The 68,494-nt window shown below is 45.2% G+C and overlaps 8 protein-coding genes and 1 pseudogene across 15 annotated transcripts in view; 7 read left to right on the forward strand and 2 right to left on the reverse strand.

Annotated features, from left to right (window-relative positions):
- The window catches only part of LOC125509989 (uncharacterized), a 4,547-nt gene extending 3,298 nt beyond the window's left edge, over positions 1-1,249 (forward strand). For both annotated transcript variants that reach the window (XM_048675071.2, XM_048675072.2), the window contains exons 4-5: positions 1-82; positions 528-1,249. The exon at positions 1-82 is cut by the window's left edge. In XM_048675071.2, coding sequence (XP_048531028.2) covers positions 1-34 — 34 coding nt within the window. In that variant the 3' untranslated portion in view covers positions 35-82; positions 528-1,249. The remainder of the gene's footprint in view (positions 83-527) is intronic.
- A 2,194-nt stretch (positions 1,250-3,443) lies between these two features.
- Positions 3,444-7,312, forward strand: LOC125509990 (ARM repeat superfamily protein). 2 transcript variants are annotated; one of them, XM_087521348.1, is made up of 9 exons: positions 3,444-3,852; positions 4,245-4,336; positions 4,885-5,035; positions 5,433-5,560; positions 6,123-6,281; positions 6,356-6,538; positions 6,668-6,868; positions 6,959-7,030; positions 7,076-7,312. In XM_087521348.1, exons 1-8 carry the CDS (start codon positions 3,459-3,461, stop codon positions 6,980-6,982), a joined length of 1,332 nt encoding a protein of 443 aa, XP_087377474.1. In that variant the 5' UTR covers positions 3,444-3,458; the 3' UTR covers positions 6,983-7,030; positions 7,076-7,312. The 2 variants fall into 2 exon arrangements, with proteins under 2 accessions (XP_087377474.1, XP_048531030.2); XM_048675073.2 differs by having other exon boundaries at positions 6,959-7,312.
- Positions 7,313-7,845: 533 nt separating this feature from the next.
- LOC125509991 (DNA repair RAD52-like protein 2, chloroplastic) lies at positions 7,846-11,595 on the forward strand. Its single transcript, XM_048675074.2, has 4 exons — positions 7,846-8,374; positions 10,375-10,412; positions 10,858-10,949; positions 11,216-11,595. Exons 1-4 carry the CDS (start codon positions 8,079-8,081, stop codon positions 11,360-11,362), a joined length of 573 nt encoding a protein of 190 aa, XP_048531031.2. The 5' UTR covers positions 7,846-8,078; the 3' UTR covers positions 11,363-11,595.
- Positions 11,596-13,482: 1,887 nt separating this feature from the next.
- On the forward strand, positions 13,483-15,588 carry LOC125509992 (classical AGP protein). The gene is made up of 5 exons (XM_048675075.2): positions 13,483-13,815; positions 14,477-14,588; positions 14,735-14,806; positions 14,914-15,128; positions 15,219-15,588. The coding sequence occupies exons 1-5, from the start codon at positions 13,706-13,708 to the stop codon at positions 15,322-15,324; spliced, it is 615 nt and encodes a 204-aa protein (XP_048531032.2). The 5' UTR covers positions 13,483-13,705; the 3' UTR covers positions 15,325-15,588.
- Positions 15,589-15,899: 311 nt separating this feature from the next.
- On the reverse strand, positions 15,900-19,172 carry LOC125507201 (putative disease resistance RPP13-like protein 1; annotated as a pseudogene). The gene is made up of 3 exons (XR_015602458.1): positions 18,718-19,172; positions 16,317-18,381; positions 15,900-16,198 (listed from the first exon to the last, which is right to left on the reverse strand). The product of XR_015602458.1 is annotated as a putative disease resistance RPP13-like protein 1 (transcript).
- Positions 19,173-21,986: 2,814 nt separating this feature from the next.
- Positions 21,987-25,840, forward strand: LOC125530213 (Sas10/Utp3/C1D family). Its single transcript, XM_087521350.1, has 7 exons — positions 21,987-22,270; positions 22,360-22,450; positions 23,830-24,009; positions 24,103-24,294; positions 24,857-25,018; positions 25,100-25,254; positions 25,444-25,840. The coding sequence occupies exons 1-7, from the start codon at positions 22,215-22,217 to the stop codon at positions 25,589-25,591; spliced, it is 984 nt and encodes a 327-aa protein (XP_087377476.1). The 5' UTR covers positions 21,987-22,214; the 3' UTR covers positions 25,592-25,840.
- A 62-nt stretch (positions 25,841-25,902) lies between these two features.
- Positions 25,903-30,993, reverse strand: EMB2261 (Tetratricopeptide repeat (TPR)-like superfamily protein). Of its 5 annotated transcripts, none has more exons than XR_015602461.1 (3): positions 28,373-30,993; positions 26,435-26,599; positions 25,903-26,190 (listed from the first exon to the last, which is right to left on the reverse strand). XR_015602461.1 is itself a non-coding variant. In XM_048694612.2 (2 exons), the coding sequence occupies exon 1, from the start codon at positions 30,897-30,899 to the stop codon at positions 28,398-28,400; it is 2,502 nt and encodes an 833-aa protein (XP_048550569.2). In that variant the 5' UTR covers positions 30,900-30,993; the 3' UTR covers positions 25,903-26,190; positions 28,373-28,397. The 5 variants fall into 5 exon arrangements, 1 of the variants encoding a protein (XP_048550569.2); XR_015602459.1 differs by having other exon boundaries at positions 28,314-30,993; XR_015602462.1 differs by lacking the exon at positions 26,435-26,599 and having other exon boundaries at positions 25,903-26,186; positions 28,314-30,993.
- A 2,386-nt stretch (positions 30,994-33,379) lies between these two features.
- On the forward strand, positions 33,380-37,183 carry LOC147972190 (ankyrin repeat domain-containing protein 2A-like). Its single transcript, XM_087521349.1, has 8 exons — positions 33,380-33,538; positions 34,360-34,478; positions 34,641-34,850; positions 34,933-35,081; positions 35,153-35,324; positions 35,949-36,041; positions 36,524-36,663; positions 36,743-37,183. Exons 1-8 carry the CDS (start codon positions 33,529-33,531, stop codon positions 36,840-36,842), a joined length of 993 nt encoding a protein of 330 aa, XP_087377475.1. The 5' UTR covers positions 33,380-33,528; the 3' UTR covers positions 36,843-37,183.
- A 2,331-nt stretch (positions 37,184-39,514) lies between these two features.
- On the forward strand, positions 39,515-44,178 carry LCAT3 (lecithin:cholesterol acyltransferase 3). Its single transcript, XM_087521351.1, has 11 exons — positions 39,515-39,900; positions 40,001-40,092; positions 41,123-41,250; positions 41,383-41,518; positions 41,599-41,650; positions 41,739-41,839; positions 41,953-42,129; positions 42,627-42,784; positions 43,179-43,233; positions 43,327-43,380; positions 43,730-44,178. Exons 1-11 carry the CDS (start codon positions 39,603-39,605, stop codon positions 43,925-43,927), a joined length of 1,449 nt encoding a protein of 482 aa, XP_087377477.1. The 5' UTR covers positions 39,515-39,602; the 3' UTR covers positions 43,928-44,178.
- The last annotated feature ends 24,316 nt before the right edge of the window (positions 44,179-68,494 follow it).

The following is a 68,494-nucleotide window of genomic DNA, read 5'->3' on the forward strand; positions in this document are numbered from 1 at the left end:
ACGAGGCAAAGGAATTACGTGTTCTGCTAGATGACATAGTACAAGGTTCAGCAGCGACGACATGATCTCAAACATGGCACTGGTACCACCTATACTAAACTTGATTTGTTCTCTCAATATGGAGGGTTAATCTTCTCCTCTGCATAGTACAATATTCCCTTGGCTCGAAGGATATAGGCATGGCGAGTTTGGTTCAAGGAGGAAATAAGAATGATTTAACAGTAAGAAAAGGGATATAATGCTTCTTGATGTGTATGGGGATTCTGAAGATATATATGATTGATACTTTCCCTGCATGATATATATTAGTCGAGGTTTGCGAAGTTCTCTATAAAAGAACTATGTGGGGTTCTCTATAAAATAGTTGTTAGGTGTCTAGGTCTTCAGTTTGGGCATTCCAGTATTTTGAGTGGAGTAATTCCACAATGCACAGCCATCTTCATTGAACAACTGACATTAATATACAGAAGACAGTCGCTTGTTTATTTCTTGACAACCAATTGATTTGCTAACTATTATATTCTTAGAGTACAAGGCAAAGTTATGTGGTGGGTCGGATGGAGAGCTTGGCGCGGCGATGTGGCAGGCTGCTCTACAGTGGCACTAATGGAGAGCTCGGTCAACGATGACGGGGCGACCGACTGATCTGCGGCAGCGTGGAAGGAGGGCTCGGCGGTCGACACGGTGGCTTGATCCGCTGTTCTGCGACGTTTCGGAGAACTTCTTGTACTGGTGTGTGTGTGTATGCATAGGTGCTGTACTATCCTGGGCGCTCACTCCCCCAGGATCCCACAAGTTTGCATAGAGCTCGGACGTCGGTGGCGGCCTGGCATGCTAATCTGCCGCCTCCACATGAGGAGTCGTGAGATTAGTGCATCACATTCAAAAGTCACCGCTCCGTGATTAGGGCATTGCATTCAGGCATTCAGTAGATTAGAAGACATATTTAGCTAGCACTGGGATCCATCGCCATTGTAGGGCCTTGAATCTTTTCAATCCTTGCCAGGACAGTTCTTGCCATGGACGACGGGTCTCTCTGTGTGGTCTTGGTCCAAAAGCTAAAATAGGGAATAAGATGTGCCTTGCCGTGTGGAGTGTTGGGTATCTTTTGCACTTGCTCCATCAGCTGCAGAAACTATAGCCCAAATGCAGCATACTGCTACTATTTCATATCATTGATTGATGATTTGTTTTTTCATAATTGAATTGGCGAATGATGAAAAGGTGTAATGTTCAGGGATTTTTGCTAGATGATTTGTTGATCCAGTTTAATTTTAGTAGGCATCTGGGTACTTTTATGAATTGATAGTGCACCCAGTATTATTTTTACTTTCCTAAAACAATCTTCTCTGGATTTCATACTAACAAGTGTCTTGGTTTGTAACAACGATAAAGTCCTGCTTTATGTTGCTCAATCCTAAGTTGTGCCATCCTTTCGTAGTGATAGCTGTGTTGGGCCGGGTTGCAACGGATGCATTCAACACGTTTCAAGGGCCTTGTATGTCGATCTGGAGCCAGTGTAAGTCGATTATGGCAGGAAATCAAAGTCAGTTTCCTCATTTATCCATCACCGCAGGACTATTATGACTACTGCATTTTATTTTATTTTGGAGATAAGTCATGTTGTCAAAATTACTTCTTATTTGTAACTGATTGGTGTTGCACAGAATAGGCATGTCCCGTTGCAACGCACGGGTGTTGTCCTAGTATAAGATAACGCCTCGTCTCCAAGATATTGCAAATGCGGTTGAGGCCCAAATAGCGACCATGGAGGAGGGCCTCAGTCTGGCGTTGTATGCCCCCTCCCGCGGCAGATCGAGGTAGATACAGATGACATGGAAGCCCTCGGGCTAGTGAATGTCAAGACACCAAACTCACCCCATTACGCTTCGAGTACCGCCCAGTGGGAAAATCGTGGAAAAAGATGTAAGAATTTTAAAGGTCAGCCGTGATGCCAATATGGTGGAACCACGGTGTGGCAAAGCTAGGTAAAGAAAAAAAAGAAACAAAGTGTTTTTTTTTTGCAAGGATAAAGAATTTTATTCCATAGATGCAGAGTTACAGCCAGCTGACAAAAGCTCAGCGATACAAGGTGGACAATCCTGTAGCCAACAAGCCATGCTACACTCTATTCTACCATAGTTCGTCAGACGATCTGCTAGCTACTTTGTTTTGAGCTATAGAAATTTTTAAACGAACAAACTCTCTACCAACAAGTAGATGCTTAATCTCTGAAACTAAATGACTCGTATGTCGATTTAGCAAGACTATATGTGAATAAGGAACAAAGCGCCAACGAAGAATTAAATTGGATAATCATCAGAAGGTCTGATTGTTCCAAATCCAACGCGAGGCCTATCTTATTGCATGTAGTTCCGCTTTCAAAGCGTCATTGCAAAAAAGAGATATCAGTAAGCAGCAGAAATCATATGTCCATCCTAGTCTCTGGGAATCATTCCTGCATCCGCTGACCCGTTTGAGGCAAATGACCCGTCAACCGACAAGGCGACCCGTCCGACAGCCGGAGCAGACCACGATGGAAACAAAGTGTTGTCTGGCTTAAGAATTTTGCCCCGGAAATTGCTGACGCTATGAACTATGAGTGTAACTCTATCGCTAGCTACGTACTCCATCCGTCCCAGTCCCATAATGTCACATATTAGATGTAATAACGTCTTATATTATAAAGCAGAGGAAGTAATATATAATCTCTTTCCCTGCAAAAAGAAAGATATTGAATAAGGTGTGAAAAGAGAGTGGACGATCTGCACATGGGGGCATCTGCACCCGCTTTTCAAAAATGTACTTTTTACGTATTTTGTAATGTTCAAAAATTCTAAAAAATAAATTATGCATACATGTTGGCAAAGATACGTCCACGGCACAAAATTTTGTGTAAAAAAGTATTTTCGTTTTGTCTCAGTAAAAAGACAAATTTTACTGCTTCTAAATAGCGTTTCACGGCACAAAATTTTGTCTTTTTTGCATAGGCTACAAAAAAAGTTGTTTTTCTGTGAAACTTTCTGCACACACATGGAATATGGAGATGTCCGCGTGCATCCTTTTTTTAAAAAAATTAACATTGCAAAATGTGTTTTCCAAAATGAGTTCATATGTATCCGAGTTCATCCATGTACTTCTCGTGAAAACAGTTTTAAACACATTAGCATGCGCAAAATCGTACAGTAAAAGCGAGCCCGAACGCGATGCGTCATCGCGCCGTCCACTTCCGAACGAACGGTCAGCGCGTATCTTCTCCGGCGTGATGTCACCGAGCCAATGAGAGTGTTCCGAACACCGAACCAGGGGCTCCACGCAGTCGCGTTTATCCAGATTCCCCCCTAAACAACTGCAGTCCTCACAAACCCGTCCCTCGACCCGCTGCGATCGGAGTCCAGCGCGAATACCGTGTTCCTCACGAACTCACGAGAAACCACGCAATTACCGAACCGTACAAAATGCAGAGACCACCTCGACACATCTCGAAAATTCCATCCAAACAGAAAAAACGAAGAACCCTCTTCCCTCCCCACTCCTGCTGCTCCGTGGCCATGGCGAAGGCGAGGCCGCACTCGGGGCGATCCGGTCACCGCCGCCGCAACCTCCTCCTCGCAGCTGCTCTCCTGTCGGCGGCTCTGCTCCTTCCGGCGGCGATGGCCTCCGCTGCGGTGGCGGCGGCGGCGGAGGGGGACGGGGAGAACAGGTCGCGGGGGGCGGCGACGCAGTGGGCGACGGGGAAGGACGAGGGGGAGCTGGCCGCGGAGCGGGAGGCCGCTGGCGGGGGCTCGGTGGTGGAGGACGACTTCGCGGGCGGCTTCGGCTCCCTCGACAGCATGCTGCAGTGGGCCATCGGTACGGGAAGTCCCCAAACGCCCTCAGATAGTCAGATTCTACGATCAATTGTTTCGATCCGCTTTGGAAAATGTTGGATTATGAGTAGCGGGACTTCTCAGCTGTAGTGTTGCTTGCTGGTTGTTGCTTAGTAACTGGATTGCAACGAATTCTCCCGAAGTGTTACTGGTTTTTAGTCAGGCTTTCGACGTTGTAAATAAATACAGAATACAGTAGCTAGTCCCATGAAAATTGGCAATCTATCCTTCATTTATTAGTGGATAAGCTGAAGTTAATTTAAGATGTAGGAACTTGCAGCTTGAGGCTGCAGTTGCACTGTAAACTTGTAAATCTGGTTGGTTTTGGAGACACTGCTGCATTTTACTGAGTTCTATCTGTTATTGGTGAGGCAGGAAATTCAGATCCAGGAAGGCTGAAAGAAGAGGCGGCGGATGTGCAGAAGTTATCTGAGGATGAGCTGCTCAAGCGGCGGCATGAGATTAAGGTGAGAAATGCTGCTTCAGGATTCATGTTTTGGGTTTTGTTGTGTCGTATGTATAAACTTGCAATGTCTGCTTGTATTAACATCAGAACTTAGTAGTGCTTTCCTGGATTGGTCAGCTGCATTGTACAGTATACCTAGTTGTTGAAGTGTTTTTTCTATAGCTTCAGATGTGTGCTTGCTGTGATTTGGATGATCATCACATTTGCTCTGATGTCAATTTAACAAACTTATTATTTATTGTCATATTGTGTATTTGCCTTAATATCTTTAATGACCACTCACCACTGACGTATTCATGTTTAAACTTTCCAAGGCTTCATTATGCCTTCCGTTACAATTGTTATATGTCAAACAAAAGATAAAACATTGTTATGTAATACATATGTTAATTTTCCCGAGAAACCTATGCTAACTAGATAAGATAGGCATGCATTCTTTTGGGAACTGAGTTTTATGATTAGGAAGACAGCTGGTACATGGTATATAGATGAGACACAAAGCATAAGCATGATTGCACGCTATGCTAAATCTCATCGATTTTCTAACAGGACTTGATGGAGAAGTTAAAGATGCCATCAGATGCTGACTTAATGAAGATTGCAATTGCTGACTTAAACAATGCGTCAATTTCACTGGAGGATCGCCAGCGTGCATTGCAAGAGCTTTTAATTCTTGTTGAGCCCATTGATAATGCCAATGGTAAATTTATATTTCCTTTTATTCGTGCATCAATATGTGACTATGTGAGTATCTCACTGCTGTGCAAATCAACCAGAGTTATCTGCCTAAGTGCCTATAACTCTGTAGTATAACTGAAACATCTAACTTTTAATAACATTTAGGGTTTATGCCAAGGAAATAATCTACAGTTTGGCATAACAACTGTTGTAGACTTTGTAGTGATTTACTAGGGTGCTCCGTGTATCAAGTGTATATGTAGTTTACCAGCTTTTGCATAAGAAAGAAAAGGAGAGCCAGAACTAGATGCAACAAAGGCTTAGAGTTGTGTGTGTGTGTGTGTGTGTGTGTGTGTGTGTGTGTGTGACCTTTTCGGAGATTTCCTGAAACTGTATCTTGCTCATATATCTGTGGCCAGACCTTGACAAAATTGGGGGCCTTGTTCCTGTGATTCAAGATCTTAACAATGCAAATGAAGAAATACGGATCACCTCTGCGTGGATCCTGGGTACAGCCAGTCAGAATAATGCCCTTGTCCAAAGCCAGGTAATGCCATTAATCGTGCACAAAGGAGTATTTTGATTTCAATGATGTATATTGTTTCTGGAGAGTGTCCGCTTCATTATAATAGTATTATGCAGATTTCGACAGTAAATTTTCTTTTCTAGCGAGTGAAATGTGTAGTTTCTGTGTTGTTAAAATAAGTGAATTAATGCTACTGTAGATTTTTCTTTTTTAACTTCATTAAATATGCTTGAAAATGATGTTTATATGTCTCTTATTTCACCATTGCTATACCCTCGTGGTAGTTTCTTCTATTTTCTTTTCAAACTGATTGTCAGCTGTGTATATCATTTTATTAAGAGCCAATTCCCTTGTGTGTTTCCCCACAAAGCACAGGGGTGCCTCTTGTTGAAGTACTCCCTCCGTCCGAAAATACTTGTCATCAAAATGGATAAAAAGAGATGTATCTCGAACTAAAATACGTCTAGATACATCCCCTTTTATCCATTTTGATGACAAGTATTTCCGGACGGAGAGAGTACTTGTTATAATCAATTTCTGTTCTAGCCATGTAACATGTGCTGACTGTTTCTTTCTTGGTCAGATTCTTGGTTATGGAGCTTTGGCAAGATTAGTGAAGATGGGTTATTCCACTTCGGCAAAAGAAGCTGCGAAGGCAATGTATGCCATATCGGCTTTGATCAGAAATAACGTAAATGGTCAGGAGGCATTCGCTTTGGAAAATGGGAACGCAATGTTGCAGGTAGTGAAAATCCTATCTTGGAAATACAAGCACATAACTGGTTCAGCTGTGACGAAATTTCCCCACTTTTGCAGCACATATTGGGAAGCAACAGCGTTGATCTTCGGCTTCAGAAGAAGGCGGTGTTTCTAATAACAGACCTGGCGGACTTTCAGCTAAATTCTGGAAACTCAGGGCTCACTTTCTTAAGTGAACGCGTTTTGCTGAAGTCAGTCACCGATATGTTATCAAAGTTTGACCTTGACCTTCAAGAAAAGGTAAGATGAGTGTCTCCCTCAGTTTTGTGGACCATTATTATGATTAGCATTGGTTACCAGCTCATAGTCTGCACTCTTAATGACAGTTGTTCCTTGTGTGCTCTTGACTGACAATGGCTTTTTCCGCAGGTTTTGTTGGCCATTAGGAGTCTACTGAAGCTTCCCTCGACGGACGCTACAGACTTGGAGTCATGCGGCCTAGACAGTGTGCTGTACAGACTGGGGGTGCAGCTGGAGGAGCTGCCATCAAAGGAGCAGAAGGAGTACGCCGGGGAGGTTGATGCCCTCCGGAGAGAAGTAGAGATGCTCTTCCAACAGAAGCTCAAGCCGGTAAATTAACTTTTACAAGCGTTCTTTATACTTATCTTGACAGTTGTGACTCTGTGCGATCCTGGCTAACTCGCTTGTGGTGGCCTACAGGGTACGGCTACCGCGGCGTTATAGACACTCGGATGAACGCAAGGGAAACAGGCAGGCGTTTCCGATCCAGTGAATCAGTGCGGGCTGCCAAACTTTTGAAAGAGTAGATTGTTTTCAGAAGAGTCTGGCTGTTGAGCTGAGTCCCTTCTTACTTTTGCCGGAGGGTTATAGTGTTGTAGGATTCGATGGAACATAGGTTAGAGACACTTGATATGATGATATGGGTTAGTTTTCCCATTTGCACAGCAAGCTATGACACCCCCCTGTGTTTCTTGGAAGATTTCCTTTTTTATTGGAAGACACGATGATCCTCCATTCCTCCTGTTATAGAAGTGCAAAGACGTCTTATATTTAGCTGCAGAGGTAGTAAGCTCTTGCAATGGGTTTAGTGGAACACACCACCATTGTCATGTTCTGTTACCTGCATTTGGAGATGGTGATGTAGTACTACTAACAGTAGACTTGGCCTTTTTTTTTGAAGGGAACAGTAGACTTGGCCTTGGGCACAGAGGAAGGGTGGGTACGTTTTGTTGGGTCCATGAACCCGGCTGGTCGCACGCACGCACGCACGCACGCTGCGGCTGGAAACAGTCGCGTGTCCGTTCAAAAAATACGCGCTGTCGTTGGCATGGCATGGCATGGGTCCCAGAATTGCGGCGATTCAACGGGCACATATGGCATTCGCAGCCTTCAGCGGAGCACGTGCCACGGAATGGGACGCCGATCCGTCTCGTCCCCGTACGCCCCACCTGCGCGCCGTGGACCACCGTGCGCGGCTCACCAACCCTGCGCCGGCCTCGGACCTCCGACGCTTACCGGAAGCGGTAGTAGTAGTAGTAGTTGGCAGGCGCGGCGCACGGGGCGCGCCCACTAGCCTTGGCTGCTCCTGTTGTCGCCGCAACCAAACCTTCCGCTTCCGCCTCCGCACGGCTGGCCACTTCCCATCCCCGGAACAGGACCCGGAACCCCCGGTCCTTTTCTACTCCCCTCCTCCCCCCCTTCCAGAACCCGCCTCCCTCTGACCTCTCCTCCCTCCCTCCCACCGCTCGCACGATCGACCACGGACGCACCGCGCATCGCATTCCTCCGCAGAGTCAACCCCGGCGGGCAGCGGCCAAGCATGGAGGCCGCGGCGGCCACGGGGGTCCGCCTCTTCGCCGCGCCGCTCGGGCCCGCGAGGGGGGCGGGCGCGGGCGCAGGCTGGCGGTGCGGGCAGGGCCGGCGGCGGCTTGGGCGGGGCGCGCGGGTGGCGGCGAGGCTGGACGGGGGCGTGGGGAAGGGGGTGCCCACCACCAACTACGTCGTGCCGCTCGACAAGCCCACCGGGATGACCCGCCCGCTCGTCGAGATCCTCAGGGACCTCAACAAGCGCGTCCCCGACAAGATCATCGACCCCGACACCAACACCGTCCCATGGTACGACGCTCAGCGCAACCGCCCAACTCTTTTAACTCCCCCGACACGACGACACCCACCCACCCGCCGTCTCCTCTCCCCGCTCGATTTGATCTGCTCCGCCGCGTGCTAGCTGCGTGCGTGCTACTGCTCCTGTTCGCCGTCGGCCATCACGGTCAGTCGGTAGATGCTGGTTCCCTTCCAGAGACTCCAGAGATTCGTGGGAATTTAGTGGACGCAAGGCTTTCATAGGATTGGTTCCTGCAGCTTGTTGCCAGTTCATGGCCGCAGCTACTGCCTCTTCGCTCTCTAATTGTTTACCCTCTGAATTCGGGTGGTGGGATTGGACAAATTGAAACGGTCCGGACAAACACATTTGGTGGTGGCATAGCTTTTCTACTGCAGGATTAATACCTTGGTAGCTCATCCAAGTTCCACCTCGCACAGTAGTTCAGTTCACTCCTTCTCTAGTCGTTCTTGCATAGTAGGTTCACTGTTGTCCTCGAAAAAAACCAAGTATCCAACTAGGAGCTGCTAGATTTGACAGACGAGCAAATGAAGATAGGATGGCTGTGAAGAAGACCTGACCTGCTTTGCATGATTTCATCTGTCTGAATCCATAACTTTCTCTTGGCCAATAAAATAAGTTTGCTAGATTGACCATACTTGTGATTAGATAGTTTAATGTTCTGCAACTTTAGGCTGTTGCTTGCTTTGTTGGTAGGTCCGAAACATCCGATAGACTGGAAGGTTACTTGAGCCACTTTTCTTCTGTTCCACTTTCAGGGTTTGGTAGATAAGGTTATTTAAAAGTCAGTGGTCAATTATTTGGTGTTGTTGATCAAGTGATGCGTCTTAGACAAGGACAGGTTGGACACTCCTGTTAATCTATCTAACTAAATAAAAGGCGGAAGAGTTCTGGTACTTTGAACTTTGTAAGAGGATAACAGCAGCAGTTATGTGTATGCTGTCATGTCATCTTTTCTTAACACCGTCGATATTGCTTTTAAAATGGAGCGTGGCCCTCTGGTTTTAAATCTAAAAACTATTGTATATTTTTCGGATAAAACACTCAAGTTTACATATACAGCCCTTTTAGCGGAAGAGCTCTGGTACTTTGGACTTTGTATAAGAGGATAACAGCTGCAGTTATGTGTTCGCTGCATATCGTCTTATTCTAACACCACCGTGCCTATGTTGCTTTTAAAATGGAGCGTGGGCCTCTGGTTTTAAATCTACAAAATATTGTATATTTTTTGATAAAACAATGAAGTTTACATAGTTTTTTAGCTGGAACATTATACGGTTACTAATCATTTCGTGACTGTTAAATTCGGCCGCTGTCAGCTGACTTACATCATTTTGGTCTCCTTTTCTGTAAAGAGAAAATAATACAGTGGTGTCTGTATGCTTTTTATGCCAAATCAAATAAATCACCATGATATTAGCCTATCTTAGCCAGTGGAGAAACTATTCTGAGGTTAAATAATAGGAGAGTAGAGTGCAGCTCAAGTATGAGTTACTTTTGTCATCTACCTCTTGTCAGAAGAGTGACGTGTCTAGCCTATCTGAAGACCTCTTAAGCTAAAACATTCAACCAAGATACCTTTTCCATTTGATAAAAGATTGTTCCTATCTAGATCCCCTGATCTTGAAGCTTGTCCTGTCCACTCATTAACATGATTACTTTAGGGCATTTCTTTTGCCATGGGTTGGATTTGTTGGATGAAGGGTGGAATAATTAACTTGCTGCTCCTAGTCCTTTGATAAGAAAGGCTGTAGCTACATATCCCATGTTAAGCTTGCGATGATTACTTGGATTCAGTGACCCTTTATTATTAATGGATACAGTGGAAGTAAGCCTGACAAACACTGACGTACAATATCAGTCATTGGCAATAATTTTACTGACATAACTCTGATTTCTACTATGGCTACTTTTTTTTAACAAAGTTTGATAGAGAAACATATGTAGGTGATGCCTTTCCCCTTACAGTTTTTTTTAATCTCTGATTGTGCAGGTACCATGCCAACAGAATGCTCAGCTTTTATGCACCAGGTGATTTCTCGTTAAAATTACAAATGCCAATTTGCGGTTAAAATTTACTTTCCTTGTAAATTCCTCTCTATTTGTTTCAATTGGACTTTAGTTCCAAGTCTGTATTTGGGTTCATGTACTTGTCCTCACAAACTTCATATTAAGAAATGCCATCTTATCAAGAACACGTGACCAGCTTTTATCATGCCTTACCTTTTAGTTTGTTATAGAGAACCAGAATGATGGCTCGTTATACTCTTCTGACATTGTGTTTGGTGACGGTGCCGTGTTTCAGCTACTAAAAGTTTTGCGTTTCGTTAGATTTGATAATTGAACTACTGTGATCATACATCAACACTTGAAGATACCCACATAGTAAAATAGGAGGAAAACAAATGTGAAACATCAAATACAGAAATTACCAGGTGGAGTAAAGAGAAGTGATCAATGATTACTATATTTTCAGGTTGGTGTGGTGAAGTTCGTGATGTTATTTATTCCAACAGTGGAACTGTGACTGTGGTCTATCGAGTGATTCTGAAAGGAACGGATGGAGAGGTATATGTTCTCTTCTTTCTTTTTGGCAGAACTAGCATCTATCTGTCCAGCATATATTCTCGATTAATAGCTTTCGAATGTCAACTTTTTGAGTTAACATAGAGTGGAAATTGGTGAGGTAATACATCGACTCATGGAGAGTCGAGTCAAACCCTCTGTACCAATTTTATTTAGTCGATCATCATTATGGACTCATTGAAACAACCTTTCATTTTACTTCTCATTTTCTTGCAATTAAACTCAGCACTCGTAACTGCATGGTATAGGCTTTCAGAGACGCCACAGGCACGGCAAAGGTGCACGAGGGACGTAACGACGACGCTGTTGCGGCTGCGGAGGAGGCAGCATTCAGCAAGGCCTGCGCCCGGTTTGGTTTCGGCCTGTACCTGTACCACCAGGGTGAGATCCCGTAGGAGGAACGGCAACTTTGAGATTCATTCAGCAATGGAGCTGGTCATAACGTGGGTAGGCACGCCCATGGAGAGTTGGAAATGCTTCGCTGGTGCCTAATTCTTGTGCAAGAAGCCTGTAAATTGTTCCTTCTGTTACGTTTTTGTTGTTGTTGTCGGTGTAGGCTCGCAAGATTTATCCAGCTAGAGAAAGGAAAAGAACATATGGAATAATGTGCTGTTACTTCTCTGGTGCATTTTCTGCCTTCATGTAGTTTTTGGAGATTTTTTTTGTTTTCTCTTGCAGCACTTATGATCTTTTGAATAGGCAACACCACATTGACAGAAATTGTTTATTTTTTGTTGCCACCCTTTTTACATATATAAACCATTTCTCCTTTTTGCAAATGATATGATTTTATTGCACAACAAAGATATCTGGTAAAACCAAAAGTTACACAAAGTTCATTTTAAATCTTCATGTTTAGCTTCACATTTTGCATCTTGATCTTCATTTAGGCTCCTTAAAGGATTGAGTATAATCACATGAATCATCTAGAAACTTAGGGCAACTCATACGCTTACCCTCAAATCAGACAGCGCAACATGCCATCCAACTGTAGCAGCAAATGTCTGGTTACATTTCTAATGGAATTTGACAAAGATAAGCAATGCAAATTTAAATAAATTAGAAGAATTTCATTCAAATTTGGATAATTTTTACATAAAATCAGATGATTTTTGACATATATGAATTAAACCCTATTCGAACTTAGTCTAAATGATGGTCGATCGGCCATGAGCCACGGAAAGTGAAACTCCACCTCTGCAAAGCAGGCAAGCGGCTAATCGGCCGACGATGATGAGCCCGCCAAGCCTAGCTTCAACGAGGGGGGGGGGGGGGGGAGTGGTGGCCTTTGTGGCACCCAAGCACCGGTGGCCTCCCATGCTCTGCTCTTCCTCGCTGCCGGCAGCGCCCGTGGACGTACCCGCTTCCTCGTCGTGCCGTTGGGGCGTGGTCGGCGCGGAGCTGGCAATGTCATCCGTGCCCTAGTTAAATTACGTCGCCGCTTTGTTGATCTTTGCCAAGACAGCTTCTTTTTTCGCCCGCGGGATGCGCTAGCATCAAAGCTCGCGGCGGATGTCGTGGGCGGCATGTAGTATAGGAGAAGTGTGTCCTGCTCGTCCACGTCCGCCACGATGCCCGTGCTAGTAGTGAGTTTCTCATCCGCGCGTCGATGCTTGTCGAAGAGGTGGAGGTTTGTACGCCTGGTCGACATGCGATGCCGAATGCGACCTGCCACCCTTCTAGCACCATGTGATGTCGGCATGGGACGGCTCGTCGTCGACCGCCTTCTCCATTGGCTCCTCCATAGCAATGGCGGCGATCTCTTTCTTCTGTTCGGACGATCCCACAGAGCTTTGGAGCTCGAGGAAGCCATGACGGGTGTGGTGCTGAGAGGAGATAGGGAGCGAAAAAGGTTGGATGCAGCTATTGCTAGGCCTGGCATTTAAATTGCGGATGGATGGCAAGCGAGGCGGCAAGGTGGTTAATGGTGCGCGGTAGACGAACAAACAGGTGGCACCGAAGTTGGTTCCTCGGCAACCGCTTATGTTTGTTGGAGCGAGGTGGACAAAACGAATTGTCGTTTGAACGCGGAGGCGTGCATGGGGAGACGGCGAGGGTGACATTTTCGGGCTGCACACCTCTTCAATGTCGGCTCCAGCGCAAGGTCGCGTCCGCTCTGGGCCGGCGCGCCTCTTCAATGACGACTCCAGCGTGAGGTCGCGTTCGCTGTGGGCCGGCATGAGTGTGGTGGTGATTACTTCGGGCGAGAAAGGACGTTCGAGACCAAAACACGTCCGAACCGCACGGTCCGAACGGATGAGGCGGTTTGTGGATTCACGTTGTATGCGCGTATGTACGAGCGCTTGCGTGTGTACTGATGTTTAAAGAAAAATTTTCTTAACAAACATTTTGGCCAAGGAAAACAAAACCACGGTTATTATACGTACAGCACACGGGTGTGCGGCAGGGACACGCTTCGGCCCGCGTCTGGAACGCTCTCCGCCTGCCCCGAGAGATCGAGCGGCCCACGCGATCGATCCCCTCTCGCTCGCATAAACGCGTCGGACCCGACCACCCCCACCCCAACCCATAGTCGCATCGCAACGAAGCCAAACCACCCGAGTCGACCGCTTCGAGAAGCCTCGCCACCAAGGCACCCAGACCACCCTCCTCCCGGGAATCGGAACCGCGTCCCAGCCAGCCTCGCCAGCCCAACCCATTCGCCGCTCCCCTGATCCATCCGGCGACGCGGCGGAGCAAGGAAGGAACCAAGGCTCGAGCAGCGGGCGGCCGGAGAGATGGCGGAGAACCCGCAGCTGTTCGGGAACGGGATGCCCGTGCCCTTCCACGGCGAGATGTTCGTCCTCGCCCGCGACGGCGTCGAGTTCCACGTCGACAAGATCCCCTCGTGCGTAATCCCCTCCCCTCCCTCTTCTCGCCCCGCTTGCTTTCGCCTCGCCTGGACAGATTGCTTTTTTTTTTTCGATCTAGCGTGGCCAGCGATCGCGCTGTCTGGATGGGGATTTTGATTGGGGTTAGGTTAGGGGTGCACGCGAAGAAACGGTGGGGGGTTTAGCATCTCTTCGGAATCGGCTCATCTGAGATTCCGGGTGGCGCGGGCGGCCCGAATTGAGCCGAGCCCTTGGTTTGAGAGGGGAATTTTGCCCTTCGGTGGCTGGCATGTCGCCTTGCAACTAATTTAGCTGTGCTCGTCTTCATCCTCGTCTTCTTCAGGGGTTGTAAACGTACAATCTCGGAAGGCTTGATGTGTTGGTGATGCGTGGTTGGCCTACATAGCTTGTATCTATTCACTACTAGATAATTTGGAACGCTTGGTTGGAGCTTCCGGGTGACAAGGAGAAAAATAATGCTGCATGCTGTATGGTTTGGGATTTAAGAAAGGCCATGAGTTAGATGAGGAACGCTTTCGTTGTTTGAGTCATTTACAAGGCTTTCTCATTATGTTCGGCTTAGGTTTTTATCTTATATTGAATTAAGCACTGCTTTGCACAATAATAACTAACTGAATACTATCATCAGTCTCATATGGTTGCTTCGCCTGTTCTCAGGGCGCCCGGCGGTCACGCAAAAACAAAGGGCACCATATACCTTTCTAACATAAGGATGGTGTTTGTCGCCGCCAAGCCTGTTGGCAACTTCTTTGCCATTGATATGCCCCTGGTGAGCAAATGCATCCTGAAATGACCCTATTATCCCCTGTGAATCTGTGAAAGGAACAATTGATGTTGCTTCCTTAATAATAATTTCATTACATCATGAGTTTACAGCAAAATGTAAATTCTCTGACATGCCTAACTTGTTTGCAGCTGTACGTGCACGGTGAGAAGTTCAACCAACCGATATTTCACTGCAACAATATTTCTGGGTTCGTTGAGCCGGTGAGTTGTCACTGAACATTTTTTATGTTCGTAATTGGAGAATGCTTGTACATCCTACATTCCTAAACACACATACCAAGATATTAACCTTGTGGGTTTCAATCCAGGTTGTTCCAGAGAGCCAGAACAGGGCTCTGTACTCGACCCACACCTTCAAGATCTTGTTCAAGGAAGGTGGATGCGGTACCTTTGTGCCACTCTTCCTGAACCTGATCACATCAGTGCGGCGCTACAATCAGTTTGAAGCCCAGCCCGCTACTGTGCCCCGTGTGGACCCCATGCAGGCAGCGCAGACTCCTGTCGATGACATGATGCGCCATGCGTGAGTGCACCAATCTGAAATTTCCCAATCTCCTCCTTGCAGCTATTCCCCTGTTGTGCTGTGAACTCACTTGTGGTCTGATGTTTACAGGTACGTCGATCCACATGATCCTACCAAGATCTTCCTCCAGCAGCCCGCAGCGGAATCCCAGCTGAGGAGGAGAAACTACCACGGCCCCGCTGACAACGCGTACTGATGCTTTGGCCTGATTGCAAAGTGCATGTGTTTTCGACGAGCTATGTATGTGGTGCACATGAGCAATATATCTGTTTGGTGCCATTCCAGTGACTCTCACTGAAGAAAATGTGATGGAAGTATAGTAGTATGATGATGATGTTAGACAATTGTGGGTTCAATCTAGATCGAAGTATAATAATGTACATACAAGGTGCTCTGCTGGATTATATGTTGCTGATCTCGCCGTATAAGTTTCCTTTGGAGTTATAAAACTGGTCTGAATGCTGAGTAAATTTGTGTCGACATGTTGAGATGTGTGCGTTGGTTTGGTCCATTCTTCAGCCTCTTGAGCCTTGGATGGCAATCAGAATAATACCAAACCTAGGATGGCAACCTGTCAGTCGTAATGTGCATATAAAGTGGTCTGCTTGGCTATATGTTTGCTGATCTGCTGCAGCGCCAGTGTCCATAGTAATCATCAACACTTGGAATAAAACACACCAGAGACATAGCAATGTCTTTGGGTTTGGGGCAAGAAAGCAAGTAGAAGTATTACAAGCAGTTGGCTGCAAACCAATCGGAAACAAATAAATGTGGATGTTGAGCATCTCTCGTTTTCATATTACATGCCAAGGGAAACAAGGCAAGCTTAGTGTTCATTCACGGTTTCACAGCATTATTACAGGACATTGCTGCACGTTGACTCGCAAACTCAGCAAGATACGTACAGTAGACCAAGTAGTAAGTACATTATTTTGAAAACTCAGTAAGTATATTATTGGCAGGCAGGTTCAAGGATCACACACGGCTTCCACGCTCGAGGGAGTCTTGGGCGCTGATGATGATGAAGAGCCGCCGCCATCTACACGGGCTCTCGTCTCCACTATGTCGTCCTGTGTTTGACAGTTTATCAAACGGATTAAGAAACGATCATGACAAGTCTTGACAATGCCAAGGAAGATATGGTGTTTTTTTTTTTTGCGGTTGGAAGATATGGTGATCTATTATTACCTCCAAGTCGCAAGCCATGGTCAGTGATTCGAGATGCTTGGGCGGGCAGAGACCCTCCAGCACCTCTGTCTGAGCCTCCTGTTTCTTCAACTCTCCTCTCACATCATGATCATGACCCCACGACAGTTGCAATGTTGTGAGCCCTTCTTTGTCGCCCAGCTTGGCTTCAAGAGCTTCCTGCTGGGTCTCGACGTTTTCGAGGCCCGCGATACTCAGTTTGCCACGGAGCTGGTTGAGGCCGCCGAGTTGCTTCAACTCGCACCCTTGTTCCTTTCCCACTTTGATTTTTTGCAGCGTTCGAAGCAATGTCATCCTGCCAACTCTTGGTATTTTCAGAAACGGCATTCCGGCCATATGTCGCAAGTTGATGAGGCCAAACATGTCATCACGAGAGTTGAACACCAGATTTTCAACACCAGAAAAATCTACAGCCTGCATGTGGTAAAGCTTGCTCAAAGTGCTTGGTAAAACCAGCATCTTGCCGTATCTAGTCTCAAAAGGAAGATGCCGTAGATACCGTAGATGCCTTAGCTGACCAATAGATTCTGGGACTGAAAATGTACCTTGATCATTAGACAGGTATGATAAGCACCCGCAACTTCTTTAGCCTCACAAACAGACTCTTGACGGTTTTCTCCTCAACTTGTATTCTGACATCTACGCCATCAATGATGAGAGTGCGCAGGTTATCCAATTTACATATTTTCTCAATGATCAATTCTGAACCATAGGTCTGAACAAAAACATGGCGGACGTCTGGGGGAACTTCATCTTCACATCCTTCCATTGTCTAGTTATCTCCTGACCTTTTCCACTGATTCTCGATTCTGAAACAATCACTTCCAGCGACCTTATCCGCTAAATCAAGCAACAGATCATGAACTATATAAGCGTCCATTTTACTGGAGTACTTCCCTACTTCAGGTTGCAGAAATGAGGCTGACACTAGTACATCAAAGTATCCCTGGCAAACATCTTCCAAATCCTTGCCTTCATCGCTACTTCTAGCAAACCCTTCTGCAGCCCAAAGCTTAACTAACTCATGTCGTTCCAAGTAACGTCTTCGAGGAAAAATACTGCAGTAAGCAAAGCATCGTCTGACCTGTTCATCAAGATGTTGGTAGCTCCACCACAGAGCTCCCATGGTGTCATCCAAGTGGTTCCCATCTCGGGAACTTCTCCAGTAATCAATGTTTGGCCTCATACGTAGCTGTCCTCCAACAATTTTGGCCGCCAGAGGTGATCCCTTCAGCTTTTTTGCAATGTGAGTCACAATGTCTTCGAGTCTTATTCGGTCATCAGCAGCAACGCACACGTTGTGAAATGCATAGTGCTTGAACAATTTCAGGAAGACATCTTTATCTAGGACTGACATGGGAATACATCTCTGCTCTACAGCACCCAGAGCTATCAATGCGTCTTTAGTTCGACTAGTCACCAGGATCTTGCTTCCTGCCTCTCCAGCATTCAGCAGTGAAAGTATCTGTTGCAGCTTCTCATACTGCCTCACATCTCTATTATTGTACCAAACATCATCTAGTACCAAGAGGAACCGTTTTCCATGCAGTTTCTTCTCCAAATTAGTCTGTAAGGTGTCAAGATTATTGAACTGAGGGCACGGGGTCCTGCTAGCGGCCTCAGACATCTGCCTGAAAATGGCATCCACACTAAAATCCTGAGAAACGTGAACCCACATAACAAGGTTGAAATGACCATCCTTTTGCTCACGAGCACAAACAAGTTGTGAAAGGGTTGATTTTCCAGAACCACTGATGCCATGAATGCCGATTACGGAATAACATTGAGCCCTATTGGTGTCTGGTTGAGCATCTTCTTCCTTATCATGAAGCATTGCAACTATGTTATCACAATCTTTATCTCTTCCGATTACCAGAGGTGGAGGCCTCGCCGTAGTGACCGCACCTCGTGAGTTGGCAGGTTTGCTCAAATTAACATTGCTTTTGTTTGGCAAGTTCATCTGTTCAAAAAATCCACATGCATCATTTATGACCTTTTCTATTTTTTCTAGGCTCTGCTTCAACTCGATTTTTGACATGCCACAGTCCTGCAAAACAAAATACCAAGCGAGGAAATCGATGAATGAGAAAATATTTCTACGGATCCGAGAAATATACATTAAAAAAACTGAAGTTAGTTTTAATTTTAAGCTTGATTAGCAAAATAAGATTATTTTTAATATTATCCAACTCAGTTTTTGTTCGTCAGCTTGATATGGTTGCTAAGTTGTAAAGCCAGTGAGCCCCAAATAAACCAGAAAATCAAAGGTAGAGTTGATACTCCCCTTTTGCAATTATTCTAACATGTTTTCATGCAACAATTTAACAAAAAAAACCTTTTTATGCCCGAGATAAAATACAAACAAATAGAGGCAGTAAAGGACCTGATCTTTCAGGAAGTTGCACTTTTTCATGGCAGACGTCAAGAGCTTCTTCACATGATTCTTGTTGCGTCGAGGCCCGGCCACCTCTAACTTGAGATAGTCATCCTGTATCTGTTTCTCTAGGAGGTAATACTCAACATCATCCAAGATGTCCTCTGCTTCGTAGAAAGCAGACTTAAGATCGTTGAACAGCTGCTGCAGACGATGCCTGTAAGGGCTCTCCCCAACTATTTCCATCACGCGCTGCAGAAGCAAAATCTTTGGCTCCAGTTCCTTGAGCTTCTGCGACGCATCAAAGTTGAGGAGGGAGGAGGCTTTCTTGTAGAGCTCGGAGATGATGGGCGAGGCCACCCACCCAGCGGCTTTCATGGCCCATCCTACAGCGACAGCAGCGGACACCGGATCCGCCATTAGAAGCCGCAAGTCGTCGGGCGATTGGCTGGAGAGTATGCCGACACGAGAGTGAATCCACATGGAGCTCAAAAAAGCAAGCGTAGCGTAGATGGGGTTGATCTAGAGGCTGGGTGTGGGGGTAAATTACCTTGGCCGAAAGCGGTGAGGGTCTGGTCAAATCCGGCGGCTGAAGGTGCTGGGCTGATGGCGGTCGATTCCTTGTGGCGAGGAGATCCGGGACGGCGTTCAGCGGCTGGAGGCGGTCGCCGTGTCTAGGTTTCCGGCAGCGGAGCGGTGGCCGGAAATGGAGTGGCCGAGACCATAGCGCCGCTGCTGCACGTGTGGGGCCGGCCAGAGTGAAGGGAAAGTTTTCCCAAATCTCCAACAGCCTATTTAAAAAAAACGATGCTCGTACATACATATGCACGCACACACACTCTATCTCTACGAGCACCTCTTAAAGACTGAAATACAACATCATTTTAAGATTGATAAACGTCGTCACAGACACCTTCATAATTGACGGGACGCATATCACAAAAAGAACTGAAATAAACCCAGAAAAATGTAAGATATCAAGTTTAAAATTTAAACTCATAGGGGCCGGAGATGTCAGTGTCCTTCTAATCATTAAACCACATATTGTTTCGCAAACGCTTTTTTATCTGTAGAAAGGGTTTGCAAGTAAGGTGCTTTCTTCAAGAGAGCTTCTATGCCACTTTATGGCATCTTCAATGTTAACCCGCAAAATTTGCTTCGACATTTGTCCGCGGATAAGGGGGACAAGTATGCGGCAATGTTCAGGAAATCGGTAATTGGTAACTGCTCGATCGGCTAGGGAGTAGGAATTAATCGTGAATCGGACAATTAATCGGTCAACCGTTAATCGGTTAGTTTTTTTTTTATATAAATCTGAATCCTGGTGTTGGGGCCAGATTTTTGCCACGCAAAAATGTAATTTAAATGGCCTCAAATGAATAAGTACTCGATATGGAAAAATGTTCAACATGAAAGTTATTTGTATTGGCAATGCGAACAACTTTTAAGTTTTGATGATTTTGATCTGAGGTCATATGTGACATGTGAGTTCAAAAAAAACAAACAGTTATATAAGTGTATGACAACAATGCTCTAAAATATGATATATTCAACAAGTATGGCAACAATCATCATGTGCTTTTGTCTCTAAGACTTGTAATAACTTGATAACATATAATCATAGTTCTTACATTTGCATAACATAACAAGGTCCACAAGTATGCATGACAGTTGACAGTATGACATCGCAAGGTCCACAAGTATCAAGTATGTATGACAATATAACATAACAAGGTCCACAAGTACATATGATAGTATGACATAGCAAGGTCCACAAGTGAAAATTCACAACAGCCATAAAACACAAATAATCATAGTTCTTGACTTCTTGCATAAGTGCATAATATAACTATGTGGACATGGATGCGGAAAGCCGACCATCCAACTCTACTCGCATACATCTGACCCTAATTTTTCAAAGTTCAGGCGTTCAAATAGCCGCATATATAGGCTAAAATAGTTCAAATGTTCAAATGCAGCAATAGTTCAAACAAAAAAAGTTCAAATATTACACTCCAACATTGTCGTCCCTCTTAACAGCCCACAGATGCTCAATCGAATCTTTCTTCAGTTGCTCGCTGTCAAATTTGTTGATACATTTGAACAAACTCTTTAAATTTGGCTAGATTTTGATAGGGAGGTTCGATAGGATCACCGATGTTCGGGTAAATTGTTGAAAATCACCACATTTATGGCTAGGGTACTCCAAAACTACTCCCTCCGTCCCATAATATAAGAACATTTTCTATACTAGTGTAGTGTTAAAAACATTTTTATTTTGGGACAGAGGGAGTACCTTTTTTGCCAAAAATAACAGAAGACCACCACTTCTTCGGCAGGTGAATAACATATTACACTAAACGAGTTGTGAACCGCGACTAACAGCAAACTTGACAGGTTGGGCCTACTTGCCGGACCAGGGCGTGGATGCGTAGAGAAGGATGCTAGCGGTGTGTGCAAACAGGTTTGGGCCCACGCACACACCGACCCACTCCCACTCATTCTGTCCCCACGACAGATCTCGCCATGGCCACCATCGGAGCTCTCTGCTCCTCGCCACCGTGAGGGCCTTCCCTCCTGGAGGTCGCCTCTGAGTTGGGGGCGCAGCCGGCGGAGATGCAAGCGGAGCCGAAGGACCCCAGCAACGTCGACGACCCTGACCCCAGGAACAGTCCACGGAACCTCACCCTCTTCCGCCCCAACGCGCTGGCGCCGTTCCACCATCGACGCATTTTTGCATGAAAAAACATATTTTTTTCTTTCTCAAGAGACACGGTTTTGCTTCTGTGAGAGGCACGACCGTGCCACTTGGAAACGAAAAAAAAAACATTTTTATTTTTTGCTTTCGCGAGCGGCGCGAGAAGCATGATTTTCTCGAAACAAAAAAAACGTGTTTTTCCTTTCGTGAGAGGCATGGTCATGCCTTTCGGAACGAAAAAACAGATTTTTTTTGCTTCCGCGCCGTGCCTCTCGGAAACGATTTTTTTTCTTTCGTGAGAGCCATAGTTTGTTTGCCCGGTTTGTTTTTGAGAAAAAAAATTCATCAAAACTTATCAACATGGGATCTAATTTTGAATATCTCGATGCAAAGAATCCAACGATGAAATCAGCTCGAGATTTAGACGCATGATTTAGAAGATAAAACATTTTAAATAAATAAATGAATTAAAAAAACTCTCGTATTGCGATAAATGACCCACGTGCAGTACGGCTGAGAAGCTTTTTTTTCTTTGCACCGGCTGGGCCAGGCCACAGAGGACACCAAACGGGCTGGTTTTTGCGCGCCCGTTGCGAGCCAGGGAAACAAACACGCCCCTAGGGTTTTTCGTGCGCACAACCAAACCCGGCGGCGCCCTCCTCCGGCCGTCCCCACTCCCCCCTGCCATCCGGCGCCCTCCTCCGCAGCGCCACCGCCCCGGCGCCCGGCGGCTCGTTTGCCCGCACGGCCGCCCCTCACCGGCGACCCCCCTGAACTTTCCCCGTCTCGGGCAGGCAGAGAAACGGCGATGACGGCCGCCGTCGCCGGAGCGGACGACGAGAGGAAAGCGCAGGCCCTCGTGCGGTAATCCCCCCTCGCTTCCCGCAGAATCGCTCGCCCGGAAAATACCAAGGAGGGTTCACACGGGTTTGGTTTTGTTCATTCATTAACAGGGATGACGCGCCCAAGCTGCTCGCCGCTCTCAAGGAAATGAAGGACGGGCTCGACCTCGTCAGGTCCAAGGTCGAGTCGCTCACCCGCAAGGTACCCCCCGCTTTCCCCCCTCGCGGGCGACCCGTCTGACGCTATGATTCTGATGATTACGCGCGAGTTTAGCCGCCGGAATTCGGGACAACTAGGGGATGTGATTCTGGTTAAGCCGTTGGGGGGCCATGGCGAAAACGAAGAAAATTCTGTTGAATTTTGTGTGGTCTTGTTTAGGAAGAACCTAAACATGGGCATTTAGTTAATCTTGCTTCCAAACATCAGCCTGCAAACATGGAAGCCTAGTAGTAGGCAGGAAGAATGAGCAACAGGGCTGGAAAAGAAAACTACTCTCTCTGATCCATAATACCGTAGTTCAAAACTGCGACACTTATTTTGGATAGGAGGGAGTACTGATTAAACAACACCAGTAGTTAGTGTCTAACTTGCCATAGTTCCCATCATCTCCAAGCCGAAGCACAATATCAATCCAATGAAGCCCAAAAAAACATCTCCAATCAATCAAGCCCTGTTGATTGAGAAAACAGGAGAATAGAAGGGAGCAACAGAAATACAGAACAGAGGGCATGGTGGCCATCACCAGTTGATGTGAGACCAAACATTCTTTCTGCGACCAAGTGGCTCCCTAAGGTCTTTCAGCTAATATAAAGGATAGGGAACAATACATGCACTGGTCAGCAGCTGCTTGCACTGATCCCTTATCCTAGATATTGCATGAATGTCACGTTTAGTCAAACAGATAGCCACTCTATCACATTTTGAATTCTTGAGAATCTATAGGAAGCGCCGACGCACCAGGAATGACATGTGCCGGCAAGCGAAACACAGAAACATGCCCCCCAAGTGCACACTTTCAATCCCAGTTGTTGGCCTTTGGCTGCTGCTTCCTGTCTGAAAATGAGTAACATTTTCAGGTCAGATGAGATCAAATCTGGCTGTAAACAATCTTTAGTTTAGAAAACCTAGAAAAGGACCAATCTGGAGAGCTGTATGCACAAACAGAGGTGCAAGGAAGCTACCACCTATTCCAACTGAGACAATATTTATTAGCGTTTTGTTGCCCCAGCTTGCATTTCAAGAAGTAGCGGCGATTAATCTTTACTGTTTCTGCTATATTTGCCAAGTTAAGAGATTTGTTTCAAAATTTACCCATGAGCCACTTTTATAAGTTTCTGGAAACTGCTTGATTTTATCTCTAATAGCCCAGACTTCAGGAACCACATTCACCCCATCACTGTTTATGACTGCATCTCTTGGAGCCCTTAGAGCCACATAATTACTGATCTGTTCCCTGTACTATTTGTCTGACAAGCAAATCAATCAAGTCAACTTTGACATATCTTCCATCCATTCCTAATGTTAGCTTTTGGGTGGGTGGCAAAAACTGACGATTCTGTTCAATTTTCTGTGTGGTGCAGGTTAGGAAAAACCAGCTGCTGACAGGCGATGGCATTGGGTACCTGGAGGCCAAGCACCACCTGCTGCTGAGCTACTGCCAGGACCTCGTCTACTACCTGCTACGCAAGGCCAAGGGACTGTCCGTCGATGGCCACCCCGTCGTGCGCAGCCTTGTCGAGATCAGGCTGTTTCTTGAGAAGGTGTGTGCGCCCTTAAGTGTTGATTGTTAAGCTGCCAGTCTCCATTTATGCAGCTGTCTAATAGTAGATGGTGTTATGTTTTCTGTGTGCTAGATTCGCCCAATAGACAAGAAGATGGAGTACCAGATCCAGAAGCTCACCAATGCTGCAGATGGTGCGGCTGCCCAGGATAAGGTGCCAGACGCTGAGGTCAATGTCAAGGGCAGGCAACAAGGCGAGGATGACCTGTTGGGGTACCGGCCAAACCCGGATATGATGGATCCCAAAATTGTTTCTGAAGGACAGGTGAAATTCTCACTAACTGATGTTTTCCCTTATACTGTATGTGTTAAGGTGGTAATGTTTGACTGTTCATGCTGACACAGACACACACCAATCAGTTACCATCAAAATTTGTGCATTGAATTCAGCAGCTTCTTTAGCCCAAACATCAATCAATAAATCTTATATATATTTTGATGACATCAAATTTATCCATCCTTACAAAGCTGTTTTCTGTACATAATATAGTTGCCAGTTGGATGAGAAATCGATATTTCCAGTGCAGTATCCTGCAGAATCAAATTAAGTTGCTACTTAACAACTTCTGATGAATTCGAGATTACACTGTAACTTGGTTTATGTGCCTGGTTTTAAGTGAACTGTATCATAGCATATTGTTGCTTTTGTGGATACTGCTACCCGTTGCTTAAATGCTGCCATATTCTAAGTTTCTAACTGCACTATTCCTGTTAATGACGTGAATATGGGTCACTCTGTTTTATATCAGTAGTAATGATGATTTCATGACTAGAGTTCAATTTACACAGATTTGTTGTGTCTGATGTGTGTACCTGTTTGACTTCAGGGCAAAGATGGTATCTACGTTCCTCCGAGAATTGGGCCAGCTGCCATGGATGATAGTCATAGTAAAGACGCTGTAAGGAAAGAGAAAAGATTATTGCGTATGGCAACAGAGAATCCTTACTTCAAGGAGATGATTGATGATGCTGCTGATAGACCTGAAGAGGTTTGTATATTTGTGTCTTTTTGTATAGTTGGCTACACTAAGCTACATCGAGGTAACTAAGTTTTCTGCGCAATCTTGCAGTGGAAGGAAACAGCGGGTGACGAAAGCAAAGAATTTATGGCCTACATGCGGCAGAGAGAGAAGCAAGAGAAGGCAGAAGAGGAGCTGTTCACCCGAGCTCCCGTAACCAAACGTGAAAAGTACATGGAGAAGCAGATGAAAAAGCAGCTTCATGGGTATGTTGTTCCATCGTTCTACAGAGTTTATGGATTTTCTCTTGTGGTACAGGCTTCCCCCTTATAAAGTGAACCCGTCAGCCACATGAGTACATGAAGATAGCTTTGGCCACATTTAGCTGAGCTTGCCCTTTTAAGATCTTTTGCTTTTGCTAACCAACTTATGAACTGGCATGTTTCTGTGTACAGATTGCAAGGCCTGACCGACGGATTCGACCTCGGGATGAACACGCTGCTCGATGGCGAGAAGGAAGACGACGGTGGTTCCAGTGAGCCGCGTAGACAGAGCGCGGGGCGGAGAAAACACCAGAAAGGTGGCAAGAGGAAGCGGCATTAGTTCAGACCTGACAATGATGGTCCTCTGAAATTTTGCCGTGTTCTCAAGCCAAACAAGAGATTTGGTACCACTAGAAACTGAACCAATTGTGAACAGAGATGAATTTTGCCTAGAAGCAGCAGTTTTGTCCTTGAGACGATTGCCGCTTCTTTATCCTCAGCTGTTTGCCTGTGTTCTCCGGTTCCGACAACTTTGAATCCGTTGTGTATGAATAGATGTTCTGTTGAGTATGAGAGCATGATCAGAGAACTGCGAAACTGCACGGTGGTTGCTGATTCCAACATCGATCTCCACGTAAAATTAGTCTGGCCTTAATCTTGATCATTATTGCCAAAATCCACTGGATGTTCCATTTTCATATTGGAAAAATAAACATGTCGACACTCTCTATAGCAGTACAAAATTTAAGCAGTACAATACCCACGTACCCATATACTCCACATAACACATACTCCATTACACGCAACCTGGTCGGGTCGACCATTACATAATTTGAGCAGCACATACTCAATTACTCCTACATAATTTCTCATGTCTTCAAGATGTTCCAAACATCAATCTGGCCCTTTCTTCAACAAGCAGCCGTGGATATTTCCTGCCTAGATTGAACAGTCAGAAGGTCCATCAGCTGATGTTGAAGCTCCCTAAAACAAAGTAAATTTGCAGCAGGATATGCAAGAACCACACTGAACTACTAAATTTGCAACTGCCAAGAACTGAAGATGGCTGCTATATAGGTTAGTGCCAGATAACAGCAGAGCGACATCTTAACAATGGCAAAGCCAAGGGACATGCTGCCGCTGCTAGGAGGAAGGGAACAATGAAAGTTGGATAGATTGAAACCTGGAAGAAACGCCAGAACTGATCGCCCTTTCCAGCATGGACCGTTTGATTTGTAGATTAATTTTTCTCTTTATGTCCGGTGGCAAGGCATGAGTGCATGGTGATGTGGCATGCTACCTTTTGAATCCTTCCATCAAAACTTCGTTACTTTGAACACTGCCAAATCTGGAGTATCGATGTTAATATTGCATTTTCTAAAGCGTAGCGGATAGAGGTGGTGCTGACGGGGCTTCCCCCACTACAAACTACTATATTCAAAAGGTTGATGCGGGTAACAAGGGTAACAACTATATCATTTTTTAGTACTTATTTATCATCAGTATTAAGGGTAAGACTCCAAATGTGTAACCTTTTGTTCCCGGCAAGATAGGAACACATCAGAGATTCATTTGAGTTGAAGAGGACAACATCCAGAGCTACAATAATTGTAGCTACAATAATTGTAGCTGAGGCAACCAGGAGCTAGCCTAGGGAGGTGTGAAAAACATTGATGTTTGCCGTGCTTTCGACAAACACTTATATTCAGTGCTATATTTTCCCGTAATAACGCACGGGCATTCAACTAGTATCTTTGTATTAAGTCTAGTTCTGGAGGATGCACCACTGTCAGATGAAGCTATACCTCCCTTGGCTGGCATCCTCTAGAGCAGTAACATATCTGTACCTAAAAAGTGATTTCTTGTCTGACCCCGCATTGCATGTCCCGTGTTCCGCCTCAAATTTGACACATCTTGTTTTTTGTGGGATTTGTGTCCCCTGCCCAGCTACATGTGTTGGATTTAAGTGGCTGCTGGATCTTAACAGGAGATGCCATCTCAATTTAACATTTCATAGGCATCACCTGGTGACAGGGGTGAGACATGAACTAATGCAGGAACTTCAACCAAATCGTGGTGGTACTTCACAAGTCTACGATACTTCCATGGGCAAAAACAAAAGCTGTAAATGGTTTGTCTGACTGACTCTAGCAGGCATCCTTCTAGTATCTTCTTCGTAGGTAAGGATGATGTGACTTCACTCTGCTTTATTTTCTTCCAGTCAGAAGGAGTATAATCTCAGTGAGCTAAGTTTGCCTTTTGATTTAAATAGATGAAAGGATAAGATACAGCAGGGACGAATTAATGGAGATCCAAGACTTCAGCGTTACATGGTGTGCGGCTTCCACCAGAACTGCGAAGGATGGAATGAAACAAGTTCTGGTTTACTTTTCTCGTGCACTTCAGTCTGGGCATTTGATTAAATAGTGCAGCTATTTTGACTCTCTCACTGCACACTGCAAACTGCCTGACTGTTGTGATATGAAGAATTAGCTTGTACAGTATATGATCCATATACTCTTGTGATACTGAAGTATGTATTCAGTCAGCTTGTCTGTTTTAACAGAAGGCTTTTGTATTATGTTGTCAGATGTGAGTCCATGGGTTCAAACGGTTGATGCTTCCAGATCTAGGATGATTTTGGTCTTCACCATGTGTATGTATTTGCCATTTTGATCACCCTCAACCTTATGAGCAGCACATGGTAACCCAAGGAGAGTCCATGAGGTGCAGCATTTTCCATGTAAACATTGTTCCTGGATGTGGACTAAATGGATCATTTTGTTCCTTCCTGAGTGGAAAACAACTAAGTTCATTCCCCCTACTGGGAATTAAATGGATGTATTTATTCTTTTAACCAGCTATCAGCTAAGGACTTCCAGAAGTAATCCAAGTATGCCCAAAAAGATAAGAAACATGCTGCTAGTCAAGTTTGTATTGTTCATATAACTGTACATACTCTATAACTTCATGATAGACTAACTATACAGAATCAACATCTAATCCTTTGCAAAATCAATGGTTTAGAAAAGCTAAAAAAATGAACATCAGTCAGTATTTACCAGCAAAAAGGCCATGCTGAGCAAGAAACCTCTAGAGTTTCTTAAGCAAAAAACCAAACCTGCTCATCAACCGCCATTCACAGCTCACCAGTACTCCCCGCATGAGCATTTCCCATCTTTCATCCTATGGAACCTGTTGCTATCTCTCAATATTACCTCCCTTCCAGTGGATTTAGAGATATACTTGATTGCAGAATGGCAATCTGCGCACACACGGAGATTCTTAAAGATCCTTATTGGTTTTGTTGGCGATGTAGTAATCAAACCAAATGCCACAGCAATCTTCTCGCTGTGCTGGAGCAGACACTCCTCCTTGAGCTCATCCGACATGTCATGGAACACGATGCTTGTGTCTGGTACGTAGCCAATGTCTTTAATTTCTCTGATCAGCACAGCCAACTTTGCATAGATCTCTTGTGCTTGCGGATGGCCGGTGTCACCAGCTCTGAACTCGTGAATGGTATTTCCAACATGCATCCAACTCAAGCCAGTTTCTTTACTCAAGTTCTTGTGTCTCATCAGACTCCTTATTCTTGCAACTTCGTCCCATAAACCACCATGGGCATACAAGTTTGAGAGAAGGACGTATGGAGCTGGATCTCGCGGCTCGAGATCTATGACATGATTAGCTGCAATTTTACCAATCTCAATACTATCGTAAGTCCTACAAGCACCGAGCAGAGTCTTCCAAATCAATGCATCCGCTTTACAGGGCATTTCATTAATGAACTCCAGGGCTTCTTGAACAAGACCTGATCGTGCAAGAAGATCCACCATGCAAGCATAATGTTCCATCCTCGGTATGAGTCCATGATCCTTCTGCATTGATCTGAAGTATTCCTTTCCTTCTTTCACCAGACCAACATGGCTACAGGCAGATAACACAGCAATGTATGTGACATCATTTGGTTTGACACCGGATAAGATCATGTCATGAAACAATGACAACGCTCGTTCCGCGTGCCCATGCTTGGCTAAGCCACTGATTACTGAAGTCCATGAAATCACATTACGGTCGTCCATTTCATCAAATGCTCGACAAGCATCATCCAAATATCCACACCTAGAATACATGGAAACAAGGGAGTTGCTTATACCTTTATCAGACTCAAAGCCTGCTTTGATTGAAAGCGCATGCAGTTGCTGACCCTTGGTTGGCAACCCTACAGTGGTAGCAGCACTAAGCAGACTAGCAAATGTGAAGGTGCTGACTCCGACGTCCATGCTCTCAATCTGAGAACTCCAAGAGGCATTGCTGCTCTCAGTTCCACCAATATCAGAACTGGTGGAAAGTATGTTGCTTTCATAAAGCTGGTCGAACGCCTTTCTAGCCTCCACCATGCAACCAGATTCAGCATACATGCTGACCAGAGCATTCCCAACAACGTTTACATTCCCTATGCTGGTTTTCATGACACGGGCATGAATCTGTCTGCCTGAATCTTGATCAGAAAGGTTTGCACAGGCCTTAAGAAGACTAGAATATGTGATGTGGTTTAGTTCGATGCTCTCATTTAACATTTCGCAGAGGAGTTCTATTGCATTGTTTTCCTGTGCTCCACATTGCACATATCCTGATATCAGTGCTGTCCATGACATAACGTTATGTGTGGGCATTCGTGTGAAGACTTTCCTTGCACATTCCATGGACTGTTCCATTTGCAATTTTGCGTACATGTCCACTAGTCCAGAGCTCACACAAGTATCAGAAACCAACCCCAGCCGTAGTACTAGAGAATGCAGTTGCTGCCCGAATCTGACCGATCCCTGCTCTGCGCATGCCGAAATCATGCTGCTCATGGTGTATCCGTCGGGCTCAAAACCATCTTCTAGCATGCCAAGAAATAATTCAACCGCCTTGCCTGCACACCCGCCTTGCACATACCGTGTAATCATCAGCGTCCAGACGACCACTGTCCTCTCAACCAACCCATCAAACACCTTCCGTGCTGCCACCAGGTGTCCGTTCCTCGCAAACATATCAATCAATGCGCAGCCCACCGACACGTCGGTGCCCCAGAACCCCGTCTTGAGCGCAAACCCAAGGACCACGGCGCCAGACAGGCGAAAGAGCTCCCCCGGAAAGCAGGCACGAGCCGCGGCGCAGAGCGTGAACGCGTTGGGCCGGAGCCCCGACTCGAGCATCTCGCCGAGGAGGAGCAGGGCCTCCTGCTCCGCGCCGTTTCGCGCGAGGCAGAAGGCCATCGCCGTCCAGGACACGAGGTCCCGCAGGCCGCGCATTCCGTCGAACACCCTGCGCGCGGCGCTCACGTGGCCGCACTTGGAGTACATGGTGAGGAGCGAGTTGGCGACCAAGGCGTCGGTGTCGAGGACCTCGGTGCCGAGGAGGCGGCGGTGGAGCGCGCGGCCGAGGCGGAGGTCGCCGGCGCGCGCGGCGGCGGCGAGGAGCGACGCCGCGGCGGAGGCGGAGGGGGTTTCGGACGAGAGCGCCTGCAGGTTTGGTGTCCGTGGGCTGAAGTGGCGATGAGGGGTCTGGATTGGAGGTGGCGACGGTGGGAGCCCGGGGGGAAGGGCGGCCAGGGTCGAGGCCATGGCAGCACCGGCGGGAAGGGAGGGAGAGGGCATCGGCGTTGATGCCGGCCGTTGGGCAACTGACAGCCGTCCCGCTCTCGGATAAGCTCGGAAATGGACTGCGGCGTCGCGTTTTTTTTTAAGGTCCCAAAGGACCCCGAAACTTTAGATAAGAGTAGCACCCAGTGTTGCAAAAATGATGAAATTCTCGACATAATTCAGCCTTTAAACGAAAATAATATTGGCGTAAAATGCTGAAATTGTTCACCCAGTGTTGTTTACTTATTTTCTTCACTCCACGGCATAACACTTTTGTTTATGCCAGCCAAGAGATTTTTATTTATTTATTGTTTCGCAGCCCACAACCCCTTTTATTTATACCGCAACATAGCCTCTTTTCAATTATGCCAGTAGGAAGACATTTGTTTACTTTTTGTTTCGTGGACCAAAATCCCTTTTATTTATATTATCGGGGTTTTTCGTTTCGCATACTATAATCCCGTTGCCAACCGGGATTTTTCGTTTCGCAACCCACAATTCCCATTATTTATGTCAACTGAGATTTTTTGTTTCGCAGTCCACAATTCCCTTTTATTTATGCTGATCGCGATTTTTCATTTCACAACCCACAATCCCTTTTGTTTATATTTTTCCCCAATCCATAATTTTTTTTAGTTATTATGCCAATTGGATGATTTATTTCTTTCCTACCCACAACTCACCCTCCATTAGTTGATTCACATACTACTTGTTAATTTTCATACTCACGAGCATATATAAATTGGTGAAATTAGGTGTAAAGAAGTTAGGTGGGACTTGTAACCTATTTTTTTTAGACAAACTCGCAAAGCTTTATTAATGATCCGTCACGCTTACAGGGACGAAAGAAAGTTCTCCCGGATGGCCTAACCAAACATGGCGACCGGTTCCAAGAGTTAAAGCATGCTTTGCTAGTTTGTGCGCCTCGACATTCGAGGTTCTAAACTCGTGTCTAAATAAACAGGAAATAAAACTACTAGAATGCTCCTTGATCTCCTGCACTACTACACCATAAGCCGAAGATGTTCCTCGCTTTAACAAACTTGTTTTATAAGCATGAGCGGAATCTATGCAACTTGGCCCAAAAACATAAACGTCGCAGTGAGGCCCGATAACATCACCGACTCACTTTCAATTACAATATAACGGATTGCGAGTTTTGTTCCCACAAATATCAGGAGATTTTTGCAAAAGTATATGTCAGACCAAGAATATCATTTCCCTTTATTAGTAGGTGTAGATTCAATATAGTACAACCAGAAACAACATCACAACAAATATGAAAATACAGAGCATCCCGTGAAATATGTAGAAAGGACCCCAAAGATTTGAATCATAACACAATCAAGTCCAAAGGTGTATTGGTTTGTGGCCTTTGGAGATTGATAATTTGGTTTGTATGATTTTTGCGAAATTATATAGGTTTTTCTTTTTCAAAGATGCCATAAGGGCTGCAACGCCTGCATGCACACGTGCGCACAGGGAGGCTGAGTCATTCATCATGCAAAACGTCTTTCGATACTCCAATTGCCCCTTTCATCGTCTATGTGCCGCAACACCACACTCTCGGAGGGGGATCCCATTAAAAACCACGTTGCCCTGATGCATGGATTCTTGCTACAAGATTTTTTTTTTCTAAAATGCATCGCATTCATTTTATAGGAATGGATTCTTTAGGATTGCGTCCATATCAACCTAATTCTAAAATTCATAGCATTATATGTGTCCTCATGGAAAAAAAAATCCAAGGCTTAGATGGAAAGGGCATCATGATTCTTTACTTTCCTAAGAACAGAGCATAAGTATGCATCACACGATTGGCGATTGCACTATTCTCCAATGCCACTTATCAAAAATGTACACACATTTTGACAAAACAAAATGACAAGAACTGAACATACTTATGCATCACCCGATTACACTATTCTCAACTGTCACCTATCAGGCTATCAACATAGTGACATGAGAGGGAAGGCACATGTGGACGTGGGCCGTCGGGCACGCCGGAGTGAATGGTTCAGAGTGGCAGCTTGAACATCTCGTCTCCTCTCGCGACGATGAGCTTCCTGCAGATCCACCCGATGTGATCGTTGTCTCTGTTAACTTCACAAAATGGCATGGGTTTATCTACAAAACCGACGGCGACGAGCAAATCAACCAGCGCGGCGCCACTTGTCGCTTCTTGATTGACTTTGGATCAAACTGTCACATTCCATGACACGACACGACACATTGTCGTCGCCCAACAGAATAACGGGATTGGCACAACACGGAACAAAGACTGACATAATTCGGCAGCTCACCGATGGATACAACATCACGACGTCATCATCCGACAACAGAGGATGTTGGGTGGCGGGATGGAGTTTTGCAAGTACCTCGACTAAACCATCACATTCTCTCTGCAAATTTCTGGGCCTGTGGTGCTTTTACCTCAAATAAATAATTTATTGTTAGAGGGGAAAAGCATAAAAATACGTCCACTTGCTCTCCGCCTTTTCCCGATCAGCAACCTCCTCCCCTCCCCTCATCAAGGGTTTTCCTCCTCTCCTCTCCTCTCCTACCCTTCGCCGCTTCACCGCTGCTGCCTTCCCTCCCTCGCAAGCCTCCTCCGCGTCGCCGCCGCCCGCCCGTCGGATCCGCCATGGCTTCCGGTAACTACCTCCCAACGCCCCTCCCCTCCCCTCCGGTCCTCCCCGCCCTTCACGCGCTCTTCGCTCGATTTTCCCGTGCTCTCCCTTCCCGCGCCGTTCCATGGCCCCTCTTCGCCGGCTAGCGGCCAGCCGCTAGATCCGCGGTAGGGCCCGTGGTTTCCGGGGTTCTGGTTGCCGCGGCGTGGGAACCGGAGCGTTCCGCGCGCGCGGCTTAGATCGATTCCAGGGGATGCGGCATGTGGCCGAGGGGAACTACCTACTAGTCGTAGTACCTAGTGTGGTCCGTGGAGTGGCGGGTTCGGAGTTCATCGTGCCGCAGGGCGAGGGCAGTTATGGTTTTGTAGGTTTTGGGTCGATTCTGTGAGAACATGGCAACGAGGGTCGTTGTTCTGTACTTTGATGGCTCCAGGACTCTTCGTTTGTCGATTGTAAATGTGAAGCACAGGCAGCGTGCTTGTAATGCCTAGCTAGATGTGCGCTTCTACTTCGCTGCTCTTGCTGTTGCTGTGCAATGATGAACTGATGATGAACAGGACATGCCTCGGTGCAAATCATGAAACCATTTGCTGCTGGTATAGGGTGTAGCCTGGCTGCCTAGGAGTTTGCTGTCTTAAGATAATTGTTATAATTGTAATTTTGTTGAGCATGAAATTGTCATTCATTCCGCTACCGGTTAAGATACTTAAATAGCCCTTGTAACTTGGTTTGTGTCATTAAGACAGAAACACAAGCAATGGTAGTTTGGCATTTATTATTATTTCTAATGCATAATTTGATAGCCTCTGACGTGCTCCCCTTTCTATCTGCCGATTACATTTCAGACCAGAACAAAGATTCAAAATCGGAGGGGCTGTCTGAGGCAAAAAAGGGGGCTTCCCCAACAGCTGGTGCAGGCCTTCCCAGTCCTTTTGATTTCTCCAACATGAGCAGCTTGCTCAATGTATGTTTTCTCCCTGTGCCCTTAATATGTTTTTCAATTATGGACTTGAAATGCTTTTTGCTCTGCTGTGCTAGATTCATGAAACATATCCTCCTTTGTGCATTACAGCAGTTCTACTTTGTTTTTCTTGTATATATCTAACTTTCATGTTGTCACCTGAAGGATCCATCAATAAGAGAGATGGCTGAGCAAATTGCCAGCGACCCTGTATTCAACCAGATGGCTGAGCAGCTTCAGAAAAGTGCGCAGGGTACAGGGGAACAGGGTGTTCCAAATTTGGATCCTCAAGCATACATGGAAACCATGACACAAGTTATGCAGAATCCTCAGTTTATGTCAATGGCGGAGCGTCTTGGGAATACTCTTATGCAGGTATCACATTTTATTTCCTCGCTTGTCACCCAAATTTTATGCAATGCATTTTTTTTCTCAAGTGTTCTCCTATGTATGGCAGGATCCTGCAATGTCCAGTATGCTTGAGAACTTGACTAGTCCAGCTCACAAAGAGCAGCTTGAAGAGCGAATGTCCCGTATCAAGGATGATCCGTCTTTGAAGCCAATTCTTGATGAGATAGAGCGTGGTGGTCCATCTGCAATGGTGAAGTAGGTATTGTGTGCGAGTATGGATACCTGATTACAGCTTAAAGTTGCTGAGATATTCTTCTTTACTTCAGGTACTGGAATGACCCTGAGATTCTTCAAAAGATTGGCCAGGCTATGTCATTGAACTTCCCAGTAGATGCTGCTACTTCCACTGTACTATCTGGACCTCAAGAAACTGATGAAGAAGGCGAGGATGATGATGAGTCCATTGTCCATAACACCGCCAGTGTCGGTGATGCAGAGGTAATTGCGCCAAAGAATATTGATAGGCCTTGCCTTCTAATTCTTTTCTGCTGCTAGTTGATTTACCAATTTTATTGGTATTTATCCATGTCAGTATCTTCATAAGGATGCTCTGTGCTACTTAGTGGTTAACATTTAGTGTTTACCACATTTGTCACTATGCAACCATTTTTTGGTTAAGGAAAGGCATGTATCTCCAACTAGGTTCACAAACTTTTATTTGTGTGGCTAAGGAATGCTCCCCCTCCCTTGATGGTTTTACATCATGATCAGGCTTCTTTGGTTTATATAGCCTGGCACTGTGCTTGTAAAATGAGTCATCTAATCTGTTTATTTAAAGGCAACTCACAAATTATCCTGTAATTTATGTGGATCCTGAAAATGGGTCCATTCTCAGATGATTGCTGTTCTTTGTGGTAGAACTATCTGAGCTTGAACAGGGCCATTTCTCACTGGATACCATAGCCTTGTTTTCTTTCTAAATGGGATTTCCCCTTAACTTGCGTTAGATGTGGTTTGACTTCTACCATCATCTTTTTACTTGCGCCTGAGGAAATCTCTATATGATATTGTTGTACTTATTTACTATTAAGTGCTGCATTGACAAGTTGAATACGACAACAGGGACTGAAGAAAGCATTAGATGGTGGAGCAAACAAGGATGAAGAAGATGTGGAGGGAAGAAGGGCCTTACATTTTGCATGTGGATACGGCGAGGTGCGTGATATGCTGAACTTTGTCAACTTAAATCAATGATCCAACATTCAGACCAATTGAGTATACCCTTATACTGTAGCATATTTCCACATCTGGCCTTTCCTGTTATGTCACTTGTAAGTTTCAAATTCCATGAGTTGATAAAGAGATATGGTTCAGTTGACTTGTTTCTAGTCATGGTATATCTTATTGCAGCCAATTCAAGCAGTATACTTTGTGATTTGGTAAATTGTTAATTTTTTGAAGATATTTTGTTTACAAGGTCCTTGTTAACATTTCCTAGTCCTTAGTTGTTGAATTGTAACTTGGAACATAACAACTTATATACTACTACGAGTTCTCACTTCAAGGCCACCTGTGTTTTATTATTATCTGTAGTATATGTTACTAGATATCTTGTTTAGCGTGTCCTGCATATATTGTATAAAAAGATGTTGATTATCAGCAATTGATTGCATCAGCTTGTGTTTTTCTTTTTTCAGTTGAAGTGTGCAGAAATCCTTCTGGAGGCAGGCGCTGCAGTTGACGCACTGGATAAGAACAAGAACACCCCACTGCACTATGCCGCTGGATACGGTCGGAAGGAATGCGTGGATCTTCTCTTGAAGCACGGCGCTGCTGTGTAAGTGAAACCATCTATTCTCTCTCTAATTAACCAGCATAAATCTCGCTCACGTTCAACTGTTTCTAAACGACTGCAGCACGCTCCAAAATCTGGACGGGAAGACCCCCATCGAGGTGGCCAAGCTCAACAACCAGGACGAGGTGGTGAAGCTGCTCGAGCAGGACGTGTTCCTATGAAGCAAACCCTCAGACCCGGCGCCCATCGATCCTAAAACTCTCCCTTGGTTCTGGACTCTCGGCGGTGTCATATCGTGGCGTGGTGTTGATTGTTTCCCCTCAGTTTTACTTAGTCGGTAGCTCTCGCCTGTAACCTGTGTGGCCTTGCGGTGCTACTCAACAGAGTCCCATCTTCTCCGTTGGTTTGATCCTGCTGTGCAACCCTGTTCTTGGTCCATCTCCATGCACGGGGGATATGGGTTCGCTGTGGGAGCTGTCAGGGGTGATGATTGCGTATATACCCCTGTCGTGAATATTTCTTGGTGTTGAAAATGATATCGTAAGGTGCAATTTTTGTTTAATCTGTTGTTTAGGCTGGCTGCTTCCGTGTTCTTCATCTTTAGAAGATCTTTGTGAGTCCTGTAACACGAACTCGGTTTCAGACTGATTTTAGAAGGCGATTGGAAAAAGGCACGAGGGCGAAACAAGTCAACAAGTGTGTTACTTGCTGCTTCGTTTAATTCTGGAGTGGTTCCCTCTCGCTCTCTCTCCCCTGCGACAACTGTGGGTTGATACATCTTATAGGGTGAATATCAGGTGATACCATGACTTGTATGCTCCCATGATACTACTAATTTGACAAAGTTGATTTTAAATGTTCTGAAAATTCCAAAAAAAAAACACGGATGTTCGCAAAACATGTGTCTATGGTCCCTAAAATATTTAGATCAAAATTCGAAATACATATTGAGAAACAAAAAAGACAAATTCAGCATAATAGTGTCAATAAAGACAAAGGGATGAATATTGTCACAACCTAAATTATTCACATCCGTTTTTCTTTTGTTTCTCTATATGTACTTTGAATTTCTGATCTAAATTTTTTAGAGTTTGTAGACATATGTGTTCTGAACATCCACAATTTTTTCAGATTTTTTCAAAACATTTAAATTTGACTTTTTAAAATTGGTACCATGGGAGCATACTAGAGGTGGTATCACCTACTGGCCATCTACATGCCATGCTCTTTCCGGCAGCCCACCTACAGACCATCTCTACGCTATGCTCTGACCACGCCTCTCTTCTCCTTCAGGGAACCCCACCTCATATACAAGCGTCAAGCTTTTAGCCGCCTCGCTAAGACGCTTAAGATCTAGCAATGTCAGAAGGTGCGCGACATTGAGACGCAGATCTTGATCTCCAAGGAGATCATTTGGCAGCTTTGACAGGAATCCCGCTTGTTCACTCATGAGGAACGCTCTATGCGCTGCAATATTAAGAGCAACTACATGGGTCTCCTCTCGATCCAAAAAAATTGAAACGAGGCATCAAAGCGGGCTCACAACCATTTGAACTGCGGATGCGAACACTAAACTTTTCCGCATCAAAGCAAATGATTGCGGAAAGAAAGTTTCATCTAGTCGCTCGAGGACTACCAATGGGGTCACCATCACGCAAGAGGACAAAGAACTTGCGCTCCACTCCCATTACAGTGGGCACCTGGGAACGAAGTCGCATTGCTCTGTTAAAATCAACTGGGAGGCCCTTGGCTACCAGCGACGTGATTTGTGTGACCTTGATGCTGACTTTGATGCGGACGAGATCAAAGAGGTCGTGTTCTCCCTCCCCTCTGGCAAGGCGCTCGGCCCTGGTGGCTTCATTGGGGTTTTCTTTAAAAAGGTCGTGTTCTCCCTCCCCTCTGGCAAGGCGCTCGACCCCAACGGCTTCATTGGGGCTTTCCTTAAAGAGGCCGTATTCTCCCTTCCTTTTTGAAATGAGGATCAACTCTTTGACGAGGACAAGGTGTATGAAATGTTTGGTCCCTTTATTATGTTTGTGACAAAATCTTTACAAACTTCTGTCATCTTCCACCATCTAGCGAGTCTATGCTGGACTCACGCCGCACCCACATTCAAGCGTCTTTTTGTCTTTAGAAAATAGGACCAATGGTAGTGTCCGACTAGAATACTGCTGTCGCAAACCTTTCGTGAAATACATCTTTAGTTCAAAAAGGCATGTCTGAATTGTGTTTATATTTTTATTGTTTCTACCTGGATTCTTGCATGAATCTTCTTTGTTCTACTTTAGTAGATGTGTCCTAAAGAGAAGAGCCTCGTTAACCTACACCAAGAAAAAGAGCGCGAAGCTGACGAGGTCGTAAAACGAACGATAAAACAAGAGCGCAATGCGCACATCACAAACTCAGTTTTTGGGAGGTACTAAAAGAGCGTGTTGCTTCACCTAAAAGAAAAACGTAGTTGATGCCAACAAAAAAAATGCTTAGTGCTAATGTATAGCACATCCCCCCATCGAATTAATTTATACAACATTTTTCTATATACATTCGAACACTGTACACTTTTTTTTGAGGGGGTTTATAAATATACTGTACATACTGTACATATTTTTTCGATGCTGTTTGCGTCCATGCCGGACGCGAAGCAGGTGGGCCGTCCCGTTCTTTTAAATCGGATCCATCTTATCTCCTGCGGCGGTATGGTTTTATTTTTTTTCTATTGTATCGATCTTTTTCTTTTTTTTGATTGAGAATATTCTGTTGTATCGATCGAACCACCCGTCGTGGATCCTCGCTCGGCACACGCGAGCCGTCGGATCCGGCCCGTTGCCGATCCCACCACCCGCCTGCCAGTCCACCCGGGCTGACCGGGCGTTGCTGCGAGAGAACGGCACCGTTATTTTATCAGCCGTTTATTAGCGCCCCATGGCCCATGGCCGGCGCACCGGGAGCGCGAGCGCTGGCAGCGGCAGGCAGGCACCACCATGCTCGGCGCCATCCTCCGGTTGCGGCTCCGCGTGCTCCGGCGCCACCTCCGTCTCCGCCTCCGCGGCCGCAGGCGGCGGTGGAGCTGTCGGTCCCGGAGAGGGGGCGGCGGCGAGGCGGGGGGTGAGGAGGAGGGGGCGCGCGAGCCGGTGCTGCTAGTGTCCGGGATGGGCGGGTCGGTGCTGCACGCGCGGCGGCGGTCGGACACCAAGTTCGACCTCCGGGTCTGGGTGCGCATCCTCCTCGCCGACCTCGAGTTCAAGAAGTACCTCTGGTCGCTCTACAACGCCCAGACCGGTGGGTTGTCCGTGTTCTCCAGCTGTTCGATGAAACGTTTCGGTGCAGTGGGGGTGGTTGATTGATTGAGGTGGCTTCTCTCTTGTGGTTTCTCGCGCAGGGTATGTGGAATCGTTGGACGACGACGTGGAGATTGTGGTGCCGGACGACGATCATGGCCTCTTCGCCATCGACGTTCTCGATCCTTCCTGGGTGAGTGGGCTTATGGGTGCTAGTTCAGTGAATGGAGTTGAATAGTGGATCTTTTCTTCCGTTCATGCGATGAACTGTACACTGACAGTAGGTTTATTTTTTGCCCCTTTTTGTGAGCATGGCCGGTGGGAGTTTTTTGGGGGCGATTCTTGTGACACTTGGTGTCTGTTAATTGGGGCAAATGGGAAGGGAGAAGAGGAAGTGGACATATAGAGATAGAGGGATCAGTGATGGATATCCGTTTCGTACTGTCGTATGGAGAGCTTTCTTGTGCTTTTAACTTACTAGTGCTCTTGGAGAATGGATAACAGGATAGGGACAGGCATTTGGTACATATGGACTGTAAATTGCATTTAGATTGTGGACCGACTAGGATGAAAAAAATGGATTTATGTGGACCATGGTTGCTTACACAGGAAAAAAATACTGAGCCGGAGCTATTATAGCCATCAAATTTGTATTTATATTCTCTTAACTTCAAGGAATTAAGCCGTGCTTTGGCTCATGAAATGTTCAATCAAATGATCTATGCAGTATATGAGGAATCACAGGGCTAGAACTGGTAGCTGAAAATGGAGCAATGAAACAGTGATAGTACATGCCAAGTTGCTAACATGCTTGCATGTCGTATCAACAAGATTTGTGTTCGAACAATTAATCCATCGGTGAAACTGATGCTTATCCTGCTTGATTGCTCTTGGTACTTAGACATTTTGACGTTGATTTCAGGTGGGATTAATTCCGTAACTGCTGAGTTCGAAACAAAAATAAACATTTTTTATATTGTAAAAATATTGGACAGGGAATTTTACTTAAAAATGGTATCTTAGCTGTTGATACCGAATGAATTCACTTCAAGAATTCATGGGATGGCTAATCCCCCATATAGGGGTATTTTATCATGTAATTCAAATCATTATTCAAGAAGCGAACTCCCTTTCTGAATTAATTGCCGTCTCTGATTTAACCAGTTGTTGCAAAGAGCATAATTTTTGTGATCTGATTTGTGCCCCATCTCTCTTAACTTCAGTTTGTAGAGCTACTGCATCTGACTATGGTGTACCATTTCCATGATATGATTGATATGCTCCTTGACTGTGGATATGAGAAAGGAACAACACTATTTGGATATGGTTATGATTTTCGTCAAAGCAACAGGTGCAATCCTCTAAATCAACACTTAAGTGGGTTCATTCGGATGCTATAATCATTTGCATAAAAAGTGGCTTAGCCTAAAACATGTTCTGTTTCACAAGCACAAGGTGCTGTAACGATGGTTTTATCTGGCAGGATAGACAAAGCAATGGCTGGTTTGAGAGCAAAACTTGAGACGGCTTACAAGGCCTCTGGTGGGAAAAAAGTAAACATAATCTCCCATTCTATGGGAGGATTGCTAGTACGCTGTTTCATGTCTATGAATCATGATGTGAGTTTTCTTGTTTGATATGCCACTTTGCCTATGCAGCCAAAATTCGTTTCTAAAATCTTTCCATTTCATTTTTCTAGATATTTTCAAAGTATGTTAATAAATGGATTTGCATTGCTTGTCCATTTCAAGGTAATGCACTTTCAGTCAATTGATATATTCTATCACTTCTCACCTTTGATAGGATACACTTCTTATATTAGTTCTCATATCTTGGCAGGTGCCCCAGGATGCATCAATGATTCTCTTCTAACTGGACTGCAGTTTGTTTATGGTTTTGAAAGTTTCTTTTTCGTTTCTCGATGGGCGATGCACCAACTGGTAACTTCTTGACCATGTTGCATCTAAGCTTCATGAACTCATTAATGTTTGCTACTGTACAGTAGCTATTCCATGCCATTTAAAAATAATCTCTGCCTCTTCACTTTATGTAGCTGGTTGAGTGCCCATCAATCTACGAAATGCTGCCAAATCCAAACTTTGAGTGGAAGGAAAAACCATTCGTTCAGGTTTGGCGAAAGAATCCTGAAAAGGATGGAACAGTAGAGCTAGTTTTGTATGAAGCAACTGATTGTGTTTCTCTGTTTGAAGAAGCTTTACAAAATAATGAGGTATTCATACTCACTTCTACATGTTTTTGATATAATAATGCCATTTTTGTTGTATACTGGCCACGCAAGCTCATTTACTAGAGACAAGAAACATCCAGACACAGACTTACTGTAATACGCATGAAAATCACATGTACATTGTCCAGTACATTAATTTCATAGTATACACATTATTTGTAGATTCCAGATATTTTTTACTTTCGACAGTCAGGGTCTTAGGGACAATATGCACTACAAATGAATTTATTCTTTGTGGTAGTGGCAGTGCACTATGCATGTTTCCTTTGATTGTTATGTCGTGTTTTTTAACCTATAAATGTAATGAACTATTCAGACATTCCCACTTTATCTTGTTTTATTCTCGGAAAAACTTTTCCTTCCATTATTTTTTTAACAAGTGGAAGTTGATTTAACTCTTGCATGAAGCTATATAATGTATTTTTTGACTCTTAGTCAGCTACTTGTTTGATACTTCATTCTATTTTCTCTCTCTGTAGCTCAATTATAATGGGAAGACAATTGCACTACCATTCAATATGTCCATCTACAAATGGGCTACTGAGACTCGCCGTATTCTTGAGAATGCTGAACTACCAGATACCGTGAGTTTTTATAGTATACATGGGACATCTTATGAAACACCATATGATGTTTGGTAAGTATTATGATGGCAATTAATACTAACATCGTGTGTTTTTAACTTTTTATACTGTTCAAGAAATGATAGTGTGAGATTCATCATTATTGTTAGGGTACGTGAGATTCATTATTATTGTTAGCGTACTATAACTCTAGTGTTGCTCATTAGTTGGGAGCTTTCGATACAATAGCTGATATGATTGAATAACAATGAAGCAATTTCCTGTTTATGTTCGCTTCACAGTAGTCGACTTTTAAGCTTCAAAACAAGTGCTATCAGCTTATATTCAGTATTTTTTCCTTCTGCAACGATAACCAGAGTTGTTTTCTTATAGATAAATTCAGAAGCTGATGAATCTGATAGCAAATGTACTGCGTTTCATTCCTCCTGGCTTTCCTTTTTTGCACAGCTATGGCTCTGAAAGCTCCCCAATTGGAGATCTCTCAGAAGTGTGCCGCACAGTGGTACTGTCTTCCGTTACTTGAAGTCTGACATGTTCTTGTTGGAATCTTGCAATGTCTGTTTATGGTAATGACATGTGATTATCCTATTGTCAGCCTACATACACATACGTGGATGGAGATTGCACTGTTCCTGTCGAATCAGCCACGGTAACCATTCTTTCTGTCATAGTGAAGTATGCGAACTATCTAGTTGCAAAAACATCTTATATTGTGGGACGGAGGGGGTATCTGTTTTAAAAGCAGAAGCTTTGGTGCACTAAGCTGTACTTTAGCTGATTATACTCCTCTAACATGGGGTCCGGCAACGGTGGTTATGCCTGTGTTACACAAATGCTTATCATCTTACATTCTGCAATGTGTTTGTGTTCCTTTTCGGACGATAGCATATCTTATTACAACCAATTTTATCAGATAGCGTGCCTTTGCCTAGCCTTGCCATTCACAATATTGGATTTACAAGCTTCCCCTGCACTTATGCATCTCTGTTTGCTGACAGGCTGATGGGTTCCCAGCGAAAGAAAGGGTAGGCGTCAGGGCCGACCACCGAGGGCTGCTGTGTGATGAGAATGTGTTCAAGCTTCTCAAGAAATGGCTCGGCATAAGCGAGAACGCACGGGGTAGGGTGTCGAAATCGCAAATCATGGACATGCTCCCAGAAAGGACGTCTGATCAGGTCACTCTCCGCAGAGACTAGCTCCGGGTCCTGATAGATGTAACGTTGCTTTCCTTGAGGGAACAATTATTTTGGTCCTTTTCCTTGAAGAGACGACGCGCAGATGTACTGGTGATTGTGCACAAAACTTGTCTACGGTGTGGAACAGGCGTAATCCAAAATAGTTTCAGAACATTGTGAAGCAACACTTCATGGACATATATTACATTGTATAAATATATATCATATGCACCTGGAAACTTTTGCAAAATATTATGACTATTTTTGTATCAGACCAAGCGATCGGTTTCAACAGTCCTCCACTGGCATTTCCCGTCCCCTTGCCTCCTATCATCGGCTTCGGGTGGCCGGGTTCCCAGTTTCCTCTCGTTGCGATAGGCTTCGGCAGCCCTGCGCTGTGAAAGTAAGGTCCTTTGGTTTCTTCATCGTCGTGCCAACATCTTTCCCGACATTGAAGTAGAGCTAGTGAAGGCATGTTCGGGTCTAGATGTGAGGTCCTGTCGCCGATGGTCGACCCCAACAACTGACTTAATCTCTTCACAGAGTCGCTGACGCTTGTCCGGTCGCGGAATCCCATCGTGGAGCTCTCGTCCGCCGGTGCCTTGCCAGAATGACTCAACCAAGTGCGACAACGGCAAACGACGAAGCAATGAAGAACATTATCCATGATGGAGGCGGACACGAAGACGGACAAATAGATGACTACCAGCCGGAGCAAGAGCCAATTGCCACATCCGGACACCCAATTGCCGGACATCCAACAGGCATACACCAAGCAGCCAGGAATTTGGGCCGAACGGCCAATAGCCGCCGGGTGCCGTCCCAAAGAAGAAGAGCAGAGGATTGATGTACTCCAACAAGGATGATGAGTTGATCTGTGAGGCGTGGTTGGCCACCAGTGTGGACCCGTTTCATGGACAGAGCCAAAGGGCATAATTGTGCATGACTGTTTTCATGAGCAAATGTGCTATGATCTCTATCACACGGAAGTGACCCATGATCACAATCCGTAGTCAAGTTTTGCAGTTTGTACAAACAAGTGCAAAACCGGTGGCCCGTTCTCTCGCAGCAACGCCCGGTCAGCCCGGGTGGACTGGCAGGCGGGTGGTGGGATCGGCAACGGGCCGGATCCGACGGCTCGCGTGTGCCGAGCGAGGATCCACGACGGGTGGTTCGATCGATACAACAGAATATTCTCAATCAAAAAAAAGAAAAAGATCGATACAATAGAAAAAAAATAAAACCATACCGCCGCAGGAGATAAGATGGATCCGATTTAAAAGAACGGGACGGCCCACCTGCTTCGCGTCCGGCATGGACGCAAACAGCATCGAAAAAATATGTACAGTATGTACAGTATATTTATAAACCCCCTCAAAAAAAAGTGTACAGTGTTCGAATGTATATAGAAAAATGTTGTATAAATTAATTCGATGGGGGGATGTGCTATACATTAGCACTAAGCATTTTTTTTGTTGGCATCAACTACGTTTTTCTTTTAGGTGAAGCAACACGCTCTTTTAGTACCTCCCAAAAACTGAGTTTGTGATGTGCGCATTGCGCTCTTGTTTTATCGTTCGTTTTACGACCTCGTCAGCTTCGCGCTCTTTTTCTTGGTGTAGGTTAACGAGGCTCTTCTCTTTAGGACACATCTACTAAAGTAGAACAAAGAAGATTCATGCAAGAATCCAGGTAGAAACAATAAAAATATAAACACAATTCAGACATGCCTTTTTGAACTAAAGATGTATTTCACGAAAGGTTTGCGACAGCAGTATTCTAGTCGGACACTACCATTGGTCCTATTTTCTAAAGACAAAAAGACGCTTGAATGTGGGTGCGGCGTGAGTCCAGCATAGACTCGCTAGATGGTGAAAGATGACAGAAGTTTGTAAAGATTTTGTCACAAACATAATAAAGGGACCAAACATTCCATACACCTCGTCCTTGTCGAAGAATGATCCTCATTTCAAAAGGGGAGGGAGAATACGAGGGCGGATAGTTACCGGACGCCATGGCGGATCCGACGGGCGGGCGGCGACGACGACGCGGAGGAGGCTTGCGAGGGAGGGAAGGCAGTTGCGGTGAAGCGGCGAAAGGTAGGAGAGGAGAGGAGGAAAACCCTTGATGAGGGGAGGTTGCTGATTGGGAAAAGGCGGAGAGCAAGTAGGCGTATTTTTATGCTTTCCCCCTCTAACAAGAAATTATTTATTTGAGGTAAAGGCATCACATGCCAAGGAGCTTGTAGAAAATGTGATGATTTAGTCCAGGTGCTTGCAAAACTCCATCCGTCACCCAACAACTTGCATGGAATGTGATGATTTAGTCCAGGTGCTTGCAAAACTCCATCCGTCACCCAACAACTTGCATGGAATGTGATAATTTGGTCCAAAGTGAATCAAGAAGCAGCAAGTGGCGCCGCGCTGGCTGATCCGGTCGTCAATGTCGGTTTTGCAGGTACACCCTTGCCATTTTCACTAGTACAAAACAGGGCTTTGGTTCGGGCAGGGCAAGCCCATTAGTCCCGGTTCAGTCACGAACCGGGACCCATGGGGGCATTTGTCCCGGTTCTTTAGCCCAGGGGGCCGGCCGGGGCCTCGTGGGCATTGGTCCCGGTTCGTATGGACCCATTTGTCCCGGTTCTAGGCACGAACCGGGACCAAAGGGCCTCTCTTCTGGCCCACAAACATTGGTCCTGGTTCTTGGCTCGAACCGGGACAGAAGGCTGGGCTTTAGTCCCGGTTCCAGCCACAAACCGGAACAAATGAGTTGCCTATATATACCACGTCGCCGCAGCAGAGCACTCCACAGTGCTCTGTTTTTTCTGGCCAGCGAGGAGAGGGCATTTGGGTGCTCTAGCTCACCTCCTATGCACATGGGGTGTTTGATGAAATGCCCGAGCCACATTAGTTAAGCTTTCTCCTCTCGAAGCTCGACCTCCAAGCTCCATTTTCCCCGAGATTTGTCTAGGTTTAGCGGTCCGTCCCATCCCGTCCCCGTCTTCACCACTGTCGATCGCCCGCACCGATCTCGTCGCCTGCACCACTGTGGTGAGCCTCTTGTTCTTATCTTCTTCTGAAGAAAAAAATTCTTACTTTAGATAGATACTTGTCTAATTTTCTTACTTTTATTATTGCTTGTTATTATATAGTGCGATGGCTTCGGTATCCGCCCCCGTCGGCCCTCGTCCTGGCTATGATTCGGATGTGGTATATATAATTTTCCTTACCAAATTCCACCTACCAAAGGCGCTTCACTCCCCGGCAACGGCACCAGAAAAGAGTCTTGATGACCCACAAGTATAGGGGATCTATCGTAGTCCTTTCGATAAGTAAGAGTGTCGAACCCAACGAGGAGCAGAAGGAAATGATAAGCGGTTTTCAGCAAGGTATTCTCTGCAAGCACTGAAATAATAGGTAACAGATAGTTTTGTGATAGGATAATTTGGAACGAGTAACAAGTAACAAAAGTAAATAAAGTGCAGCAAGGTGGCCCAATCCTTTTTGTAGCAAAGGACAAGCCTGGACAAACTCTTATATGATGTAAAGCGCTCCCGAGGACACATGGGAATATCGTCAAGCTAGTTTTCATCATGTTCATATGATTCGCGTTCGGTACTTTGATAATTTGGTATGTGTGTGGACCGGTGCTTGGGTGCTGCCCTTACTTGGACAAGCATCCCACTTATGATTAACCTCTATTGCAAGCATCCGCAACTACAACAAAAGTATTAAGGTAAACCTAACCATAGCATGAAACATATGGATCCAAATCAGCCCCTTACGAAGCAACGCATAAACTAGGGTTTAAGCTTCGGTCACTCTAGCAACCCATCATCTACTTATTACTTCCCAATGCCTTCCTCTAGGCCCAAATAATGGTGAAGTGTCATGTAGTCGACGTTCACATAACACCACTAGAGGAAAGACAACATACATCTCATCAAAACGAACGAATACCAAATTCACATAACTACTAATAGCAAGACTTCTCCCATGTCCTCAGGAACAACGTAACTACTCACAAAGCATATTCATGTTCATAATCAGAGGAGTATTAATATGCATATAGGATATGAACATATGGTCTTCCACCAAATAAACCAACTAGCATCAACTACAAGGAGTAATTAACACTACTAGCAACCCACATGTACCAATCCCGGACTTGGAGACAAGAATTTGATACAAGAGATGAACTAGGGTTTTGAGAGGAGATGGTGCTGGTGAAGATGTTGATGGAGATTGCCCTCTCCCGATGAGAGGAGCGTTGGTGATGACGATGGCGATGATTTCCCCCTCCCGGAGGGAAGTTTCCCCGGCAGAACAGCTCCGCCAGAGCCCTAGATTGGTTCCACCAAGGTTCCGCCTCGTGGCGGCGGAGTCTCGTCCGGGAAGATGACTTATAATTTTTTCCTCATCGAAAGACTCCATATAGCAGAAGATGGCCATCGGAGGGCCACCAGGGGGCCCATGAGGTAGGGGGGCGCGCCCCACCCTCGTGGGCAGGGTGTGCCCCCCTGGTGAACTTCTTGCGCTCAGTATTTTTTATATATTCTGAAAATGTCTTCCATGAAGTTTCATGACTTTTGGAGCTGTGCAGAATAGGTCTCTAATATTTGCTCCTTTTCCAGCCTAGAATCCCAGCTGCCGGCATTCTCCCTCTTTATGTAAACCTTGTAAAATAAGAGAGAATAGGCATAAGTATTGTGACATAATGTGTAATAATAGCTCATAATGCAATAAATATCGATATAAAAGCATGATGCAAAATGGACGTATCAACTCCCCCAAGCTTAGACCTCGCTTGTCCTCAAGCAAAAGCCGAAATCGAAAAATATGTCCACATGTTTAGAGATAGAGGTGTCGATAAAAATAAAATACAGACATGAGGGCATCATGATCATTCTTATAACAACAACTTATATAATTCTTGTCATATGATCTCTTATGCTAGAGTAACAATTCAATCACAATTTCAAGTATGAATCATAAACTTCATTGAAAACTAACAAACTATAATCTCAGTCATTGAAGCAATTGCAATTTATCATAACATAGGAAAGAGTCAATATAAGAGCTTTTCAGCAAGTCCACATACTCAACTATCATTTAGTCTTTCACAATTGCTAACACTCACGCAATACTTATGGGTATAGAGTTTTAATCGGACACAAAGAAAGATAGGGGCTTATAGTTTTGCCTCCCAACGATTTACCTCAAGGGTAATGTCAACAATAATAGTTCATGAAAACTCACATCCAATTAGCCATATATACTAGGATCTTTCCAACATGTTGTGCTTGCCAAAAGATAAAATGTAAAAAGGAAAGGTGAAGATCACCATGACTCTTATGTAAGGTAGGAGATAAAAGTAAAAGATAGGCCCTTCGCAGAGGGAAGCAGAGGTTTCATGCGCTTTTATGGTTGGATGCACACAATCTTAATGCGAAAGAACGTCACTTTTTATTGCCACTTGTGATATGGACCTTTATTATGCAGTCCATCGCTTTTATTTCTTCCATATCACACGATCATACAAAGTTTATTTTCTCCCACACTAATAAGTCATACATATTTAGAGAGCAACTTTTATTGCTTGCACCGATGACAACTTACTTGAAGGATCTTACTCAATCCATAGGTAGATATGGTGGACTCTCATGGCAAAGCTGGTTTAAGGCTGTTTCGAAGCACAAGTAGTATCTCTACTTGGTGCAAAGAATTTGGCTAGCATGAGGGGAAAGGCAAGCTCAACCATGTTGGATGATCCATGACAATATAATTTATCTCAGATGTAAGAAAACATAACCCATTACGTTGTCTTCCTTGTCCAATGTCAGCTCTTTAGCATGTCATATTTTAATGAGTGCTCACAATCATAAAAGATGTCCAAGATAGTATATTTATATGTGAAGACCTCTCTTTCTTTATTACTTCCTATTAATTGCAACGATGACCAAAACTATGTTTGTCAACTCTCAACAACTTTTATTCATCATACTTTTTCTATGTGAGCTCATTACTCTCCATAAGATCCATACAATCTCTTTGTTTCTTTTTATTTCTTTCTCTTTTCTGTTATTCACTTAAGATCATGGAAAAATAGTCAAGCCCTTGACTCAACACTAATATTTATTATATATAGCTCACGGACTCGATTACATAGAAGGATCATAAAGCAAAACTCACAACTAGATCATACTAAGAACTCTTATTCTACTAGATCAAGATATTATCAAAAGGATCGAACTAAGAAAAATGGCAAAGATAAGTGACGGTGATACGATACCGGGGCACTCCCCCAAGCTTGGCAGTTGCCAAGGGAAGTGCCCATACCCATGTGATTATGTATCCTTTGTTGGTGAAGAAGGTGGAGTTGTTGGTGATGGATACTCGCACATCGAGCGTAGGAGGTCTTCTAATTTGCGGATAATGCCTTTGAGTGCGATGATATGCTCCTTCAACAAAATATTTTCACGTGTGAGATACTTATTTTGTATACGAGCTAACTCGATCATCTTGAAAGCTTCGATCTCAGTTGGGGTAAGAAGATTTTGATCAAGTTGAAGGATGTCTTTTGTTGCCGGAACTTGGTCCTCCGTGGTCTTCTTGATCCCTTCATCCTTGTTGATTTCCATGGGTTCTTCTCTCTTCAGCTCTATCTTCATTAGCCAAGCATCATTGCCCTCATGGTTGCAGGAGGAGGGAGACGACATAATGCCTGGCCTTGATAACCCTAACAGAAAACAGCTCGAAACAAAGACAAGAGATATTTGCGTGATACGGGGGTCAAAACCTCCGGGAGGTTATATAATGAATTTTTACCGACCAAAATACGTATCGTGTAAGAAAACGGAGTCTGGAAAGCGCACGAGGTGCCCACGAGGTAGGGGGGCGTGCCCAGGGGGGTAGGGCGCGCCCTCCACCCTCGTGGAGCCCTCGTGTCCTTCCCGGACTGCTTCTTATTTTTCTATTTTATAAATATTCTAAAATGGAGAAATATTTCCATTAGAACTGTTTTGGAGTAGGTTTATCTACCGTACCACATACCTATTCCTTTTCGGAGTCTGAAACCTTCCGGAAAGTGTCCCTTATGTATTCCTCCGGGGTTACGGTTTCAATAACATTGGTTTCAACATTTATAGGATTACCTGAGAAATAATGTTTAATTCTTTGACCGTTCACCACCTTCGGATTTGTGCCTTCGAAGTTGTTGATTTTTATGGCACTGGAACGATAGACCTCCTCGATAACGTAAGGACCTTCCCATTTAGAGAGAAGTTTTCCTGCAAAAAATCTTAAACGAGAGTTGTATAGCAATACATAATCACCTACATTAAACTCACGCTTTTGTATCCTTTTGTCATGCCATCTTTTAACTTTTTCTTTAAATAATTTGGCATTCCTCATAGGCTTGGGTTCTCCATTCATCAAGTGAGCTAATGTCAAATAACCTCTTCTCACCGGCAAGTTTGAAATCATAGTTGAGCTCTTTAATTGCCCAATAAGCCTTATGTTCTAGTTCAAGAGGTAAGTGACATGCTTTTCCATAAACCATTTTATACGGAGACATACCCATAGGATTTTTTATATGCAGTTCTATAGGCCCATAATGCATCATCAAGTTTCTTGGACCAATTCTTTCTAGATCTATTAACAGTCTTTTGCAAAATTAATTTGAGTTCTCTGTTACTCAATTCTACTTGACCACTAGACCGTGGGTGATAAGGAGATGCAATTCTATGATTAACATCATATTTAGCAACGGAAATAACCATGAATAAAATGTGAACCACCATCAGTCATTAAATATCTAGGGACTCCCTTCATCCTCGATATATGCAGCACACCCCCTATGCTTCACAGACGAAGTAATGGATCACCAAATCCCAGAGGGTTTCAAACCCGTAAATATCGAATCATACGACAGTACAACAGATCCTGCGGTATGGATCGAGGACTTCCTCCTGCACATCCACATGGCCCGCGGTGACGATCTACACGCCATCAAATACCTCCCACTCAAACTCAAAGGACCAGCTCGGCATTGGCTCAACAGCCTGCCAGCAGAATCCATTGGCTGTTGGGAAGATCTGGAAGCCGCATTCCTCAACAACTTCCAGGGCATTTATGTGCGACCACCAGATGCCGATGACTTGAGCCACATAATTCAGCAGCCAGAGGAATCGGCCAGACAATTCTGGACACAGTTCCTGACAAAGAAAAATCAAATTGTCGACTGTCCGGATGCAGAGGCCCTAGCAGCTTTTAAGCACAACATCCGCGACGAGTGGCTCGCCCGACACCTTGGTCAGGAAAAGCCAAAATCTATGGCAGCCCTCACGACACTCATGACCCGCTTTTGCGCGGGAGAGGATAGCTGGCTGGCTCGAAGCAATAACATATCAAAGAACCATGGTACTTCGGATACCAAGGATAGCAATGGCAGGTCATGTCGCAACAAACACAAGCGCCGCATCAACAACGACAATACCGAGGATATGGCAGTCAATGCTGGATTCTGAGGCTCTAAACCCGGTCAGCGGAAAAAGCCATTCAAAAGAAGCACTCCAGGCCCGTCCAGTTTGGAACGTATACTCGATCGCTCGTGTCAAATACACGGCACCCCCGACAAGCCAGCCAACCACACCAACAGGGAATGTTGGGTGTTCAAGCAGGTCGGCAAGTTAAATGCCGAAAACAAAGATAAGGGGTTACATAGCGATGACGAGGAGGAGCCCCGACCGCCGAACACCGGAGGACAGAAGAGGTTCCCCCCACAAGTGCGGACGGTGAACATGATATACGCAACCCACATACCCAAGAGGGAGCGGAAGCGTGCGCTAAGGGACGTATATGCGTTGGAGCCAGTCACCCCAAAGTTCAACCCATGGTCCTCCTGTCCGATCACCTTCGATCGCAGGGACCACCCCACTAGTATCCGTCATGGCGGATTCGCCGCACTGGTCCTAGACCCAATCATTGACAGATTTCACCTCACTCGAGTCCTTATGGACGGCGGCAGCAGCCTGTACCTGCTTTATCAGGACATAGTGCGCAAAATGGGTATAGACCCCTCAAGGATCAAACCCACAAAAACGACCTTCAAAGGCGTCATACCAGGTGTAGAGGCCCATTGCACAGGCTCAGTCACACTGGAAGTGGTCTTCGGATCCCCGGATAACTTCCGAAGCGAGGAGTTAATCTTCGATATAGTCCCGTTCCGCAGTGGCTATCACGCACTGCTCGGGCGAACCACATTTGCGAGATTCAATGCGGTACCGCATTATGCATACCTCAAGCTCAAGATGCTAGGACCTCGGGGGGTCATCAAAGTCAATGAAAACACAGAGCACTCTCTCCGCACGGAGGAGCACACTGCGGCCCTCGCAGCAGAAGCACAAAGCAACCTCTTCAGGAAATCCACCAGTTCGGTGATTAAACACCCGGACACCGTCAAGCGCGCCTGGAGTAATCTGCAACAAGACCGCCTGGCACGTTTCGAGCTTGCATAGCAATGCGGCCCCAACCCCAGTTCCAGCCAAACGGCGAAATCCATGCCACGCGTACATAATTACGCATTGAAAATACCATGGGCATAGGTGGGGGGGGGCACGACTACGGCACGCCCCAAAATGCGGCTCAACCGCACTAGGGGCTTCCTGCTTTGTTATTTTTTCTCTCTTTCAGGACTTTACTCTCTGGAAACCCCGTCCGGTATTACGATTGCCGGACACACGATACAACAACCAAGGAGGCAGAAAGCTACGTCGCACCATGGAATTCCCAGGTGATCTCTGGTAACGAGTGAAATACCTGCTTTAAATACCATTCCTCAGCTTGCCCTTGGAGGGGACATGTCAAATAGTCCTACTTTTTGCTTATCGCACTACTTGTATCATTATGCTTCGACGCACCTTTTTGAATAAACAATGCATAACACTAGACTATTACCGCATTTCTATTCTTTTTTATATATATGTTCATTCATGACATTCAGCACCCGTACGCTCTGGTACGGCCAGCCAGGGGCTTAAGCGTACCCCATAATACGGCGTGAGAAGTCCGAACACTTTCGACAGTGCGGCACCCCGAACTTATAACATTATATGCATCAGCTCCGAATCATGTCTTGGGTCAATAGTTGGGTTTGCCCGGCTCCCATGTTTTGGTACCTTACGTTCTGCTATATCGGCTAAGATAGCAATGGGAGAACTACTGCGATTGTGCCCCGGTTCATCTGGGCAAGCACCTTAGTAGAGAAAGCTAAAACTGACTGTCATGATAAGGCGAGAGCTGGTCGCTGTTCGAGAGGTCTCGAGTCCCTAAAGACTTATGCCGCTTAGGGCGAGGAGTCGGCTTTATCCGGCTTAAGCGTGTATAGCGCCCCGAATTCGACCTTACGAATACTAGGGGCTTTGCCAAAATTTAAAATTGTAGACTTCTATGGCTAAGTGAGAGTGATAAAGCATTATAGTCCGATTTCCTTGTTCGTTGCGCTGAGAACCTCCCTCGAAGGACCCAAAAATGGGAAAAAGAATGCTCAGATTTATCCCGAACACCCCAGCACTCGTGGCATGGGGGCAGAAGCCGACGACTGGCCATCTCTCAGATTTGATAAACAACCGCACAGAAGGTAATATTTTAAATTCAAAAAAGCGTTGCATAGCGCACATGAACAAGTTTTCATAATACAGGATCACACGAGTAAGTTCATTCAAAAATTACATCCTTCGCACACTCGTCCACCATAAGACGGGCACCCTTCAGGACACCCTCATAATACATTTCAGGGTGGCGATGCTCCTTGCCCTGCGGCGGCCCCTCCTTCACCAGCTTCTCGGCGTCCATCTTGGCCCAGTGCACCTTCGCACGGGCAAAAGCCCGGCGTGCACCTTCGATGCAGACAGACCGCTTTATGACTTCCAGCCGTGGGCAGGCATCCACAAGCCGCCTCACCAGGCCGAAGTAGCTGTTGGGAAGGGAGTCGCCAGGCCACATCCGAACTATAAGGCCCCTCATGGCCTGTTCGGCCGCCTTGTGCAGCTCAACCAGTTGCTTCAGTTGGTCGCTCACAGGCATCGGGTGTTCGGTCCCAGTATACTGAGACCAGAACAACTTCTCCGTCGAGCTTCCCTCCTCGGCCTGGTAGTACTTTGCGGCATCTAACACGCTGCGGGGCAAATCTGCGAATGCTCCTGGAGAGCTCCAGACTCGGGTAAGTAACAAGTAATTTACTTTCACATGCTTGCTTTGCATAATGAATGCCTTACCCGCCGCTATCTTCCTCATTGCCTCAATTTCCTGGAGGGCCTTTTGGGATTCAGCCTTGGCATGCTTTGTGCTCTCGAGGGCCGTGGCAAGCTTGGACTCTCGCGTCTTCGAGTCAAGCTCCAAGGTCTCGTGCCTCTTCATGAGAGCCTGGAGCTCTTGCTGCACCTCGCCCACCCGTGCCTCTTGTCTCTCCCGCTCGGTGCGCTCCTTAGCCGTTTTGTTTTCAGCCTCGGACAGCGCTTGCTTCAGGGTTGCCACTTCGGTCGTGGTCCCTGGCACATCCATGATGATCCTATCATTTTGCAACCACATCTTTATATATATACATACATAGACAAGGTATTACTTACCTTTGTTCTCCTCGAGCTGCCTCTTGGCAAGGCCGAGCTCTTTCTCGGACCGCTCGAGGTTCTGCTTCAGTGCGGCGACCTCCGCAGTCAGTGCGGCAGAGGTCAGCAGCGAAGCCTACATACACATACATACATACTTATATTAGACTCCTACAGATATTATTTGATCCTCTATTCGGCTTTTCTTTGTGAACACCAAACAGAGCATTAGGGGCTACTGCCTATGCAGTAATATTTTCCTATATTTTAAATACTTACCTCAAAGCCTGTTAGAAGGCTGGAATAGGCTTCAGTCAGTCCGGTCTTGGCGGACTGAACCTTCTTGATCACCGCACTCATAATAGTGCGGTGCTCTTCATCGATGGAAGCACCGCGAAGCGCTCCCAGCAGGTTGTCCGGTGCCTCTAGATGGACAGAGGTCACCGGCACGGGCGGCTTGCCCCTCTTGGAAGGGGGCCGCCTGCCGGAGTCCGGAACCACTGGTGGTTCCGGCGCGGTGTTCGACCGAGGGCCGAACTTGGAGCCCTTGGGAGTCTTGCTCCCTTTGCGCCTGGAGTCCGGAAGGTCTCCTTGAGGCGCCTCCAGGAATATCTCCCCCGGCTCAGTGCCCCTTGAGACAATACCTCGACATTGTCCGTAGGGCGAGGAGAGGAGGCGGTTGGAAGTGATTCGCTATTCATATCCGATGAGTCCAAGGAACCGTCCGACGAGGATACGTCGATACGGGCTCGGGGCGGACTGCATAATCATATTCGACGTTATGAGAAGCAGTGCAACAAAAGTATGCGATGAGTTACTCTGGTATCCGAATACTTACGACTTCACCAGGGGCTTGGCCCTGAGTAACCACTCGCCTTCGCTGTCGGCGGCGGTGGTGGAACAGTCCGGAAGGAGAGTCCTTCCCTTCTTGGACCCTCCGGCCTCCCCGGTTCGAGCGGCCTTCCTTTTCTTGTCTCCCCAGGCTGGAGGGGGAGAATCTTCATCTTCCTCCTCCTCGTTTTCATGAGAGGAGTGCGTCTCGGAGTTATCGGATGATGAGTCCGATACCACCTGGCGCCGGGAACTCTTTCGGGTTCCCGTGGCCTTCTTCTTGATCTTCTTCTCCGGCACCTCATAAGGGGCCAGGGTCCGCATCTCCGTCAAGAGAGCGTCTGCAGGGTCTTCGGGCAGAGGGGTCGGGCAGTCAATCTGCTCCGATGTCTCCACCCAGTCCTGTCAAAGGCATGGGAGCTCAGATCCCGCACATGGCTAAACTATGGAAAATAAATACCCTACAAGATGTACAGAACTTACCGGATTCGCAGGGCGCGTCGCACTTAGCCCGCGGTCCTCGGTAAGGGGAGGGGGGACCTCGGCGCCCTTGAACAGCACCTTCCAGACGTCCTTATGCGTCGTGTCGAAGAGCACGCATAGAGTCTGGTGCTGGGCCGGGTCGAACTCCCATAAGTTGAAAGCCCGTTGTTGACACGGGAGGATCCGACGGAAGAGCATGACCTGGACTATGTTGACAAGCTTGAGTTTCTTGCCTATCATGTTCCGGATACACTTCTAGAGTCCGTCCAGCTCCACCGATGAGCCCCAGGACAGGCCCTTCTCCTTCCAGGAAGTGAGCCGCGTGGGGATTCCGGATCAAAACTCGGGGGCCGCCACCCAGTTGGTGTCGGCGCGGCTCGGTGATGTAGAACCACCCCGATTGCCACCCCTTTATGGTCTCCACGTAGGAGCCCTCGAGCCATGTAACGTTGGGCATTTTGCCCACCATGGCTCCGTCGCATTCCGCTTGTTGGCCGCCTACTACCTTCAGTTTGACATTGAAGGTCTTCAGCCACAGGCCGAAGTGGGGCCGGACGCGGAGGAAAGCCTCGCACACGATGATGAATGCCGAGATGTTGAGGATGAAATTCGGAGCTAGATCATGGAAGTCCAACCCATAATAGAACATAAGGCCACAGGCGAATGGATGGAGGGGAAACCCCAGTCCGCGAACGAAGTGGGTGAGGAAAACCACCCTTTCGTAAGGTTCCGGGGTAGGGACGATTTGCCCTACGGCTGGCAGCCGGTGCGCAATATCCGCGGCTAAGTATCCGGCCCCACGCAGCTTTTTGATGTCTTCCTCCGTAACGGAGGAGACCATCCACTTGCCTCCCGCCGCGAACATGTTTGGAGAGGGTTGAGGAGAAGGATGTGGACTTGGGTGCTGGAGCTGAGTGCACGAGAATGGATGAGCAAGGAGGAAGAAGGCGTGGGTAGAAAAAGGTGAACCCTTATCCCTTTATAAGGGCGGACTAAGCTATGCGCCCCCACCAGCCTGGTAAAACTCGCTTATCCCCCAAGCGCCGTAATTGATGGCGCGGTTGGGTTACCCACGCCCGTATTGATGGGAATCCCGTAATAAGGGGACACGATCTCTGCTTCGACAAGACATGTCAAGGAAACCACCTCGCGAAACACGCTGAGGTTGGTTGTGAAAAACGATTCGAATGGTGACCTGGCTGTGGTGTGATGTCACACTGCGGAATGCGTCGTCAGATTAGATTTGTGAAAATATTATTCTCCCTACGGTTGTATGTGGAACTTGTTTTGCAGAGCCGGACACGATCCTCGTGTTCAAAATCTTCTATGAAGTATTCGGAGGAGGAACCCGCCTTGCAATGCCAAAGACAATCTGCACGCCGGACTCATCGTCATTGAAGCCTGGTTCAGGGATTACTGAGGGAGTCCTGGATTAGGGGGTATCCGGACAGCCGGATTATATCCTTTGGCCGGACTGTTGGACTATGAAGATACAAGATTGAAGACTTCGTCTCGTGTCCGGATGGGACTCTCCTTGGCGTGGAAGGCAAGCTTGGCAATACGGATATGTAGATCTCCTTCCTTGTAACCGACTCTGTGTAACCCTATCCCCCTCCAGTATCTATATAAACCGGAGGGTTTAGTCCGTAGGACCAACAACATCAATCATACCATAGGCTAGCTTCTAGGGTTTAGCCTCTTCGATCTCGTGGTAGATCAACTCTTGTAATACTCATATCATCAAGATCAATCAAGCAGGAGTAGGGTTTTACCTCCATCGAGAGGGCCCGAACCTGGGTAAAAACATCATGTCCCCCGTCTCCTGTTACCATCCACCTAGACGCACAGTTCGGGACCCCCTACCCGAGATCCGCCGGTTTTGACACCGACAGACTCCAAACCTTGGAAAAATAACTTCTTTAAGCATTTTAATAGAAGTGTTATGATCAACACTACTAGTTGGAATAGCTTCTACCCACTTAGTAACGTAATCAACAACAACTAAAATATGTGTATATCCATTAGAGGCAGGAAAAGGTCCCATATAATCAAAGCCCCAAACATCAAATGGTTTAATAACAAGTGAATAATTCATAGGCATTTCTTGACGTCTACTAATATTACCAATTCTTTGACATTCATCACAAGATAAGACAAACTTACGGGCATCCTTGAAGAGAGTAGGCCAATAAAAACTGGATTGTAATACCTTATGTGCAGTTCTATCTCCAGCGTGGTGTCCTCCATAAGCCTCGGAGTGACACTTGCATAGGATCTGTTCCTGTTCATGCCCAGGTACACAACGTCTAATAACACCATCTACTCCTTCTTTATAAAGATGTGGGTCATCCCAAAAGTAATGTCTCAAATCATAGAAGAACTTTTTCTTTTGCTGGTATGTAAAGCTAGGTGGTATAAATTTAGCAACAATGTAATTAGCATAATCAGCATACCATGGAGCAGTATGAGAAGCATTTATGACATTTAATTGTTCATCAGGAAAGCTATCATCAATAGGTAGTGGGTCATCAAGAACATTTTCTAACCTAGACAAGTTATCTGCAACGGGGTTCTCAGCTCCCTTTCTATCAATAATATGCAAATCAAATTCTTGTAGCAAGAGAACCCATCTAATAAGTCTAGGTTTAGCATCTTTCTTTTCCATGAGATATTTAATAGCAGCATGATCAGTGTGAATAGTTACTTTAGAATCAACAATATAAGGTCTGAACTTATCACAAGCAAATACAACTACTAAGAATTCTTTTTCAGTAGTAGCATAATTTCTCTGAGCATTGTCTAGAGTTTTACTAGCATATTGAATAACATTTAATTTCTTATCAACTCTTTGCCCTAGAACAGCACCTACAGCATAATCACTAGCATCACACATAATTTCAAAAGGTAAATTCCAATCAGGTGGCTGAACAATAGGTGCAGAGATCAATGCTTTCTTAAGTATTTCAAATGCTTCTACGCAACCATCATAAAAAATGAATGGTATATCTTTTTGTAATAAATTAGTCAGAGGCCGAGAAATTTTCGAGAAGTCCTTAATGAACCTCCTATAAAACCGGCATGACCAAGGAAACTTCTTATACCTTTGATGTCCTTGGGACATGGCATCTTTTCAATAGCATCAACCTTGGCTTTATCAACCTCAATACCTCTTTCAGAAACTTTATGCCCCAAGACAATACCTTCATTAACCATAAAGTGGCACTTTTCCCAATTCAAGACAAGATTAGTTTCTTCACATCTCTGCAAAACTCGGTCAAGGTTGCTTAAGCAATCATCAAAAGAGGATCCATAGACGGAAAAATCATCCATGAAAACCTCACAAATCTTTTCACAAAAGTCAGAGAATATAGCCATCATGCATCTTTGAAAGGTAGCAGGTGCATTACACAAACCAAAAGGCATACGTCTATAAGCAAAAGTACCAAGAGGGCAAGTAAAAGTAGTCTTTGATTGATCATTGGCTAACACGGGTATTTGAGAGAAACCAGAATAACCATCTAGTAAGCAAAAATGTGTATGTTTGGATAATCTTTCTAGCATTTGATCGATAAAAGGTAAGGGGTAATGATATTTTTTCATAGCTTTATTTAATTTGCGGAAATCGATTACCATCCTATAACCTATAATAATTCTTTGCGGGATCAACTCATCTTTATCATTAGGAACGATAGTAATACCTCCCTTCTTAGGGACACAATGGACATGACTCACCCACTGACTGTCAGCAACAAGATAAATTATACCTGCCTCAAGAAGCTTTAGTATTTCCTTTCTTACCACTTCCTTCATCTTAGGATTCAGCCGTCGTTGATGATCACGAACTGGTTTGGCATCTTCCTCTAGATTTATTTTGTGTTGACACAGAGTGGGACTAATGCCCTTAAGATCATCAAGAGTATATCCAATAGCAGCACAGTGCTTCTTCAGAGTTTTCAATAATCTCTCCTCTTCATGCTCTGAAAGGTTAGCACTAATAATAAAAGGATATATATTTTTCTCATCAAGATAAGCATATTTAAGAGTATCAGGTAACGGTTTAAGCTCAAACACGGGATCACCCTTGGGTGGAGGAGGATCCCCTAGGATTTCAACAGGCAAATTGTGTTTCAGGATGGGTTCCTGTTTAAAGAATACTTCATCTATTTCCCTTCTTTCATTCATAAACATATCATTTTCATGGTCTAGCAAATATTGTTCTAGGATCACTAGGAGGTACGGCAATAGAAGCAAGACCAATAATTTCATCTTTACTAGGTAATTCCTCTTCACGGTGTTGTCTACGAAATTTAGAGAAATTAAATTCATGAGACATATCACCTAAACCAATAGTAACAACATCCTTTTTGCAATCTATCTTAGCATTAACAGTGTTCAAGAAGGGTCTACCAAATATAATGGGACAAAAGCTATCTTGTGGGGAACCAAGAACAAGAAAATCAGCAGGATATTTAGTTTTCCCACACAAGACTTCAACATCTCTAACAATTCCAATTGGTGAAATAGTATCTCTATTGGCATGTTTAATTGTGACATCAATATCTTCTATATCAGCAGGTGCAACATCACGCATAATTTCTTTGTATAAGTCATGAGGTATAGCACTAGCACTGACACCCATATCACATAAGCCATGATAACAATGATCTCCTATTTTAACAGAAATAACAGGCATGCCTACCAAAGATCTAGGTTTATCTTTAGCACAAGGTTTAGCAATTCTAGCAGTCTCATCACAGAAATGAATAACATGCCCATCAATATTATCAGACAAGAGATCTTTAACAATAGCAATATTAGGTTCAACTTTAAATTGCTCAACAGGTGTATAGGTTCTAATATTGCTTTTACAACCCATAGTTGAAGCTTTAGCATGATCTTCTATCCTAACAGGAAAATGTGGTTTCTCAACATAAGCAGTAGGAACAATAGGATCATATAAGTGATAGTATTTTCTTCAACTTTTATAGGTGCAGCTACTTTTACTTCTATGGGAGGATGGTATTTAAACCACTTCTCCTTAGGGAGATCAACATGAGTAGCAAAAGATTCACAGAAAGAAGCTACTATCTCAGAGTCAAGTCCATATTTAGTGCTAAATTTACGGAAAACATCGGTATCCATAAAAGATTTAACACAATCATACTTAGGTGTCATACCTCACTCCTTACCTTCGTCGAGGTCCCAATCTTCAGAGTTGCGTTTAATTCTTTCCAATAAATCCCATTTGAATTCAATAGTCTTCGTCATAAAAGAGCCAGCACAAGAAGTATCGAGCATGGTGCGATTGTTATCAGAAAGCCGAGCATATAAATTTTGAATAATCATTTCTCTTGAGAGCTCATGATTGGGGCATGAATATAACATTGATTTAAGCCTCCCCCAAGCTTAAGCGACACTTTCTCCTTCGTGAGGCCAGAAATTATATATATAATTGCGATCACGATGAACAATATGCATAGGATAAAACTTCTGATGAAATTCCAATTTCAATAGTTTGTAGTTCCATGACCCCGTATCATCACATAGCCTATACCATGTCAATGCATCTTCCTTCAAAGATAAAGGGAAGACCTTCTTCTTAATAACATCTCCGGGTACACCTGCAAGCTTAAATAATCCACAAACTTCATCCACATATATTAGGTGCTCATCAGGATGCACTGTTCCGTCTCCTTCAAAAGGATTAGCTAGAAGTTTTTCTATCAAAGCCGAAGGAATTTCAAAGCAGACATTTTCATTTTCAGTAGGTTCAGTGGGTTGAGGAGCAACTCTTTGCTCTACTGGTCGGGGTGAAGATACCCCGAACAAGCCCCTCAGAGGATTACTTTCCATAGTAACAAGTGACAGTAAATTTCAGCACACTATATAAAATTTTCCTTACCAAATTCCACCTACCAAAGGCGCTTCACTCCCCGGCAACGGCACCAGAAAAGAGTCTTGATGACCCACAAGTATAGGGGATCTATCGTAGTCCTTTCGTTAAGTAAGAGTGTCGAACCCAACGAGGAGCAGAAGGAAATGATAAGCGGTTTTCAGCAAGGTATTCTTTGCAAGCACTGAAATAATAGGTAACAGATAGTTTTGTGATAGGATAATTTGGAACGAGTAACAAGTAACAAAAGTAAATAAAGTGCAGCAAGGTGGCCCAATACTTTTTGTAGCAAAGGACAAGCCTGGACAAACTCTTATATGATGTAAAGCGCTCCCGAGGACACATGGGAATATCGTCAAGCTAGTTTTCATCATGTTCATATGATTCGCGTTCGGTACTTTGATAATTTGGTATGTGGGTGGACCGGTGCTTGGGTGCTGCCCTTACTTGGACACGCATCCCACTTATGATTAACCTCTATTGCAAGCATCTGCAACTACAACAAAAGTATTAAGGTAAACCTAACCATAGCATGAAACATATGGATCCAAATCAGCCCCTTACGAAGCAACGCATAAACTAGGGTTTAAGCTTCGGTCACTCTAGCAACCCATCATCTACTTATTACTTCCCAATGCCTTCCTATAGGCCCAAATAATGGTGAAGTGTCATGTAGTTGACGTTTACATAACACCACTAGAGGAAATACAACATACATCTCATCAAAATATCGAACGAATACCAAATTCACATGACTACTAATAGCAATACTTCTCCCATGTCAGGAACAATGTAACTACTCACAAAGCATATTCATGTTAATAATTAGAGGGGTATTAATATGCATATAGGATCTGAACATATGATCTTCCACCAAATAAACCAACTAGCATCAACTACAAGGAGTAATTAACACTACTAGCAACACAGAGATACCAATCCCGGACTTGGAGACAAGAATTGGATACAAGAGATGAACTAGGGTTTTGAGAGGAGATGGTGCTGGTGAAGATGTTGATGGAGATTGCCCTCTCCCGATGAGAGGAGCGTTGGTGATGACGATGGCGATGATTTCCCCCTCCCGGAGGGAAGTTTCCCCGGCAGAACAGCTCCGCCAGAGCCCTAGATTGGTTCCGCCAAGGTTCCGCCTCGTGGTGGCGGAGTCTCGTCCGGGAAGATGGCTTATAATTTTTTCCTCATCAAAAGACTCCATATAGCAGAAGATGGCCACCGGAGGGCCACCAGGGGGCCCACGAGGTAGGGGGGCACGCCCAGGGGGGTAGGGCGCGCCCCCACCCCCGTGGGCAGGGTGTGGCCCCCCTGGTGAACTTCTTGCGCTCAGTATTTTTTATATATTCTGAAATCGTCTTCCGTGAAGTTTCAGGACTTTTGGAGCTGTGCAGAATAGGTCTCTAATATTTTCTCCTTTTCCAGCCCAGAATCCCAGCTGTCGGCATTCTCCCTCTTTATGTAAACCTTGTAAAATAAGAGAGAATAGGCATAAGTATTGTGACATAATGTGTAATAATAGCCCATAATGCAATAAATATCGATATAAAAGCATGATGCAAAATGGACGTATCAATTTTGAACACAGAAAAACTATGGAGTTCAAACAAGTTTAAAAAAATGAAATCCCTTTGTAACAGACGAGTTTCCGTATGAAACCCTCATACTTTGAAAGAGATTGGCCATTTTGTACACGAAGTGCATCCAGTTTTTGCTGTAACCCTCTCTACTTTCTTGCACATGCTATGTGGGTGAAATGATGATACCATGCCAACTTTCAACCTTTTCAGAGTTCATTTGAAATGCTTTTCAATTTCAGGGTCTTATAGCTCAAAATAATCAGTAAATGCATGAAAAATAACAAATGAAGTCAGAAAGGGTTGAAAATTGATGATGTGGCTTTGAATGGTGCATTTTGAACACAAAAAAGTCTGGAGTTCAAATAAGTTCAAAAAAATGAAATCCCTTTGTAGCAGACGAGTTTCCGTATGAAACCCTCATACTTCGAAAGAGATTGTCTGTTTTGTACACGAAGTGCATCTAGTTTTTGCCGTAATCCTCTCTACTTTCTTGCACATGCTAAGTGGATGAAATGATGATACCATGCAAAAAGAAAATTAACTAAAAAACTTTTATAAAACTCTAATAACAAAAGGAATGAACTAAAAAGATTTTATAAACCTATAGTATTTTTTAAACTAAAATTATATAAAATTCATGCCACTGAAATTATCAAAGTATTTTCTGTCCAAAACATGAAAAGCAGAAAGAAACAAAATAAACTTTAATAAATAAGTAGAAACAAAATTAAGTAAATTAAAATTTAATAAAATAAATAAGTAGAAACAAAATAAAACAAAATAAACTTTAATAAAATAAATAAGTAGAAACAAAATAAAACAAATTAAAATTTAACACAATAAATAAGTAGAAACAAAATAAAATAAAATAAACTTTTATAAAATAAAGAAGTAGAAACAAAATAAACTTTATAAAAGTAAAATAAATAAACTTTAATAAAATAAATAAAAATAGCAAGAGTAAGGCCTCCTTTGGTTTGGAGGAATTTCATAGGAATTTTAGAGGATAGGATTCTTATAGGATTTTTTCCTTTAGAGCCCTTTGGTTCATAGGAATAGATTCCTATTCCTCCGTAGGATTGGTTCATATCCTCCACATTTCATAGGAAAATAAAAATGAGCCTAGACTCAATGGAAAAATTCCTTTGGTGTCAACCAAATGACATCTCGTTTCCTATTCCTACTCATAGGATTTGAGATACATGACATCTCATTTCCTACAAAATTCCTATTCCCATGGTAATCCTATCCTATGAACCAAAAGAGGCCTAAGTTTTTTTGTAAGTAGAAACAAAATAAAATAAATAAATCAACAATTTTTTTTAAAAAGTGCCAACTACTGGGCCACCACGGCGTGAATATGACAAGAAACCCTACCATGGGTCAGGATTCAGGCCCGCAGAAGGCCCAGTAGGCCCATCAGGCATAGCAGTGACAATTAGGCCCATAAGCCTGCAATCGAGAGGAGCTCGAGAGGGGTGCGGCAGTGGGGCTTATAAACCACTCCGCGCCCCTCTCAACTAGCGAGGTGGGACTAAAGTTTTGGCCACGGGGAGCACGAGGCCTTTGGTCCCGGTTGGTGGCACCAACCGGTACCAAAGGGGGGCATTCGTACCGGTTGGTGCCAGCAACCGGTATGAATGCCTGCCTTTGGTACCGGTTGGTGCCACCAACCGGGACCAAAGGCCTCCGCTTCCCGCCCTTTGGGCTGCTGAAAAGAGACCTTTGGTCTCGGTTGGTGGCACGAACCGGGACCAAAGGGGAGTATTGGTCCCGGTTGGTGCTACTAACCGGGACGAAAGGTGTGACTATATAAGCCCACACTTAGAAAAATTTGCCCAACTGCTCGCATTCTCCCCCGACGCCTCCAGGCCGCTCCTCTCGTCGCCGTCGCCGACGCCGCACCCTGCCCCGACGCCGTCCGATGCCGCCCGCCGCCCGTCCTCCGCCCCGACGCCGCCCAACTTCGCCGCTGCCGACGCCCTCGACGCCAACTGCCCCGACGCCGACCGCCGTGCCCTGCCACCCCCTGTAAGCACACCTGCCGCTCCACGTGCCCTTGCGTGCGCCCGCTCCGACGCCGGCGCCGCTCCTCGTGCACCTGCGCCCCTGCCCTGCCCCGCCGGCGCCGCCGCCGCCATGCCCTGCCCCGCCGGCCCCTAGAGCTTTCCTTTATTTTTTTGTTATATATATATATGCTATTTATTTAGATGTTTTTAGATGTTTTTAGTTGTTCATAAAAGAAACTTAGATGTCAAAAATGTTTTCTATGTTCATATATAGAAAGTTTTTATAAAAATGTATATATGTATGTATGTTATTTGTGTATATATGTTCATATAGTTTTATGTTCATATTTTGTTATATATATATATGCTTTTTTTCTTCGATCTTCTCCTCTTTTTATTTCTTACCCCCCGGCCCTCTCGCTCGACCAAAACTCTCGAGGACACCCAAACACTAGAAAAAAACGATGCCGGTCTCCTACCCCCTCCCGCCGCGCCCCTACCCGACAAACACTCTCGAGGCCACCCAAATTTACCAAGTTAAAAGAGTGTTGTCGTCGAGGCCACCCCAAACCCTTGAAGCATTGCCGAGGCCACCCCAAACCCTTAAAGCATTGTCGAGGCCACCCCAAACCCTAGAGAAGCAGCATCGAGGCCACTAATATGATTCCTTATTGTGATTAGCTAGCTAGTTCTACGTTTGCCACTAATATATCCATCTGTCATGTTTGAATAACAATTGCCATGTTGTAAATATTTGCAGAAACTATGGAGCACCCCGAGACGAAGCAACAGAAGCGGTGTTGGGGGACATAATCGCACAAGGAAGTGATGCCATCATGTCGTTTCTCAACGAAACCGATGGTCCGGAAGGATAGGGTGAAGAAGCAGGCTATGATTATGATGGCTTCGGTGACACAATGCCGGTGCAAGAAGGAGATCTTGATGACGGCTCCGGTGACCCAATGCCGGTGCAAGAAGGAGACCGTGATGACGGCTCCGGTGACCGAACCGAGTCCGGCCAGGTATATATATTAGTTAAGCCTGTGCTGACTAGCTAATTGATGCATTCATTGTTTTGGTATATGCACACATATTAATTAACTCTCATCTTTCTTCTTTTTTCTAGCCCTCCGGATCGAGCACAACTTCGGTAAAGAGACGAGGCCCGAAGAAAAATTTGCGCTCGGATGAAAGGTTTGAGATCACAGCAATCGCGTGCGATGGCATGCCGATTGAACCATCCGGACAAAGGAAGCATTTGCTGCTCAGTGTGAGGTTCTTGTTAGGGACAAGATCCCGATCAGTATCCACCAATGGTTAAAGCCTAAGAATGAAGACCCTGAGGTGTCTTATGTCTTCGATATGCAGAAAGATGATCTTTGGACCGCGCTGAAGGCAAATTTCACCCTACCGGCAAAGGAGGATTCGGAGAAGCCAGTTAAAGAGCAATTGATCAAGTCTCATGATCTTAAGAAGATGGCAGATCTATTAAGGAGGTGGAAGAATGAGCTGAAAACATCGTTTGTCGACAAAGACAAGACACCAGAATTCACCGGTCGGTATGAGAAGATCAGAGATCATTGGCCCACATTTGTGGCCCACAAGACATCGAACAAGAGTAAGAATATGTCAGTGACAAACAAGAACAATGTTGCGAAGAAGAAGCATCACCATCGCACAGGGTCAGGTGGCTACCTCAAAGCTCGGCCGTTGTGGGCCAAGACTGAGAATGACCTGCTTGATAAAGGGGTCGAACCAGAGACATTGCACTGGCCAGACCATTGCCGGACTTTGTTCTTCGGGGTTGGCGGAAGCTTGGACCCTGTAACAGGGAAGTGCGTTTGGATGAACGAGCAACTGCGAATACCCGTCACGAAGCTTCAGGAGTATATCGCCGCAGCGCAGGAGGGGACGTTCGTTCTAGACAAAGAGAACGACGAGCTCACAATGGCCCTCGGGAATCCCGAGCACCCTGGACAGACACGAGGCATGCCAGGCTCCGTTTCGTGGAAGGCTGGGTTTCCGGACGCAGGCGGTTACAAATGCCAGGAGAGGAGGAAGAAAGTGGAGCAGATCCAAATTCAGGCGCTACACGCAAGGGTATAAGCGATAGAGCAACGAGAAGCAGATCGCAACAAGCGACCCGCCGAAGCTTCCCTCGAAGCTACCCCGCCATCT

The sequence above is a fragment of the Triticum urartu genome, chromosome 5A, assembly GCF_056163025.1.
Source record: "Triticum urartu cultivar PI428250 chromosome 5A, HENAU_Tu73, whole genome shotgun sequence".
Taxonomy (NCBI): Eukaryota; Viridiplantae; Streptophyta; class Magnoliopsida; order Poales; family Poaceae; genus Triticum; species Triticum urartu.

What these genes read in the sequence shown, in the direction of transcription:
- LOC125509990 (XM_048675073.2), top strand. Translation starts at nt 3,459, where the DNA reads ATGCAGAGACCACCTCGACACATCTCGAAAATTCCATCCAAACAGAAA. An exon ending in AGCGGCGGCATGAGATTAAG is followed by an intron (nt 4,337 to 4,884) that starts GTGAGAAATGCT and finishes ATTTTCTAACAG; the next exon opens with GACTTGATGGAGAAGTTAAA. An exon ending in TCCAACAGAAGCTCAAGCCG is followed by an intron (nt 6,869 to 6,958) that starts GTAAATTAACTT and finishes GGTGGCCTACAG; the next exon opens with GGTACGGCTACCGCGGCGTT.
- LOC125509991 (XM_048675074.2), top strand. Translation starts at nt 8,079, where the DNA reads ATGGAGGCCGCGGCGGCCACGGGGGTCCGCCTCTTCGCCGCGCCGCTC. An exon ending in GCTCAGCTTTTATGCACCAG is followed by an intron (nt 10,413 to 10,857) that starts GTGATTTCTCGT and finishes CTATATTTTCAG; the next exon opens with GTTGGTGTGGTGAAGTTCGT. An exon ending in TGAAAGGAACGGATGGAGAG is followed by an intron (nt 10,950 to 11,215) that starts GTATATGTTCTC and finishes TGCATGGTATAG; the next exon opens with GCTTTCAGAGACGCCACAGG.
- LOC125509992 (XM_048675075.2), top strand. Translation starts at nt 13,706, where the DNA reads ATGGCGGAGAACCCGCAGCTGTTCGGGAACGGGATGCCCGTGCCCTTC. An exon ending in TTGCCATTGATATGCCCCTG is followed by an intron (nt 14,589 to 14,734) that starts GTGAGCAAATGC and finishes ACTTGTTTGCAG; the next exon opens with CTGTACGTGCACGGTGAGAA. An exon ending in TTTCTGGGTTCGTTGAGCCG is followed by an intron (nt 14,807 to 14,913) that starts GTGAGTTGTCAC and finishes GTTTCAATCCAG; the next exon opens with GTTGTTCCAGAGAGCCAGAA.
- LOC125530213 (XM_087521350.1), top strand. Translation starts at nt 22,215, where the DNA reads ATGACGGCCGCCGTCGCCGGAGCGGACGACGAGAGGAAAGCGCAGGCC. An exon ending in CTGCTGATAGACCTGAAGAG is followed by an intron (nt 25,019 to 25,099) that starts GTTTGTATATTT and finishes GCAATCTTGCAG; the next exon opens with TGGAAGGAAACAGCGGGTGA. An exon ending in ATGAAAAAGCAGCTTCATGG is followed by an intron (nt 25,255 to 25,443) that starts GTATGTTGTTCC and finishes TTCTGTGTACAG; the next exon opens with ATTGCAAGGCCTGACCGACG.
- EMB2261 (XM_048694612.2), bottom strand. Translation starts at nt 30,899, where the DNA reads ATGCCCTCTCCCTCCCTTCCCGCCGGTGCTGCCATGGCCTCGACCCTG.
- LOC147972190 (XM_087521349.1), top strand. An exon ending in TTGGGAATACTCTTATGCAG is followed by an intron (nt 34,851 to 34,932) that starts GTATCACATTTT and finishes TATGTATGGCAG; the next exon opens with GATCCTGCAATGTCCAGTAT. An exon ending in GGTCCATCTGCAATGGTGAA is followed by an intron (nt 35,082 to 35,152) that starts GTAGGTATTGTG and finishes TCTTTACTTCAG; the next exon opens with GTACTGGAATGACCCTGAGA.
- LCAT3 (XM_087521351.1), top strand. Translation starts at nt 39,603, where the DNA reads ATGCTCGGCGCCATCCTCCGGTTGCGGCTCCGCGTGCTCCGGCGCCAC. An exon ending in GCTCTACAACGCCCAGACCG is followed by an intron (nt 39,901 to 40,000) that starts GTGGGTTGTCCG and finishes TTTCTCGCGCAG; the next exon opens with GGTATGTGGAATCGTTGGAC. An exon ending in GAAACACCATATGATGTTTG is followed by an intron (nt 42,785 to 43,178) that starts GTAAGTATTATG and finishes TTTTTTGCACAG; the next exon opens with CTATGGCTCTGAAAGCTCCC.